This window comes from Dicentrarchus labrax, unplaced genomic scaffold (assembly GCF_905237075.1).
Source record: "Dicentrarchus labrax unplaced genomic scaffold, dlabrax2021, whole genome shotgun sequence".
NCBI lineage: Eukaryota > Metazoa > Chordata > Actinopteri > Moronidae > Dicentrarchus > Dicentrarchus labrax.
The window spans coordinates 4662246-4734334 of NW_026136707.1; the positions used below are offsets into that span (position 1 = coordinate 4662246).

General features: G+C 41.1%; 1 protein-coding gene across 2 annotated transcripts; it reads left to right on the top strand.

The window, feature by feature from the left end:
• Positions 1 to 29544: 29544 nt before the first annotated feature.
• On the top strand, positions 29545 to 51121 carry nr2f5 (nuclear receptor subfamily 2, group F, member 5). 2 transcript variants are annotated; one of them, XM_051406885.1, is made up of 5 exons: positions 29545 to 30841; positions 33762 to 33809; positions 41292 to 41572; positions 43413 to 43659; positions 48849 to 51121. In XM_051406885.1, the coding sequence occupies exons 1-5, from the start codon at positions 30475 to 30477 to the stop codon at positions 49166 to 49168; spliced, it is 1263 nt and encodes a 420-aa protein (XP_051262845.1). In that variant the 5' UTR covers positions 29545 to 30474; the 3' UTR covers positions 49169 to 51121. The 2 variants fall into 2 exon arrangements, with proteins under 2 accessions (XP_051262845.1, XP_051262846.1); XM_051406886.1 differs by lacking the exon at positions 33762 to 33809 and having other exon boundaries at positions 29570 to 30841.
• Positions 51122 to 72089: the final 20968 nt, after the last annotated feature.

Below are 72089 nucleotides of genomic sequence, written 5' to 3' on the forward strand. Positions count from 1 at the left end.
CCACACCACCAACTAATGAAATCAGTGAATAGCCAGCTTGAAAGGGAAGGACAAAAGCAGAGATAGGGAGAAGACAATATCCTTGTGTGGGAGAATTAGTTACACTCAGTAGTCTAAGTATTCAAAGCGCACAGCAGAAAAAAGGGGGCTTGAGAGGGATTAAGAGAAAAGTCCACACAGGTGGGTTGCTGGGAGGGAGGAGGGGTCACATGACAGGACGTTACCTCGTTTGATAAACAACAGCCGAGGCCCACAGGAAGAAGGAAGGGAGTTATTTTATAGGCGGAATTAACTGCTTCACCACATCAGGTATTCATTATGGCAAATCTCCCAGGTGTGCTGTACATGCGAAGTAAAGTCAAACATCTTAGGCGGTTGGATTTGTTGCAAAACAAGTTGGACTGATAGACATTTGCTGTGGACACTAAGGGCCTCACAAACTGTCTCCAAATCACAACTTGCAATTTTAAGTTTTTACAACTTCTTGTAGCAGAAAAACAGGCTGAACAACTCATGATTATTGTCAGAACACAGAATCGCAGGTAAACCTCTTTACCTTGTTATCTGAGATTGCTGAAAACCATGACCAAAGCCAAAAATATGTGTTATGATCAAATTAGATATAGATATAATAGATATAACTTGCAGTAATGACTGTATTTAAAGCATGACAGATAACACAACTCTATGATCAACACACTTTCAATTTCAAATGCATATGAATACAGCCAGAAATTAATTGTGTATTTATTTTCACCTAAACTGATAACTGTCCTGCAGTCCTGTGATGTAATGACTTCCGACAACTGCTCAAAAAGGCTATCTGAAAATTACTTTGAGGAGTTTCCAAAATGTATCAGCAACTTGGTGGATGGTTGTAATTCCTAACCTCACCTTCCTTTCATCTAACGAGGTAAAACAAGAGGTTAGGTTATGGAGAAAAACATAAAAACAATCAGGCTTGTGTTGGAATGTCACCTTTTAGTGGTTCACTCCACTGGCAAGAATAAAGGTTGCCGATGTAGATGATTTATTGTATGTTTGTTTTTTTCGGTCAATAAAAAAATCACAGTTTATGACATCTCAAACATCCATGTTTTGTTGTTCACTAAGTCAAAAAAGTCCCTGAGTACTCATGTGGTCATCAGACAGCCCTGTTGGTGATCTGGTGATCCTGTGTCTTTCCCAAATGACCAAAAAGAAAAGAGACGCCACTGAAAAAGTTTGTGACAAATCAGCTGACAGCCAAGATGAAAAAGTAAACTGTCAAAGAAAGTAACATCTGTATCTCCACTGATGTGGGACAGCCTTTTTGTTCATGTGTTTTTTTTCGTTCCCCTCAGTCAATCACATGATCACAGCAGTAAGTCATGGGAGTTTTTCCTGGGGGTGTTAAAGCATGGGGCTGGTTAGGCTGGTTTTTGGGCCAGAGTGCACAGGCCAAGGCCTTAGCCCTAAGCCCTGCACACTCAGTTACTGACACGCATGCAGCTCCCCTTCCCTCCCCTCCAGGGCACTAACCAGAGGAGTGTGCATGTCAAGACAGATGGGTCACAGATAAGACTCTTTTAAGGCCTTCTTTCTGGGCTTCCTCTGTACCTTCTCTCAACTCCCTCTCAACCTTTTCTCTCAACCTCTGTGATCTTCCCACTCCTGCTCGCTAGCTTTGAACCTGTCCCTCATTCCGATTGCACCCCCTCCATCCCCACTCGCTGTCAATCACATAATTTTCTTTGCAAGCTATGACCCAGTTTGGCTAGTTGCCCTTTGCCTTAAGCCCCTTTCTCCCCATAAACTTCTTCTGACCTCTTATCGACTTTCATTCAACACTTTAAACAGCCCCTCTTATGTGTAGCTTAGCTGAACACGCGCCATGTTACCTCTCTTGATATCAGGATTCCACCAAATCTTCCATCAGCCTCTCCAGGGCTCCCAGTTGCTCATGGCTGAACCCTGACATATGACTTTCTCTGCCTCCCTTTTCTCTCCTTCTTTAGAACTGTGTCTCAAGGAAGATTACATTCACTTAACCCCCCGGAGTACTCAAAACCCTATATGATCATGTTTATATCTCATGCACAGCCTGAAGCTATTATCATATCATCATATTATGTTATTGCTTCTCCCCTTGGGTATTACTCAGTGCTGATGTTTTCAGTGAAGAGGTTGTAAGTTATTCAAACACCAGTCTTAAGAATATTTTGTGGGATTTGAATGACAGCCAGCATATAGGAACATGCAGCAGGCACATGAAGCATATGATATTCACATAGCTGCTTTTATAGTCGCTGCAGAAAGACCCAGCCACACTCATAAACCTCCTCTGCGACATGTTTATCATCATAAAACCAAAGGGAGAGTTAACAGAGATTGAGCACATTTATGGCTGAGCTTCAAATATCATAAAAAAGAATTGATTAGCACCAGGTTTTCTCCTGCGGGCAATGGTGTCACTTTGCACCTGCTGTGCTGAAGTTTTAGATGACATACATAAATGTTGGTGTTATTATTTTTTAGAGATGCTAGTGGCATGTCAGGGTGGCATTGTCTGTTAGTCCACCACTTTGGTCCAGGCTGAAATATCTCAACAGCTGCTGGATTGCCATAAAATTTGGTTCAGACATTAATTTCCCCCTCAGGATGAATTGTAATATCTTACCAATTACCATTTCATCTAGCGCCTCCATCAGGTTAAAAAATCTAATTTGTCCAATACTTTGGTTTATGACAAAATATGTGCAAAACTAATGACATTTTCAACAGCCTCAGCTGTATTTTGTCTTTACTGCAAATTACCAATTTTAACGTCCTGTAAACATGATCAACATTATACCTGCTTGAATGACCAATGTGCAGGATTTAGTGGCATCTAGTGGTGAAGTTGTAAGCGCAAATAACTGAAAACTGATTGCATCAGTATTTGACGACCAGGGAATGAGAATGGGCTGGGGAGTGTATAGGAGAAACCGAGATTAAAGTGGTTCATTCTAAGGTAACAAAAACACTATATTTCCTTTATTTGGGTGAATATACACTAATGAAAACACACCTATGCATATTATGTTTAATTTCTGCCAGTAGAGCCTCCTAAATGTTACACACTGGACCTTCAACATTAACATGTTTGCATTGCTATTGTGAGGACGTTAGCATACTGATGCCTAGCCTCATAGAGCTACTAGCACGGTTATAGACTCTATCCAACTGAAAACAGTCAGTTGTTGGTAATCTCCCAAAAACATGCAACACTTTTGTATTGATTGTATCCCATTCTCTTTTTAAGAGGATGATTCACTGATGCCACCTCTATAGGGCGTCTTTGAGTCCTATATTAACCCATAAGCGATATTGTTGAAGCTGCAGTTCGGGTCAGAAGGGTCAGCCATACGCGAGGCCAGTAAACACAGGGTTAATCTTGGCTCTTCCAGTTGTACCAGCTAACTCAAAGGAGCTGCGAAGGCTCCACTCGGACTTCCACAAAACGTGAACTATTGTTCATCTGTCAGCACCGCAGTGATATATTCTATCCTACACTCGTGGACAAAACATACCCCGGCGATTATACAAGCGGGGCCATTCGCCCTGCAACAACGCCAGCCCGGTGACTGTGGACACCAGGCAGCTTGACCCAGGGGTCTCACGCTCCTTTGTTTCCACTGACCTCTGTTTCTTTTACCCCCCTCTGAACCTAAAACCTCTATCCTTCCAACTCCCCCCTCCTTTCCCTGCCTCCTTCTCCCACACACTCTTCACACACATACAAATAAAGAAATGGGCCCCCTCCAGTTTATTTTATTAGCACTTTGAAACCCAGGCCTTTTACAGGGGAGTGGAGGGAAAAAATAATAGGAAGGGGCTTTAATTAGGAGAGTTATTAGGGCTCAAATAAAACAACAGGGTCAGGGGGAAGAACTGGGTCAACTGGGAGTGTGTGGGCTTGGATTTGAAGACTTTGTCATCTTTGGGTTCGACCCTCATATCCTCAGAATAGGGCAAGGCTCAGGGTAACACTGAAGAGCTTACCGAGTGTCATTAAGGCACGTTCACACTTTCTCTTGAGTGTGTTTGTAGTGGCAGGAACAATGCCTTTATGAATGCTGAATGTATGAATGAACGAGTTCTGGTTCTTGTTTTAGATTGCACTTTCTACTATCTGATGGTTTATATGGTATGTGCAGGAGGATACATGTGTGCACTATGTACAGTGTCAGCTGTGTGTCTGTGTATACATGTGTGTTTGTTTAGTGCCAGGTGTGCCGTCCCCTTCCTTTGTGATGAGCCCATCTGCGGATTGTGACATGGGAACCCCTGCAATTTCCTTTACTCAACTCTTTACCGGCTTCCGAGTCAGTCATACCTCAGTGTACGATTCCCTTCTGTTCCCCTTCTCACGTTCCCTCTCTTCCACTTCCTCTCTTCCTCTCCTCCTGAGTAGCCACTCCCTGTGGCTTTCTCGTTGTTTACCAAACACACCAACGGCCTCCTCCTCTTCCTCCTCCCTCCAGCCTCCCTCACTCCTGCACATGCATGTCTTTGTTTGCGCTCATCTGAGTAGAAAATAGTTCCCAACTACCGGCGAGGCTGCAGTATGAGACAGGAGGCCTTAAGTAGTGCTCGGCGAGGGGAGAAACAGGGGCTCTGGATGCTGCTGAGTGCTGCTGATGCTCCATTGACCTCCTCTGGGGGTGAGGGAGGGTGAGAAAGGATGAGGACGTGTTGGGGAATCCCCAGAGCTTGCCACAAAGAGAAACTGTGAACAGTGGAGTCTTAGTGGCGTGTCATTAGAGGCAAAGCACATGATGAATAAACCGTGACACTTTATGCTGATTTACTGGACATTTTCTGTTAACAATTTTAACTTTTTAATTTTCATTTTTAGTAGATTATCACCCTCCCTTTTACCACCACAGACAAACGCAACAAAAAGCATGTCCTTTTTCCCGGGACTGTGTGTGTTTACAAAGGAAGTCATCTCCATATAAGTCGATATGAACGCTTCAGCCTTCCATGCATGTGAAAACACATGAGAGAGCCCAAGAGATTTGGATTAAAAAACAAACAAAAGGATTGGAGAGCCAAGGCAATGCATTTCCCAGAATTCAGTGAGCGGTCAAAAACAATATTTGGCACTAAGGGATTAAACCTTTATCTCTAAACTTTTTCATCAGTCACAGTCAGGGACCACCACTAAAGAGCCCTGCAGAGGGAGAAACCAACCGACAGATGTGCGAGACAGATGTATATGTGTGTGTATGAGAGAGAGAGAGAGAGAGAGAGAGAGAGAGAGAGAGAGAGAGAGAGAGAGAGAGAGAGAGAGAGAGAGAGAGAGAGAGAGAGAGCGTGCGGCTGGGTGAGATGTAGGTATTATAAGTGGCTTGCTCCGGGATGACCAAGTAGGTCAAGAGAATCAAGGCGGGAGTGAAGGGGCTCACAAAGCTGTGAGGGGAAGGTCAAGCGTGAAATCCCTCCCTCCTTGCCACTGTGACCCCCCAGGGAGGAGCTCTGGACAAGCAGTGAGGCGTGTGTGTAGTTGTAGCAGAGTTGGGTGAAGACGTGGGTATAGTATGTGGCATTGGTGCCATGCAGCTACAGTATATACAACTCCATGACCAACAAGTACCAGTACCTAAAAGACCTATTTATTGGTTAAAAACCGACTGCTGTTCGATCAAATACACGTTAAGCTTACTTGAAACACAAGTTAATTAACTGAGCTCTGATGTAACATTCAACTATAGATTTGTATGTGTTTATGCATTAATAAATTAAAAGATATTGAATTGAGTTGTTCCTAGTAAAAGAGCATTTGTCTCTACACGCAAATGCCAGCGTTGATAAACAGCCTAACCTCAGGCTCAGTGACAAAATTGTCAAATGCAATAGAGAATGGTTCAGTGAACTTGCTGACACCCTGAGGAAAGTTTCCTGTGTCCAAGCCAAGGCCACTTCAAGTGCTCGCAGTTTGAAATGCTTTCAGTGACGGCGTATCTTGTCGGCAGGTGGTTTCAAACACAGACAACAGATTGTCAAACTGACCATATGTTCAAGCGGAAATGCATTTATGTGCAGCAGGTATATCTAATGGAGCCAAGGTGCTGGAGGTAGGAAGTGCTAGTAAATTAAAGAAATCCAGATTTATACAGGTGTGTGCAGTTGTGTTTGACTGCTTGGGCCTTCCCTTTGTACTATATGTATAACAATTGTTTGGTGCCACCTTGTAATAAGTAATTATTAATAAAGTAATTATTAATAAAGGTTTAATAATCCAACAGTTGAAACCGTTGGATTGATGTTGTGATTAATTATTTAAAGATCAGTGATAAAGCATTATTACAGACAACTCTTGGGTTGCCGGGTTGTGAAAAAAACCCTTTAAGATGGTGTATACATCCTCGTCCAGCATAATTGCTTTGTCTATTTATGTAGCACTTTAATTCAGAAAGACCTGTCCAACACTCAGACCACTTACCTTGTGGAAAGCGTCAGAGGACTTCACAACATGGTAACCAAAAAGTTGTCCTTATCATTGGCTTATTACTGATCCATCAAGAATTAATTGATATATAATTGGTATATATGCATGCATGTATGTATGTAAGTATGTATGTATGTATGTATGTATGTATGTATGTATGTATGTATGTATGTAAGTATGTGTGTCCTTGTGTGTGTCTTTGTGTGAACAAGTGAAAGATTCCTACTTGTGCGCCCTGCAGTCTGATGGCTCATCCTGTCACACCCTGTCGCCTTCATGTCACTGCTGCACAGTGGCTGCTTTTCTCGCCCTCTCTCCACCTCAGCGCCCGGCAGCAGCGACACTCCCACTGCCACTCACTCTCCACTTCTCCCCCTGTAAAACAGTTTCTCTTCCTCCAAAGACTTAAAGGGTCAGGTTAATTTAAGCTTTAGAGCAAATAATATACATTGTTTAAGAACTGGCTGAACATTGTTTCTTGGTCTAAGGCCTGTGTTACATTCTACTCATTACAACTAAATAAAAAACTGGAATATTGCCACAATACTGTGATTTAATATGTGCGGTAGTTTCAATTGCTGGAGCTTCTTTGTTTTGTTTTTTTATAATTCTGGTCAAACCAGAATTTAAAATGGCAAAGTTTTGCTGATGAAATCAATTTATTTCTAATGGAATTACCACAAGATTCACTCACAGGGGCAAAGTAAGTCCTTGCAGATTTCAAGTTCAACTTTGATGAACTTTAACCCATGAATTTCTGTCATTTATTTAACCCAAACTGCTGCTCTTAAAAGGCATGCTCTGCAGACAGTTTTGAGTGTAAAATATACAAATGCTTAAATAATTTTTTGAAATGTATTGTTCCATTAGAAACCAAGTGAAGAGCTTTTTCCCTTCTCTCTTTTAAAAAATTTAATTATGTATAATTCTGAGGAAAAAATGCCAATGGCAGTAAATGACACAGTACAGTGAAAAACAGAAAGAAGCTTGAAGTTATTGTGACTGATTAGCACTAGCAAGTCCTGGCTGGCTAGCAAGTAGTTAACCAACCAACCAATCAGCTCCATGAGTAGTTATTACATCAAGAATTCAAGAATTATATATTCTTATAAGATAAGCAGATGAATTGGACACTGTGCCACTTAATGACAATTACAAACCAAATGTTGAGATATATTGAATCAGATAAATGTTAATTTCAGGTGTTTTTCCAGTCTTGGAATCAAAAAGTAAAGGCTATCTGACCATTTGCACAGAAATTCAAACTCCAGAGATAATTCACTATAGAGGAGGCAGAGAGACTAATTTCTCCAGTGACAGAATACAATGCAAACTCATACATTTCTCCTTTCCTTTAACAAAGTCACAAACCCAATCTCAAGGGGTTTGGCCTGAGGGTTCACACTTGTACTGCCCAGTGCCACAACAATCCTGACATGTTGCCACTGAGTGAATGGTTATATGTTACTGTATCCACATATATTATCATCTGAAATATATTATTAACAACAGCTGTTTCAGTGATATGTGATTATGTATTTAATGCAAATAATCACTTTGACATCTACATTGCCTATTATATTTAGACCTACCCATGTTCTCAGGATAGGGGCTCTGTAATACTCAACAAAGGAAATAATTACTCAGGATTAAAATGGGATCATGACTTAAAGTCATGGGACCGGGATGAATTAGGAAGTATACACCAGGACTGGGTTGAACAGGAAGACAGTTTCCCTCTCACGTCTCCATCTAGAAAGTAACTGAATGAAAATGACCAACTTTCTCATTCTCAATCAGTCATTAATCAACTGCAGAAGGTCCTCTTCGCTGGCTCAAGGTAATTTAGCTTCCACAGGCTTAATTGCTAAACTAGCCAATACATGCTGGTCTCTTTGACAGTGATACATCATCATCACAAAGACAGATGTTACATAAGAGCAGAGAGATTGATTTCCCCTGCGAGGAAAGGTGTTGTACTGTTTCAGGTTTAGATAATGAATGACCAGTAACCTATTTTAACCTGTGAGTGACACCTTGTAAGTGATGACTTAGAGGTTTCCTTTAACGCACTGTCCCAGACAATAACGTCGCTGTCACGGAAGAATGTCCAGCTGAATTTGTGTTTTTTTCCTTACTTGAATTAAAAGTTTGCGAGGCTGTTAATGTGTTAAGTAAGTTTCATGACCCTTTGGATTTTTGAAAGGCATTGAATCATTTCCAAAACAGGTAAAAGAGAGAAGGTGGTTTTCATCTGTCATCAGCCATAAGCTGTGTGTGAGGGGAGGTTAAATGAGGTGAACAGGCTGCTGTGTGTTCCTATGTCAATCTTTAGCAGAATGTTAAGCTACATACAAATTGCCACACACATTCACAGATTTCAGATGTAAAAAGACAATTTAGAGTGCCTGAGTTATAACGGATAACGTGTCTGTATTTCCAGCTCTTGGAACAAATACTTCTCAGCCAGTATGTCTGCATTTACACATTTGCACACACATTTTCAATCTAAATATGCATTTACAGATTTGTCTACACATTTACAAATCTGAATACACACACAGGGCTTGAAATACAGTTACACAGCTCTCCACTCACATTTGTAAATAGTTTTGCTACAGTAATAGCTCCATAGACATTACACTCGTCACTTGAGAAACTACAGTTTTGCTATAGTCTCTGGTGTATGCTTCATGCAGAAATGTGATTTGAAATGTGTTTTTCACACATTTCGTGGCCACTCATGCTTGAAAGAGGAGGGTGAAGGAGGTGAGTTCTGAATTTGCAGCTACACCATTAGATACCACTGAATACACACTGGACCTTTAAAAACTACCACAGAATGTACCTCCTTTTAATCTGTCTGAAAAAAATTTAAATAGACCGATAGTTTTATTTCTCATTATCACTGCCACTACGCTGATGAAGGTATACAGAAGGCCAATCCACACTCATGTTGAGCCTTTTTGCTACATAAGATGCTTATGACTCAGACAGAAACAGCACAGGAATTGTACTTATGAACAGTATTTAGTTACTTTCCACCTCTGCTCGCTATGTGTATACAGTCCATGTGAGAGAGTGAAAGTGTGTATATGTGTATTAGTGAGCGGGAGGCGGGCCTGTTGGCGGAGCAGGTCAGTGGGCAGAAAGGCGGTGGGCCGAGCCGGGAGCTGCAGTCCCTCCCGGGGGTCAGGGCAAAGAGGATGAAACCTGTCATTAGGGAGGTGAGGGGAAGAAAGCTCTCAGCGGGGGGTGGGCATTGTCCTGGGGGGCGGGCGGGTGGTTTGGCTCTTTAGTGCCTCAAATAACACGGCCCCCGGCAGCCATTGTTGCGGAGTGAAAGGGCCCAATGGGGGGGTCACAGGGGTGAGGGGGCAATTCTGAACAGTGGTCAGTGGGAGAAAGGAGTCCGTGGGTGAGGAGGGGAGAGGCATGGTGAGTGGGTGGGGGGAGGGTGCTTTTATACAGTTGTTTTCCTCTTCTTTGTTGACAGCTCATCCAGAACTAGGTTCCTATGGAACCTCAATGGATTCTTCGAGTGTGTAAAGATGTGTCCTGAAAAGAAATCAAACCTCAAATATATATATTTTATACATATGTGTGTTTCTGTCTCTTTGTGTTTGCATACATGCATGTTTGCAGGTTTCTCTGTGTGTGTGTGTTTGTGCTTCCTCGTCCTGCAGTGGGGGTGTTTGAGCGTGCAGGTTGAATAGCAAAGGTTGACATCTATGCCAGAGCTCAGTGCAGAGTCAGGACCTTTCACTCGTCCGAAGTGTTTTAAGGGGACGGGTCACACAGATAATGGGGAACTGGAGAGAAAAGACCAAAGACCAAAGCTTTCCTCTTTACTGGAGGTCGTGGACGGAGCCTTTGACGGCCTGTCACTCCTCTGTGCACCGGACAACAAATAGGACACAATATATCTTGATGACAGCTTAAGTTGGGGATTTCATTTGCAGCTGATTCTCTTCCAGGTTTAGTAATAATGAGTGAGTGCATGGGGATGTCAAGGCAAGAAATTAATTGATAAATAAAATAAAAAGTGTTTTGAGAGTTGAGAAAAGTGCTTATTTCTTTTTTGACTCCTGGGAGGCTCCTTTGTGAAATATAATTTCTGACTGGGCTTGTTGGTCCCTGGATCTTTACAACCTTAAATTGAGATGCAACATTTTTATGTCAAATACTGGAGTAATTTTTAAAATGACAGGAGCCACTGTCTTAAATGAATATGAAATGAATAACTCAAATCCATAACTCCATCACTTTTTCTGAAAACAAACCTGAAAATATAAATTTTTAAACATTTCTTCCAAACTACATGTAGTCCTGCTAATTCTGTTTTGACCATAGGAGCCGGTTCTTTGCTAATGATGTATACTTTACTTTATACGTCAAAGCTGTTCCCACAGGCAGAGCACCTAATAAACTGATAAACTGGACCAATTACTGACTCCATTAGAGGGCTTTCATCCAATCCCAATGCACTGATGACTTTAGAGGGCCAATAAAACTGCTAGGTTGTGACCTTAACGTTAAGGGACCTTAACAGAACGAGAGGGGACAGACAGGGGTCAACAACATCTCACACTTGTCACACCCCGGAGTGAAAGTGTGTTTACATCTCATTTCTGCATCAACTATCGGAAAAAGCAAATAGAAGTGTTAAAATGTTATAAAAGGGAAATAAAAGACAAAAAATAAAACAAAACAAAATATGTTTGATTGTTGGCTCATTAGTTTTTACCGTTTTGGGGATTTTAAAGATTGCATTTTTGTACTTTTGACATGAACACATGGCCAAATTTTGAATTGTTGAGACTTAGATTTACTGGGCTAAGACATCTGCTTAGTAGGCAATATTTGTCCAGTTTGATTAATACCCACTCCAGTTGAAGATATATATATATACACACATATATACAGTGGTTTGTACTGAACTGCATTATATTCTTCCCCCCTCATGTATGTAAATGGTAAAAAATGTGAAGCACCTTACAATATAATGTAATACAGTTTAAACATTACTGAAATTTACACATTTCTGACAAGTTCACCATTGAATTGCAATAGACTGCACATGCATACTTATTGCAGCGGCCACTGAGTGTATGTTATTCAAGAACAAATGTTGATGTAATCGATAATTATGATGTCAAATTAAACTCAGTGGGTCCATGTTTATTACATTTTGATAGTAAGCAACAAACTAAATATATTTAAATCTGATTTTGGTTGTAACATGATGGAAAAGCAGAAGAAAGGCACAGGGTGATTAGTATGTTGTTAAATTGTGTTTTGCAGGTGCGTTAGCCGTGTCTTGACGGGAGAATGTCTGCATCAGTTATACATTAGAGAGGTGAAGAAATTAGCAGCAGGCCTCATTGAGAGGCCCAGTTACAACCTGCATTAGAGGGAAAAACGGAGGGAAGGAGGAGGAGGAGGAGAGAAGGCAGGCCTAATCACTTTCCCTGCTGACTTCACAGGAGGGAGGGAGGTAAAGATCACAGCTCCACCAGCACATTGTAGCCGTCCTCCTCTCCTCCCTCCTCTCCTCCCGGCCTTTTGAAGGAGGGCCTGGGGTGCCTGCTTCCCTCCCTCTGCCCACTGGGCTATTGAAGGAGTGATGGATGGCTTCATAAGGAGACAAGATCCATCTCTCATTCACAAAATCTCTTTAAATGACTCTTTCATTTTCTGTCCGTCTCTCTCTGTGTCCTTTCAGTTTCTCTGTGACATGCTCACTTTTTCCTTTTTCTTTTCTTTTATTTCCCTTCTGCTTTCTGTTGGTCACCTGTCTCTCGCTGTTCTGTCTTTCTTTTTTCTTATTCTCTTTATTTCTTTTCTTTATTTCTTTCTGTCTGTCTTTCTTGTGGATGAAGGAATGTTTCTCTCTCCGTCTCCGTCTTTCTCCCTGAGGCTTTGGACAGATGTGGAGGCCTTCCTTTCCCAGCATTCCCTGGGGAGAGAAGGGACAGGTCTTAACACCCTTTTGGAGAAGGGAGGAGGGCGAGGGAGAGGGGAGGGCAGTTTGTTGTCCGAAGGGTCACGTATTGGGAGTCAAGTGATGCATAAGTAATGCTTTGTTTGGACTGATCTGGGGGAAGGAATTTACTGGATTTGGCTGTAATTGGGTTATTTTCCTTTGAAACGGCTTATGAAACAAAGATTGGGGAGGTGAAAAAGGTCAATGCATTTGGGAACCATTACAAAAGTCAGGGAAATTGTCAAAAACATCAGCTTTTATAATGATGCTTCAATCAGAGCAATATTATAAGATTATGCAACAAGTCTTTGAATACTCCAATTATGAGTTATGGTGTAAAAAACAACACCCTTTGATTCTTTTCATACAATCTGTTTAGAAATCTAGTCAAGTCTCTACTCATCTAATCACAAACACATGAGTAAAAATGTAAGTGTGAGGACATCAAAGTGCATCTTTGATTTAAGTACATTTCAGTACGTTTACAGGCAATGCAGGAGATCAGACATGTGCTGTAATAGGTTAGTAATCATATTTATCTCTTGTGTATTAGTGATACAAGATGCATTTCTTTGGAGCATCTGGACTGACTGTGTAGTAGTAATGGGTCTGAATCATCTGAAAGATATGTAAACTTGCCACCGTTGGAACAAGGGTTATATAATCTTCAAATTAAACCACAACCAAACTGCTTACATGCATACGTGTGCATCGTAGGTTTGCTATGGTATGTAAACAAATAGCACTACACCTGGGGAGCACCAAAGTTTAGTTTTCATTCCCTGGGCACCATGGATGACTGCACCACATTTCATGGTAAATTACCCCAATACATAGTGTGGTTCATAACTAAAATCAAAACAGTTGAACATTTTAGTTCACTTTTGAATGTCTTTAACAGAAATTCTTGCTTATAGCTCCTTTAATGAAATGCACAGAAAACAAATAATAAGCCATAAGTCAAAGCTTTCACTTATCCAACTGCGTAGCATTCCAGTAAATTCAACCATTCAAAAAATGTTGAGATTTTTCAGTCTGCAATAAAGTGGTGGACCGACCAAAAGACAGACGTTCCCATCCTTGGAGCCACACCTCTAGTGTGACCAAAAAGCATTCTCTGGATGTCATAGATTGTTTCTGTGAAAAAAAACAGGTGACACATAATCTGTTTCACAAGTATATCTGGAGAGAAGTATCAAGGTCTAACAAGGATCTTAAAATACCCACCTTCCCACTGTTCAACTCTAAGCAGTCTGCTGGTTACCTTTTCTTTCTTCCTAAGGCTGTTGGAGTGACAGCACACCGTGGTCGCGCTGTGAGGAGCCATTCAGGCCTCAAGGCCTCCACTGCACAGGCGTGAAAATCGGCTACATTTAATCAGCCATGGTGGAGGATTTAGAGAAAGGGATCAAGAGAGCTTTGTCTTAATGGATTGGCTACAGTTTAGGGGGCCAGCACACTGAGTTATACCTAGTTAAAAGCACATCACCACACTAACAATATGACTCAAACCACATGGCACTTCCTGAGACATACTCGCTTGGATCTTTCTTCAAAATGTAGAAATTGTAGAAATTGAGAGCCGACTCAATTTGTGCAGTTAGACCAAAGATGATTCTGATTGATTCTTCAGTCAATCATTTCATCCATGTTCAAAAAACAGAAAATTAAGGAATAAGTAAGCTTTTGTGTATTGGAAGTACATCAAATGACTCACACATACAGTGGGGTAATTCTTTCAGTCTGTCTGTACATTAGAATTTCAAGCTTACGGCCATGGCAATTTTTACCAATACAGTAAGGCCATACAAGACGGAGGCGACATTCAGAAAAGGGCCAGTGCAGTCAAACAAAGAAGTAAATCAAGTGGCTTGACACATGCTCACCAGACAGTTTGCCGTTTGTCACAGAGACTGAATGGAACTAAAAGCAAAGTTGTGGACGCATCGGGGTGATCGGCATTGCTCAGATACTGCACAAGAGGCCTTTTCAGACAGCTGCAACACTGATTACATTGTGTGAAGGCCAATCAAAGGAGAAAATGACGAGAGCAGTCATGCCGGACACACACAATGCACAAATGGCAGCGGTCAGATGGTGGAGGAGAGAGGTGGTGCTCCGGGGAATTTAAAGACGCATTTGGGGATACAGGGTCATACGTATGGGAAACTCTCTCACACCCAACATACAGTACAGTAGATCACATAGAGGCATGTAAACAACTTTAGAATATCTGAGGGAGTTTGATCCCAAAAGTAATATCACAAAAAACTACTTTTGCTAAAAGGTCATCTGTTTACAAGTAGGGCTTTAGAAAACAAACAGGCAAGTGACCAAAATCTATGTAAAATCTTTAGAACTATGAAATTACGTTCATGGCTTTAGGTTCAATTTTAAGAGGTTTTTACAATCAAAAGACAAAACATGTTCAGGTATTTCTAAAAACCAGATTAAAGATGATTTAAACCTTGTAACAGGGGGCATCTATTTTTTGTAACGAATTCTGAGATCAAGTTGATAGTATATGCTCTTATAACAGCCACCTAAAAACTGCCAGCTTAAGCTGTTTTTTGGTGTTATGATTGTTGTTGCTTTGTAATTTTCATTGGTTTTAAATCCTGCAGTTATTCCTGAATATCTTAACTACAGCCATTTCAGTCAGTTCAGCCAAATTCCCCACCATATTTCTTTTGGTTACCTCTAGTGATATATATGCAGATAATTCTGGTTTTATTTGTACAGGTTTAAATAAAAGCATCAGTACACTTAAAATTAGTAATTAGTAATTAGTCTGAGCGTCAAACGTTGGCTGAAACACTACTCTCCTAACACCTCTCCAATGTTGGAATTGGGGGGCTGCACCAGACATTTGTTTTGTAACTTTCTGAAACCAACATTTTGACAAGCACACCCTCTTTATACAGTTATTAGCCAGGTGTGTGGAGTTGAGAAATGTCTTTGGGATTGGGACTTCTTCAAGCTTTCATTTTTAATTCTTCACACAAATATTTAACACCCTTTTCTGTGTCTAACGGAGTGAAACCCCACAAATGCCTTTGAGTAAAAACTGTCTGCAAATATTTGTTGTGATCCCCATTTCCAAGATTCATTGCGTCTTGGCTTTCTTTAGGATGGCATGCTATTTGTGGCCATTCAGAACAGGTATAAGCACTTGTGCCTTCAGACATGGACAGATGAAAATTTGAATGAACTAGTTTGTTTCAAGCATACCCTGGCCTGTTTGAAGTGACAAGTGTCACAATAACCCACAGATCTTAATTTGAACAGTTTTCATTGGAACTGAAAAATTTAAAGATTTTAAGTTTTTAAAACTGCACTTCCATTGAATTTGGGAGTAACCAGAAATCTCAGGGATCTCAAAGACTGGGCAAATAAAACCAAAATTAAATACATGACCAAATGATAAAAGAGAAAAAATCTTATCTAAAATCTGGAGGTAGTGATACAAAGTTCAGAGCCCTGGATCAATGAAATCTGGGACAACACTAGTTTGTGTGCAACATTCATACTGTCAAGATTAAACAACCTTCAGTGCCATTAATGAGGAAGATACATCACTTACACCAGATCATCAGAATAAGCTTTCTCATTGTGACGTCTTAGCCATTTGGGAATGTAGTTTGGATGAAGATTTTGAGGCAGGTGAGACTCCAAACACAAAAGAAATGTTATTTACAGACACGCAAAACACACACAGACACCATATAAACACAGAGTCAGAGGCCAAATGACAGTAACACATGGTTGTGACAGTCTGTGTCTTTGACTCGTTCTTCAGTCTCTTCCAATCTGTTGATGAGGACAATGAAGATGATTGTGACGATGATGATGATGATGATGATGGTAATGATAACAAGTACTGGCTGTTATGTTGTCCCCTCGCTAAAACCCTCAAAGCTTTAACAGCTCTGTTGTGTCTTCACTATGTGAATGATGAACTGAAGGGATTTTAAAAGTCAAAGTTCCTCTCATAGACTAATCACACACACTCACATACACACATATCTGCTACCTACATATCAAGAATCATTTTGATCATGTGCCTTACGGGTACCAGAGAGTGTTTGGTCTCAAGGCGTCCCAAATGGGAATCAGTGTGTGTGTGTGTGTCTACTATGTTTGTGTGTGTGCGTGCCCGTTCATGTGTGGGAGGGCTGCTAGAACAGGGGATTTTTTGTGTTGGGGAAGAGAGAGGCTTGGGCACTTCATCTTCTCTTGTATGCACTGCCAAAAAGGGCAGAGGTCAAAAGTCAGGGCGATTGGAGAATTCCGCGCTGCATGCCGACAGATCGGGTTTCAAGAGTGGGGGAGGGTCGTGGATCGCCCTAGAGGGATAGGTGCCTGCGTATGTGTGTGTGCATGAGTACATATATACATGTATGCTCGGCCTGCATGCGCTCAAATATGTGTTTATGTGTAAGCTTGTTCCGGCTTTCCTTTTTTTAAATCATCTTGTCGCAGCTTTAGTGTTCAGAGCATTTGGAACTTTCTCTTGATGTTTATTGCTTGGTGGGAGTCATTTGGAGGACTCACCCATCATAAGGCAACACCTTAACTCTCTGACCTCAATGTCACATCGTCCGCAGCTGAAAGACATCTATTCCAAAAATGCTTTAGATCCATTTTGGGTCGTTTGTCAGTCAGGAGTCACGATTTGTAAAAAGCAAAAATGTTCTTACCAAAATAACAGTCTGAGTTTACTTTTATGCTAACAGTCATCTTATTTGCAATGTAGTTTTTTAAATAATGGGTAACGCTTGTTAGGATCAAGGACCTTGGTTTGCTCAGATAATACTGTATTCTGCCTATTGTAGCCAAATACCTCAGGGACAAAGTGAGTTTAAACAGAGCCGAGGGATCAAAGCTTAGCCCTCCTTAACTGAGCAGAAGAGAAGATAGACAGATCTTAATCATGTATGCTTTATGTTCCTTGACTCAAATGGCTGAACAGTTTCAAAGAGGTTGGATGAAACTTGTATTAAACACAGGTTAAAACCATTTTTACATTATAATTGATCCAAAATTCTCAACGGACAGTAACAAAGAAGTTCACTGACTGAAGAAGTCTCAAGTCTCTTTATATCCAACAAAAACCTTTAACACCTCACTCATTAAGACTTTAAACTGTCGACTCAACCGCAATCAATCCAGGGAGACACATCCTGGGTTTAAACATTTAGCAGAAGGTGCAATCATTCAAATGGTTTGAGATGCAAAGGAGTACAGACCTCAGCGACTAGCAGCTCCCATTGTGGCCTTTGTAACTGATCATTAACGAACATGTGCTCCAGGCCTCCGGTTGCTCCTGGGGAGCCCCGACTGATCACCACAGCTGTGTTTCTATTGTGCTTACCCGCGGTGCCGAAAAATAACACAACACCCCAGCTCTGGCTATGTGGTGGAATTTATTGTATTTACTTTCCAAAGCGTAAAGAAGCAAATGTGGAGGAAAAAAGCTGCAGTGGTACAGCACGTAGGAAAAGTTAAGGGAGATAACGAGAGCGCTTTTATGAAACTGAAAAACAGAGAGTGATTTATGTAGGCGTGATGTAAAAGTTTCTTTAGGGATGATAATGTTACATGAAAACTAGGGAGAGGGAGTAAAGGGAAGGAAGTATCAACTCTGTAGGGAACTTCACTAAGTGTTTCAGTGTTGAGACACTTAAATACAAAAGACACATATGTAATGAAAGCGTTGTTCTTGGGTCATGTCTTGTGAATAATTACGCCAAATCTTACAGATTTCAGATTCATTTATAAAAGATGCAACATTCATAATCTCATGATCTTTTTCGCTTCAATGCACAACACTTCTACTCTTGATTTTTGACCCAGTAGCTCTTTGCAGCAGATCAGTGAACTACAAAGCATGTTGCAAAAAACGTCTGACAAATGCTATACATTACAGAAATCACAATAAAAGCTCTTTGTCAGCTGTTTTAATGTGACAAAGAAAACTGACCAACTTGCTCATGACACTTGCTTTGCCTTATATTCTGCTTCACAATATGTGAATTGTGGATTTATGCCTTTGGCACTCCGCGGTTTGTGTGGTTTTTGTTGTGGGCAGAGGAAGTACCATACTTTGAGTGCAGTGACAGCAGCATTCAGAACAAGTAGTCCACTCTCTCTCTGTCCCGTTTGCTGTTTTCAGGAGAGAAACCAGGGTCAAAGAGTCACTTAAATCACACAGAACAAATATTGTATGCAAGTAGTGTATGCAAATTAATCTGGCCCCTTAACAACCCAGCCTGTGGGCACTGGCCGTTACAAACTCATGCTGTGCAGCCAAATATTGTTTAAACCCACAGAATATATATAGTATTACATTCTACGTATCTCACCATTCTCAAGGATACCAAAGCTGTCCAGCTGAATCTGAGGGAAATGTGTATAAAATGATGCACAAGACATCTAGAATATTTCCTTTTGACTGAATGGTGCAGTCATAAAAACAGTATGGAGGGAGATTAATTTATCAACCTTAACTTTACTGAAGGTTTGTTTATGATTCAATATGGGCACAGACAGCTGCAGATTTTCATGCGCTTCTATATATATTACAGTTGTGTACACAGATGTGTTCGACATGTGCGCTGAAAAAGAAGATGGTGCCCTTCTGACAGCAAGAAAAAGAGCTCCTTTGTTTGTTGTATTTGGCTGAACAATGATGAAAAAGTCAAAAATACAAAATGGTGTATTCGACCGCTTAACAACAACAGGACCAGGGATGGGAGCCCAGTACTTTGGTGCCTGAGACTTTTTGCTTTTCTTGCGCACTACTGTTGCTTGTAGTAACTTCAGTCGGTGTGGAGACAATTTTGGGTGCTGTGGAACATGGAGTGGACCCCATCAGCCGCACAGATGTCACAAGCATTAATTGGGCTTTACTGAAAAATAAGGTTACCATTTTCAAGGCAGCTAGACTCGCGAGATCACATGATGCGAGAATACATCTCGCCAGGCTTTAAACTGTATGTGCTTGTGTCTGAACCAGTGGATTAGACTCAAGGTACTGGCTTCAGTAGTGGTTCCTTGATCTGACAGACCGTCGGGTTGATAGACGGTGATTCATCCAATCCCCTGCCAAGTATTGTTTGAAAGTGCCTTTTATATAGTTTCCAGTGCCGAATTCCCAGGGCGTTCTGTGTAACATACTGTCTGGCTCAGTGAGGTTAGGAAAATGGTAATTCAGTGATTAAATCAAAATCGAAGCAAGAGTGGTCCAGATATTCTGACTGTTAGTCCCTTTTGTAAACCAAGCTTAAAAGATGCTGCTATTTGAAGTCTCAGGACTAATTCCAGATAACCCAGATGAAATCATCAGGGATGAAATCATCAGGGTTATCTGGAATAAGGCAATCAGACTTTAGAAAGCTCCTTCAGAGCCAAGACATAATGCACTATTTTTACCAGCATTGTAGTACTTAAAATGGTGAGAAAACTGACCTTTCTGTGTATATGTGGTGGTATGCTCCTTTAAGGAAAAACAAAAAGGGAACACTGTATGTTAAGGGGTTGAAAATTATTCACACAGCAGATATTTAAAGTGTTTTGACACAACAGATGTGTCAGAAGTTTCTGCCTCCTGTAGCACAAGCTATTAACACAAACAAAGAAATCAAAAATAAATATATTACACACTGCCCAATCCTTTGTATGTGCGTGTTATGCATCAGTATGTGTGCGGACATATATTTAGGACTACCACAATCACAATCTCCAACACTTTTACACTTCTAAAACTAGCAGGGCTTTTGTTTCACAGTTACTACTGCACTGTTGCACACGCCTGCTCAATCCAGCACCTGCACTCATGTTCAAAAGCATGAACATGTTATCCACTTACACACTCATGCCCCACTTCCTTTACTTCTTCTATATGGGAAGTTGACACTTTAAAAATGCCTGTACACTCAAGTCTTTTTACAGAATCAGATCCTTTACTGCCCTTTTCATGCTTTGCTGTAGTTTTTTTTCTGACATTGCCAGGGATCATGAAAGAGTGCAAACGAGTCATTGATGGATAGGAGGGAGCAGTGTAAACGTGGGGCTTGACCTCCCTGCTCCTCCCTTCTTCCACTCCCCGGGCTGTTTGAGCAGAGTGTTCGGATCAGGACCAACTCTCAGGCTCTAATGGAGGCGACTCATTTTGAGGGGGTTCGTATCTTTGATGCCGAGGCCGGTAACAATGCGTCCTTTCTGTGACTGGGTAAGAATTGGCCAGCAGGGTTCCAGCGAGAGGGGAAAATGTAAACGGGGGATTAGCTGGACTAATGGCCCTAACTTGTCGTTGATGTTAATTTGCGTTAATTAGGACCCCCTTCATTTAACAGGTTGGATAAAAGGCAGAGCAAATGTCCTGGTTCATGTTTGTGCACACATGGCCAAACTCTCATGCACACTCTTTCACACTTGCACAAACAAACCAGAGCACTTTCTTGTTAATTTCAGCATCTCGTTGGTGCTAGCACATGTACGCTGACGGCTTCCTTCTGTTTGTTCTGTGCTCGTTGTCAGAAGCCATTTGCTCTTGCCACAATGAGTCCCTTTCACTGGGTTTGATCTTTGCAGCTATTCAAGCCTCGTCTTTTCTAGTGGTCAAGCGAAGAAACCACCATTCCACCTCTAGTCTTTGCACAGCCCTAAAGCCAACCGTACCCCCTCCCCCTCCCCATCCCTATGTTTGTGTGTCCACTGATCAAGGGGAATGACAGTGGTAGGATTTGGGATCTTTTTGCTTCCAAGGTTCCTCAACTGAGACATAATCGGCCACTTTGTTGGGTCGGTTAACCCTGTATTGTCCTGGAGGCCCCTCAGAGCTCCGATGCCATTCAGCTTGCTAGTATCTCTCCCCCCTCTGCTTGTGGTGGCAGCTCTTTGCAACACGTACATGTGCAAACACACACACATTCAGGAAACGGGTGACACTTACACATGCACACAAACACAGAGAGGGCATGTTCTGCACGCTACCTGAGGCTTGTTTTTACTTTGACATGCACGGCCACCCCTTCCAATGGGCTCGCTCTCAGGCTCGACGTCCCAGCAGGATTCAGTGGTGTGAAATGTGGGGCCCACAGTTTGCTGCTGGTGGGAGTTGAGAAAGAAGAAGGGGGGAAAAAACGCTTCTCTCTGGCCAACACCTGGTATCACTTTATTAACCCTCGGCTGTCTTGACCCCTGAGAGCCAAGGAACAGCAGGGCCAAAGGGGGCCGCAAGGGAGTGAGAGGTTGGGGGTGGAAGAGGAGAAGGGGTGCAAGGGGTGTATGGACGTCACCGCGCAGCCTTTGAAGGGGGAAGCGATGCCCCCGTAGCGGAGCCCCTGCGATGACTTTACCAGTACTGTGACCCCCCATGACCCTGACACCCCCCTCTGCCCAACCCAAAACCCCAACCCTCTCTCCCTGCAGCTGCTTGTTCCCATTGGCCCGCCGAGGGCCGCTGTGGCGGAGGGGAAGAAGGAATGGACGGAGAGAAGGAGAGCGAAGGAAAGAAGGGAGAAGGAAGGGGGAGCAGTGAGAAGGGGGCTATGCAAAAGGTCAACTGTTGGTCAGAGGTTTTTATTGGGAGTGCGAGAGGGAGGGAGCGGGAGTGGGAGTATGCGTTAAAGACCACCGTCTGAGATTTTAACTGCAGGGAGGGGAATTTGGCCTTTTTCCACCCCTACACACGTTAAGCAGTTAGAGGACAGGCTCTGTGTAGACCTGTGTGCTAGCGGCCTAACGTTGAAATGCAGAGAAGTTAAGTGAAGTGACGCCCCATGGCACTGTAGGGTCAGTTCAACTTCAGCAGCTTCAGGACATGATTTTGAGAATTGTATACTAGTGCTGTACAGCAACCAGACAGTAAAGTTGAGTATCGGCACAGATCCTCACGTCACACGCATTGCTTATTCAGGGTATTGAAGATCTCTTGGGTCATGTAATTACCGTCGGATGGTAGGCCTGTGGAAATTCCATCAGAGGGACGTCATACTGTAGGATTAGTGCTGATCCAATCAGAGGTTACGATCGGTCCGAGGCAAGTCTGAAAACCCTATATGAGCCTCTGATTAGTTGCTGGCACAGTCAATAGGGATTCATGATCCACAAATAGAACCTGTAGGAACAAGTTAGCTCCTCTGACCTTTCATCAAAATCACCATCAAGATGCTTGTTGACCAGTTGTCAATCTCACCTGCACTTAACTACAAAAAGTCACTTTTACAGTCAAAGGTAGAAGAGGAGGGCTGCAACGTTAAATTATTTTCATTATTATGATAGTTAATTATTATCTTTCAGATTAATTGACAGGTATATAAAATGTAAGAAAATGTGTATCACAATGTCCAAAAGCCCAAGGTGATAAGGATACTTGTTTTGTCCAACCAACAGTCTAAAACACAAAGATAATAAAAGCCTCTTTGAATGTCACTTCATTTGGATGTTTGACCTTCATTGTGTAGAATGATGTATGTGCAGAGTTTGACACTTATCTGCTGAAGGTGGAAAGTTTATCTGTTAACGCCTTCGACCTGAGTTTACGAGGTGTATTTAGGAGCGGGACATTATAGCTAGTTTTGAAGCTAATCAAGGTCCAATATGCAACTTACACAAATGTGTTGTGGAAATTGTAAACCTCCAGTGCACATACACTGAGGATGGACTTCACTGCAGTGAAGTAGGAGACATCTTGAGTGCATCAGTTAAACTTCTGAAACAAAAAATGCTTCATATTTTATTCATAGAAGCATTTTTAATGACAGAGAAAGAGCAGATGTGATTCTAAGATTTGTTAACAACGTAATTGAACTTTATTGTGAGAAAACCATATCAGATGCAAATAGTTTTTCATGTAGAATATTTTAATATCTATTAAAAACATCTTTAATTTAGTAGCAAAACCCTCACAGTGAACATGTTTTTGCTTGATATTTAACTTAATTAGTATTTGGTTATTGAAATTGTTGTCAATTAAATAATCAAGTAATTGTTCGGGCACTACATTTGATCACAATTTTGTGATCAAATACATTCGATGTAGCCGACTCCAGACAGATCTTGAGATTCAACCCACTCAGGAGCCACTTAAAGATGACTCAAAACTGCCTCCACTATCTCCAGTCTCTCTGCACTGAGCTCTCTTGTTGCCTAATTTTTACTGGCCTCCTTATCACAGCCTGAGCGCACACAAAGATGACATCTGTATGAAGACACAAGTTCTCTGAGATACACAGCAGTTGCCATGTCAAGCTTCTCTCTGCAGGGGAACAGATTACAGGCTCTCTCTCTCTGGGTCGTGTTGGGCATTCATCCAGACTTCAATCCGCGACCAGGAAGACATTGTGAAAAACAAGGTTATCTCCTGACTCAACCCCTGCAGTGCAGCGTCAACACTGTTCGGCTGCAGCTCGCCTCGACCGGCGAGTCACAAGGGCTCAGCCTTCAGCCAGGGTCCAGAGGTTAATTTATTGCCTGATCGCATGACCACAGTTTGGAGTAAAAATGGCAGTAAACGTTGCATTATGAAGGTGGAGGAAGGGTGGAGAATGAAAGTGTGGCCTACAGAGTACACCGCTTGGTTAAGTGCATTGGTCACAGTCTGAACGCCTGATAGTTTATAATCAGGGTTGTTTGACCAAAGAAGACAGTATGTCTCTGGTGTGGGAAAAGGAAATTAATTATGATATAACTTTTGTTCTTTGCATAGATAGATAGATAGATAGATAGATAGATAGATAGATAGATAGATAGATAGATAGATAGATAGATCTGTCCCTCTTTATCTCTCTGTACCTCTTCCTCACGTCTTTCTTTCCTTTTTTCTCTGTCTCTCTTTCTCTCTGTAGGCATCTTTTTATGGAACTGACATTCCTGGAGTGGTCGAAACAGAAGCCCTTGTTTAGAGGCGAAACCCTCCCACCCTATCCCCTTTTTTCATCTTCCTAGTTTTGGAGCCCTGGGTCAAAGGTCGAGACCCCCTCCAGCTTCAGAGACATGTCAGGTCATGCAAGCCACATAGCATTCCCTGTATAGCCCCCACCAGCCCGCCCTGCCTCCCCTTCACCCCAGCAAAAGGCCTGCTGCCTCTTAACAGTGACAAACCTCCTTACACAAGAGGTGTGAGAGTATGTGCGGCTGAGTAAGCGTGTGTGTGACATTTTGAGAGATAGTGAGTACTAGCAATCACTTGAGGATTTTACGTTGTCGAGGGTGGTTTGTGAAGTGTTCTCTGCCAACCAATTTCAGAAATGTAACTGTAAAATTGTATATAAGCAAGATTTAAATACAAAATGAGGTCTAATCTGGTAGCATTGTAGTAAAATATGTTAACATGGTTGTGAATTCCTGATATTTACCTAAAAAGCTGTGTTTGCAAATGCAATCATTTTGAATCTATTGACTTACAGTAAAAAACCATCTGAAATTAAATAAATTAATATATTTCACTTCTCGGAAATTGTTTTCGATGTTCTGACACTGTGATGAATCTAAATAGCAAAAGTAAATAAACAGAAGATGCCGGGCTGCAATAATAAAATGGTGATGTGTATTGATGATGTTTTTAAAAAACTCTGGGAAGGTTATACATTTTCCTTTGTCAAATGATAAACTAAAGTTTCATCTGTCAGGATTATAAGCTATGGTTCACTGCCTTTGTGTAACATACGCAAGCACTTGAATGAAATAATGCAAAAATAGGAAATAAAAGACCATAAATTAAAGTGGAGCTGAATTAAAACTGTCAGGAAGCAATTAGGAAAACACCATAATTCCTCCAAATGGGGGCCAAAGTTGAACAGATAGCAAAATACGTGTTAAATGAAAATAACCAATTTTGGGAGTGTATCGCTGCCAAATGTTAAAGGTCACGAGACTCGGCGGGGCCTTCGCTCGTGTCCTCTTCGCTTAGTCAGCAAATGGAACCAGCGCCACAATCCCACAAGAAACGAGATGAAAAATGGGTTTGAGATGCACAAACAGGGCTGAGATGTAGTGCAGAGAAAAGGGTGACCCCTTCCAACAGATAAACAAATAACTAAATAAATCCTGGGGACACTGGGGGTGAGGGAAGCTACCCCCGAGGGGTCAGAGCAGGAACAGATAAATCTCCCTTAAAGACGCCATGCCTCTCCGCAGTTAACCTCTTAATCAACCCCAATCGGCCAAAGGAAACGGCGCTGACTTTCAAAACCTCAGCTCTGTGTCTCTGCAGTGAGTAAACACCCTGGCACATTTGCACAGTGTAAACCAGTGCTGTGTGTGTATAGAAGCGTGGGGCCATTCACTCCTGCATAATGAGAATTTAATTACAACGTGCTTTACAAAAAATTAAGTTCCCTTAAGTTCTTCATCAATGTCTCTGAAGGAGATTCAGATGCTAAAATTTAGGTTAGACACCATTCACTTATTCACATGATGTCTCATTGGTGTACACAAGCATACGCACATTCTTTTGTAAATGTACGTCTTCTTTGTCCATCCATCAGCGAGCCTTTCTAGGGCAGCACATCAGCGATTAACCTCCTGTGAGCACAAGAGCATTCAGATAGTATCTGTTCACGGGTCATGCAAGACACGGGCTGCAGACGTAAGACCCCCTAACAAACATGTCATTCTTAGCTTTGAATTTCTATTTCAGTAACACGCTCAGGTTACATACCTGGTCACTTGATGGCTCCTTTCCTCAATGGGATCATATTTAGCATTGGCTGAAGCGGAGCATTGCATTGTGGGCTCTGGTGTTGTCAGGCCATCCATAAATTAACAAGAAAACCGGTGGCCTCTGCATTTCCTAGGCCATCCGGTGCGGTCATGTTTACTACCCCTTGCCCCCACCCTGACACCCTCGTGTGTCAGAGCCTCTCGCACCAGTTGGTCCAGCCATCCATCAATGCGCATCAAACTATTCTATACATTTGTTTAAGATGCTTTTAATCGGGCTAAGATTACTGTCATTAGAGAATTTAAGGTGCATCAGTTCAATCAGTCAGAAAAGAAATTCATCGTCCACTTTCTACTTATTGTTGTGGAACATTTTCACGTTGCTATGTGGCCTTGACTCCCCTGTAAGCCTTGATGGAGGATGAAACAAGACTCGCAAGTGCTGTTTGATCCAGGTTTGCTTGGCACGCACAGGTTATGATCTCGAGTTGGAAAGTGGCTTTTGAAACAAAAATTTACATCTTCATGCAAAACCTCTCAAAGGATAATATCACATTTTATCACGTCCGTCTTAAAACAATCTCACATCCCCATATGTACACCGAAACAGTGTTTGGGTGCTCTAATTCCTCATGTCCTCACTGGCCAAGCAGGGACCCCTTCCTGATACAATTCTAATGTTAGTGAAGGAGGACAAAATCCACAGCCATCTCTCTGTGTAAAAATGAATGAATCTAGTTGCTCTTTCCCTATTTAGGTCATATTTTAATTCAGAGATATGCGAGGAAAACATTGCTGCACTACAGTATAAGTCAGCTAATATGACCAAATATTAACTTTCTGCTTGGATGTAAGATGTTTAATCTCGAATGCCCAAATAAAGCTATAATCCTCATGAAGAGTATAGGTCAAAATTCTGGACCCTATAGGCATTCTCCTCCTCACATGAGGGTCCTCTTTCCCTCCTTCCTCCTGTTGGCTGTCATTGGATGCAGCTCCAGAGTAATTTATTATGTAATTTAATTTTAGCTTTACCTTTCTGGGGGATAATTGTTCAAGAAAAAACACTTTATGTCCTAAAACAAAGAATGGCCACATACATGCCAGCGTGGGTTGTCTTTATTGAAGGATTAATGGGGTGGACATCACATACACTACTAAACCTGAAGTTGATCCTCATTTAATTAACCCCTTTTTCGGTGAAATCCTGGTCAAATTCATCATAAGCCTCAGCTGTATAGAATTACACTCTAATTATTAGGCCCCCAAACCCTGAGGTGCCCTTGGTCACTGGCCTACAGCTCATGGAATCTCCTAATAGCGAGTCACAGGGCTAATTGGGAGACAGGTAAGGTTACATGTGACAGCAATTAAGCCGAGCGCAGGGCCAACCTTATGGCCTCCGGCGAGCCCGGCGCTGCACTCAGGACCCCTAAGTGAGGTTTTGTCTTTTTTAGCGCTTTCTTTCCTTTTGGGAAGAAACAAAGTTGGGAATTACAGTTCCCCTCTTTTGTCTATAGATAGATAGGATTATGTAAGTAGCCTTTAAGTTCCTGTTGTTTTGTATTCAGCCGCTTTTGTTGCGCTCTGGTTATATAAATATATCGGAAATATGACTTAGTGTGGATCAACTCTTTCACTTTCCTGTTATTTTACGCTTCCTCTCCATTTATCTGTGGGTTGTATTATTCTTATTATTCTTATTCTTCTTCTTATTATTATTATGACTTTACCAAATGTGTGGGTGCACTTTAATGGCAAAAAAATACAACAACATGTATGTATCTTTTACGCACGTCCCGTTTATTAATGAATGAAACAAGAAACTATAGATAGATAGATAGATAGATAGATAGATAGATAGATAGATAGATAGATAGATAGATAGATAGATAGATAGGACAACCTGGGAGTCAATTTTAATAGATTCATGTCATTGAGAGGGGAAGTGTGAGAGCGTGTCTAAACACATTATCACTTATCAAACCTCGGTCCCATGCAGCACGGGGCGGTGGGACACTCGACCCCCTGGCAGCCGTGTTGTTGGAATTACCTTCACATGACAAATCAAGAGCCTATCTGGAGAAATAATCAGGTCCCCGCTGCTCTCGGCGTGGACAAAACCCCATTAGAGAACAACACTGTCACTGTTAATTACCGCAGTGGCCTTTTGTGCGCTGGCAGAGACTGTATAACGCAACAAACCGACAAAATCAACACTTTCTCGACTGGTAAATGATTTAGGGAGTTTGTATGGCTTAGTGAGAAGTTTGGCACCTTTTGTTATTGTTGACTCTGTGCAGCTGCGAGACGTGTTATGTAATATTTCAAATGTTCATCCATCAACCTGCAAGATTTCTTGTTTTTTGTTTTAATTTTTTGGCACAGTTTAAGGTAGAATATTTAAGACTGTACGTGGGGTAAAATAGGATTTTGTTGATACCAGTCTTATTAGACAACATCAGTGGGATTACATGCACTAGACAGCTGACACAAGATTGATTACAAGGCAGGGCTGCATGGTAGATAAAACGGTTGGTAAACTATGACCTCCAGTCGTTGATCAGAGGGCAAAATAATAAACAAGAAGACGCTATATTTTCAGAGAAAACATAAATGTTTATTTCATGTCATCAAAATACCCTTAAAATACCCTAGAAGCAGACAGTAGGCCTACACACATATTTTCTTATAGGCTATCTGAAAGATCCACTCCACACACACATGTTTAAAGACACATTAAAGTACTCTGCTTTGAATAATAGTTTACACACACACACACACACACACACACACACACACAATAACCAGTTTTCTTCACAGAAAGGTTTAGCTATTTACATCATATTTGTGCATATTAGACCATGCCTGGCTTCAAAAACAGATTGGATGTAAAAAAAATCGTTTAAGGAAAGCAAAAATATACTTTCACCCTTCAGAACATGAATGTGAACCCAGCCTTCATCAGCCTGCACAGTGAAGGTCAAACATCCAAATTAAGTAACAAAAAGAAAAAACACAATATTAAGTTTAAATTCTTCTCTTTATTATCCTTTAAAGGATTTAATTAAAATTAATACAGATGCAGCACAACTTCCACACAATTCGTTTTCAGAGCTTATTTAACTTTTTAAAAGTTACTTATAATTACATATTAACAACGGGCTTATTACACTGGACTCACGAGATGCACATTTAATTCCGATGGCCCACTGATGTAGTCCCACTTTAAAGTACTTGTATCACAACAACCGCTCCTGTCAGTCAAACGCATCCCTAATCGGCCGCCGTCCAATCAGAACGCGCCTTACTTTTTTAACAGACTTTTGGGGCCAATCACGACCGAGCCTTCTTTTTTCACCTCTCCCGCTGAGGGGAGGGGATATGACCTTATTTGGCAGTTATGACCTTATATGGAGCGCCGCCAGGGGGGCCAGCAGTACGAGGCAGTCTGTTAGTGACACTTTCCCCCAAATTGTAGCTTTGACTCTCAGAGGTGGGACAGGCAGTCGAAGGGTGAAGCGATACACTCGAGCGGCTAAGATTGTTCTTCTCTCTCTGTTTAATCTCCCCAGCGCTGACGACCACGGAGGATATTAGGCTGTGCGTTGGGTAAATAAATATCGCACACTGACGTCGCTATCCGAAACCTCGCCGCGGTGCGCAAGAACAAGGGGAACAAGGATCGCCGACTGCTCGGGACTGCGCGTTATGCTGTTTCCAAGAGCTTTGCTGGGACTAAACAAACCATCCACCGAATAACGTGAGATGTGGTCAGTATTGAATAAAGCTTGATTCAAGAGGCAGAATTTATCCTGAGTGAGTCTAAGTGCCGTGTTGAGCGCGGGTGGATAGACAGGAGCGAGCGGCTGAGAGGCGAAATACTGTTGTGTTGTTATATTCCGTGTAATTTGCCCTCTTCCAAATTCTAAAAGGGGAGCGAGACGTAAGATAACGTTGTATTTGCGCTGCCTGCACGCTGACTTACTGGACTGACTTTTCCAAGAGGTTACATTCTGAGGAGCAACGTGTTTATGGATTGCTGCGCAGCGAGGAACACCGGGAGTTGTAGGCTACGCGCTTATGCATCGATCATGTTGATACCTCGCTGTTGCTGTAAACTTTGATAGATGTTTACAGAAAGAACTCAGTAATATAGAACAACGTTTTAAATAAATAAGCTCAGACAAGCTCAGACAAGCTCAGACTGACCTCTGGAGGAAGTGGGAAGCGCCTCTTCGCCCTCCCTCGGTTTTTCTCCCAAGACGTCAAGACGGATCTGTATCACTCTGAGTCTGACTCTCCTTCTGCGATTTAAACAAAGACCAAAGTGTTTGGGGATAGCATGGCAATGGTAGTAAACCAGTGGCCAGAGAACATTTCGGCAGATCCGGGGTCTCAGCTCCAGATTTGCGGCCAGGAGCCCGGCGGGGCACCGGGGACTCCCAACGGTTCCACCCCAGGGAACGACGTACTTTCCGGGGACAAGATCCCCAACGTGGACTGCATGGTTTGCGGGGACAAGTCCAGTGGGAAGCATTACGGTCAGTTCACCTGCGAGGGATGCAAAAGCTTCTTTAAGCGCTCAGTGAGGCGGAACCTCTCGTACACCTGCCGGGGGAACCGAGACTGTCCCATCGACCAGCACCACCGGAACCAGTGTCAGTACTGCCGCCTGAAGAAGTGCCTCAAAGTCGGCATGAGGAGAGAAGGTAAGGCCAGAGAGCTGTGATCCGTAGGTGTGTGTGATGGTTGTCAGTGTGTGGTTGTGACACAGTTGTTTACTAAACGTGTGTCTGTGCGTAACGTTGTGCGTAATGTTGTTCACTGTAAAATATCAATCTTAACAGGCCATTAAGTCTGGAACTCAGCCGTAAAAGATTTTACTGTTTTAAAACAAGTGACTAACTCTTCACATTGGCTGGGGTGCTTGTTTCCAGCAGTTCCTCTTATTTTATTGCTCTTTTTTTTTATTTTTTAGAAACTATATATTTGCAACACATTATAAAAGGTCAGATCTCCTTTTTAGAAAGGAAAAGTTTAACAAAAAATACTCGGAAACAGTTATTTTACCACATTGACAGATTTCCTCATGAAGATAATACTTTTAAAAACCCCAACATAACACTCCTATAGTTCTTGCAATATGTCATCTCACATAACAAACTAAAATAGTGCCAGGGAGAGATTGTGTGCCTAAAATATGCCTAATGATGCCTGTTGATCTAATGCTCTATACAGTTTATATCAAAGCCTCTGTTGTTATGGGTAAATAATCAGTCACCACCTGCGGCACCACAATGCTTATTTCACATTCATTTACCAAATCTAAACCATTCACCCTGGTGCGCTCTGTTATGTGAAATCCCTCCTTTGTCCCCCCCTGTTTTAATTATGCTGTTTGTTCACCGACACCCCGAGCTGACCATAAGAGGATGCCGCTACATTTGTTGTATTGTATGTGATTAACAACGGGTCAGTTAGTGCCAAAGAGGAGCGGTAGAAACGTGTTGGTGAAGAACAGCGCATCCCTTATTAATTATCATTCAGCAGATAGATCCCATTCATGAGCGATGCGATTGGTGCATATTTTAAAATGTGAACCAAAAGGGGGCCCAAAGTTCTTCCCCTGAACATCTGTGTCGGCAACGTTACTCATAGGTTAATTTCTTTGTGTTTATGCACGTTGGATACGATCACTGAACTCCAGCCATCAATTCATCATTTAAAGAACCTCCTGATTTAGTTTTATGGTCGAAAGGCAGCCAAAGACTGTAGGAACATTAGATTTTCTGTATAAAATCTTTGGGGAATGAATGAAAAATGCCAACAGCAACGTGTACACCGCCAACTGTCACACCTGGACGCAGGTGAGCCACTGGGAATGAGGGTTTAATTGCCTTCTGAGTGCCAAAAGTGCGTTTCACCCACTTATGACCCGAGTTACCCTCAAAAGTCTGAGTCTGTAATGAAGATGTCACACTTCGCCCCTTTTATTTTCCCTCTCAGAGGACAGAATAGGGTCAACAGCAGCATCCCCCGTGAGCAATCTTGCTCAAGGACACTTCGGTAGGGGATGTTGAAGGGCAGTCAATGTCTCCACAACGACCCCACCGCCCTTTGTTCTCAGCCTGAGCCAAAATGTAAATACACAGACGGTGGAAATACCCGTCCTCCTTAGAGCCTGAGAAGATCCCTCAAGGGTTCCCGCTAGTGCGCTGCTATGCCTCTCTGACTGTGTGTGTGTGTGTGTCTGTGTGTGTGTGTGTGTGTGTGTGTGTGTGTGTGTGTGTGTGTGTGTGTGTGTGTGTGTGTGTGAGTCTGTGTGCACTGTACACACAGTCTTACCTCATGTAAAATACCCGCATGCCACATCGACTCGGTCTTGCTCCTTTCCGACTGAATGAACCCGAGGAAATCGCCTAACGCGCCGCAGCGTGTTTTTACTGCAAAAAAAAAAAATCCATCTGACTCTGATAATGAGACTTAAAACGAACCTTAATGTTTTAACATCCAAACAGGCGAAAACGTGTTTGTAGAGGAAAGATTCATTCCCTTTGTTTCTATGAAAATCAGCTCATCTCATCTGTCTTATTTGGAGATACGTTCCCATAAGGTGAAAAGTTATTTAGCTAAATAAGAGATTTATTTCACTTTCTTTTTAATTGAAAGTGACATTTTTTGCAGTGCCGACCCATCAGCATTGAGAGCTGCATATTGTTCATGAGAAATGAGAATGGCGTGAAAAGGGATTAGTCTGGCTATTTAGATGAGATAACATTATGAGGATGTGCTTATAGGCTGTAGATTAGTTTACAAGTATTCATCCTAAAAAGTAATTCAATCTCTTTTTGATTAATAACTAAAAAAAAAAAAAAAACATCAGTCCATTTGGAAGAAATCGTTTCAGTCAATTCAATTTCAGATTCCAAAATTCCCTTAAAAGTGGCGTAGCACGTCAAAATAAAAGGAGATAATGTCATCTAACTCAAGGATAAATAAGTTGAAAAGAGTTTAAGATTTCAAAGTAATTGTCTGTTGACTTCTTAATAGAGAAACTGTTTTGCAGTGCTGGCTTATAGTTGTGCGCAAAAGGCTCGGAGCAGGTCAACTTGCATTGGCTGAGCTCATTTTGTTGGTGCGTTTGAGGTCAGCAGGATTAAACGGTGTCCTTAAATCCTCTTTGTCGACTGACTTCGGTTTACCAGGTCATTTGTCTACTTGTCTACACTGTCCAGCAACTTCAACGACAATTCGGAAAAGTAGAAAATTAAAAAAAAACTGTATTTATTGTCATAAATAGTTAAATAGTGTGAAATGAGCAGGTGAGAAAGGTAGTGATCATAATTAATTCTAAATAATTTGCACTTTAAATTCTAAGTTAAATTCTACAAGGCAGAAATAACAACAAAGAAATACTTGAATATTTGTTTTAACATAAATATTTATGAATGTTTAAAACAAAAAGTCCTGGCATCATTATTTTATTGTAACATCTACAGTGAATTAAACACTGAATGCAAAGATTGAGGGTGTCAACTGAAAAGTGGCAGGACTGTTAAAGCACACAGCCGCTATCTTTCTCCCCAGAGGTCATACATAAGTCATGTTTTACTCTACATTATTCAACAGGTTCACCTAAGGTTGTCAAGGGGACGCATTTTCTCAGTTATGATCCAGGTAAAATATGCATCTGATATTTCTCTTTCTATTTCCAACAATATCCAAAAGTTACTGAGAAGTTACTGTCAAAATAAAGCAGAAGATCTGGAAGATTCACAAGTAAAAATGCTGTTTGTTGAGCTAAAAGAGTTTGGCATGCTATTAATTATTTAGAAACCTTTTTACTTACTTTGAAATGTACTCCATCATAGCATATAGGTCATAATGCACTTCACATCTCAACAAAGTAGGAACTAAGTTTGAGGGAAAGTACAGCTGGAGTTGTTATAATGATTAGCAAGCGTTCACAAATTAGGTAAGTTAGGCTATGTAAAGAAATTTTTTTAGCAGAACCCTGTTAGTGATTAACTCAGTGTGCATCTTCTGTAACTCATACAAAAAAGTGTTTCAGTGCTAAAAATTACAGCATCGTTTAATATCACTAACACTGCTGCGTGACTTTTCTGACTAAATTAATATTTAGCTTCCTGTGAAGACACGCTAAAAGTTTCATGAGTGGACCGCGTCACATTTAGAACTTCCTTCAAGTGAGTGTTTCTTTTTTCTTTTTTTTTTCCCAAAGGGGACGTTTGACCTCTTTCTGCAGACTGCTGTGTAGAACATCATATCATTTGTTGGAGACTTTTATCTAGAGCACCTTTCAGCACCATGACAGCAAACATTTCTGTGCTGGCCTCAGTGGGAGTCAAACCCCTAAAACCTTGGCAGCGTTAGTGTCATTGTCTCACCACGCAGCAACACAGAACCTGCACTTGTTTCCCTGTCAGTGTACTTTCTGGGCTGAATAGGAAGCAGGGAGGCAAGAAGAATCAGTCTGACAGCTCCTTTGAACTGGAGTGAATGTTTTAATTTTGAAACAACCCACAAGGATGAGCTACTGTCTTCACTGAGAACCAATATACACGTTTGGGTATAATTTACTGTGCTGTACACAGTGATAATGTCTCTTGTGTAGGTCTTGAATCGTACACCTGGGCAGCTATGAGCTCACCATAAACATGCAGACAGTAGAGAGAGAGAGAGAGAGAGAGAGAAAGAGAGAGAGAGAGAGAAAGAGCAGAGCGATAGCAACATCCATTTGTAGCACATGGATCTGTAATTCCCACATTCAACACGCGTAGTTGGAAGGCTGCTGCCTCCTCTGACCCATATTGCTCTCTGACAAAATACCAACAGCAGCAGAAAATATAGGTCAACCAAAACTAAAACATTAATAACAGACAGGCTCAAGTCAAAGTCCAAATGTGTGAACCAACTAGGGCCTCTCCAGTGAGTAAATACCCCACTGGTGCACTAAAGTGTAACAGACAGCGTGTATTGACTAATCCATACTCCACAGTGGGCTTGTAACAGCGAGCAATTTAACACCAAAACACAGCAGTCTGGCCTCCTTTGGCTCTGAAAAACCTTTACCTATCCCAGTAATTTAGCTATTGACAAATTCAAATACTTAACCCCTGTCACCACAGTCGTTGGCTAAGTCATTATCAGAGGGCTCTCAGAGGAAAATGGCTTCCATTGACATATCGTTTTGTACTGCCCAGCCTCCATTAAAGCACTTCAAGGCTAACTTTAATATTACTTAAGGCATGTGGGTGAATAGATGAATGATGGTGTTTTTTAATGCTTTTGGACACATCAAGGTGAGGAGGCTTCAATGACCTCATCCATATAAAGGTTATGCTTTTTTTCCTGCACATCTCACAGTATCACTAATGTGACAAAAGTAAACGTAAGGTGACCTTCTCAGGTGTATTTAGTCAATCACTCTGACATACTGACTGACTCTGGACTGTTTGTGACTTAAGTAGCTCAACCTGTTTTTGTGTGTCACTCAGGTCACTTGTAATAACACACTGTGGTGAGAGAGGCACAGAATTTGTCAGTCACTGTCAGTAACATTTAACCCCCAACAAGGTTTCTGCTTCAGTCTGGCACACATTCTGTATTATAGCACTGTGGGGAATATGTGCACATTTATATTTTAGGCATTTAGTTGACGATCTTATCTATGCTGTCTGAGTGGAAGTGCAGTGGTAGTAATGCCAGTAAGAAGCAGAAGAAACCAGAATGCGCAGCTGCAACAAACATTTCCTATTTGTCCATCAACAGAATTTTATTGACTTCTTAATAAATATATTGGTTGGTCATTCACTTCAAATTTAATGGAGGTTCCTCTCTCTGACCATAGTTATTACTAAAGAGTCATTTCACCAATTTCCCACCCCTCTTTACCCAACTTAACCCCTTGTAGTTTCCAGCCATGTAGATAAATTAAATACAACAGAAAGTTAGAGAATTAAATAATTTAATAAAAAAATTGTAGAACTGATGTGAAGCTAAAACTAAAATCCAGTCTCAGTGGAAGATATCTCCTAATCCCAAATAAATTAAACCCAAAATATGTGCATAGCTGGCTAGATGCCACAGGGGATAAGTGCGAGTATATGTTTTGGGTGGGTCAACTGGCCATTTAAATGTATTGCCCATTTGACTAGCTCCAGGACCGTCAGCTTTCAAAAACTCATATAATTCAAATCATGGCTACTATTTTCACTTTGTGATGATCATAACACAAGCTAAGATCTGTTTAAAAGAACACAGCTCAATATATAAATGACATGCTGGGCCCACTGTGTAATAAATAAAGTAATAAAGAGGAGGAGGAGGGGGTGTGTGTAAGTGTAAATAAGGATAGCGTGAATCAGAGTCACTGATTACGGGGTGAATTTGGTTACTAATTAATGCAGGAACTGCCTCATCAAAGTCTGAGAGAGGGAGAGGGAGGCAACTGTATCCACAAAGCAAAGCTACCAAACTTCCTCACGCAAACCTCCTCTGCCCTCCATGTCTCTGTCTCTCTCTGTCTGTGTCACTGTTTTCCCTCCCGCTCCTGCACTGCCTCCGGTTTTTCTGCACTCTCGTTCTGTTGTGTCTCTCACGTTGGCTGCATACCTCTGCTCTTTCATGTTCGACACACAACTGGGGACGGAGCCAGTCCTCTTTCAGATGTGTGCAGATGGCTTGTTCTCAATAATTTCTCAGGAGATGTGAAGAAGGAGAGTAGTATTGTTATGAACAGATATTTTGCTGTGCTCTATTTATCTTTTAAACTACAATAGTGTATTTTTATTTTTTTTTCTTGTCAGTTGGAGGTGGCGGAAACAAGCTACAGCTAACACAATGCTGACATAAAGAGTTTATATGGCGAAGTTGTTAGCAAACAGCTGCTTATTTACACATCCGGCTTTTGCTTTCCACTGACTCCAGAGGGAAGTATTTGTCTCATTGGCTGCTATATCCTCCACTATGTTCACCAGATAGTTGCTAACTGTGTCTGTCTGGTGCTGAGCAGGTAGTGTACAAAGATAGAGCAGTGAGAGTGAATCAAAACAGTAAAGTTTACTGTCCAGATAATCAAAAACAATGAGCTGGAAGACACTAAAGGGTCAGTAATGATTTTCTTTAGATTAGTCACTACAGCCCCTTTCACGTACAAGAAGTCAGATGAACCATTGATTATTACAGCTTTAATGGAGAACTGTTTCCAAATGTAATAGAAGTGCTGAACACAACTAGTGTTGGGTTGATGTTTAATGTTGGGGGGGGGCAGCACAAAATGTTTCTGTAGAATAAACAAAACGTGTGCTCTTGCACAATACCACACAATGGGGCAAATACTGTGCACCATGGACAGTTTGAGTCAGTCCACAGAATCTTTACATCTCATGTCCATTTTAGAGAAATAAGTAAAAAAAAACATGAGCTAACTAAACTTAAATATTAACACTTAAGGCTCATTTTAAGGTGTTATTGCAATTACCTTGTTATGTGACAAAAGCAGTTATGATAAAAGCAGTGTTTGGAGAAAGAGGGTTGTCCGGTCTTGTAGCGTATAATATAAAAAATGTGGGTTTTGTATAACAGCGTACCAACCACAATGGCTCAAAAAAGAGCATCACAGAACTGCCTGCTGTTTGACAAACTATATGATAATTTCTAAATAAAAGCATATTGGAATCATGAGCTTAACACTAAACCCATTGCCAGGTATTTCAATCGATAAACACTTCCCTTACTTTTTCTGTTCAGTACCATTACATTTTTCAGCCGTCTCTTTCTCTCTTTATCTCTATCTCTCACCTGGTTTACACATTAGCTCCTTTCTCCTCCTATCTGACTCTCTTCTCGAGCTTTGCCCTGCTGCAGAGCAGTGACCTGCGGGTCAAACTTCAGGGCCAAAATAAAACTACGAGAGCCACATGGATATTAACCATGTGTCACATCACACACTGCCCTCTGAGCAGGATCACACCCATGTACATCTACATAGGCTTGCAGTGACATACACACTGAAGCATTTAACATTATATCACTCTTTTACTTTAGTTTTTTTTCAGCAGATAAAACTAAGTTTTGATGTTTTGTTGATTGCAGAATTTTCTAATCTCTCTCCCTTATACACACACACGCTCAGTTGAGCAGTGGCAAGATGTGACGTGGACACACAGGCACAGGTTCATGCAGGGTATCGTGTTTATTTTTCACTCGCCAATGGAAGCTTTAGAAATGGAAAAGCTACTTATTAAACGCAACTGTTAGACTAGAGCCAAATCTATAATGCGTCTGTGTTGCCCCAGCACCGTGACCTTTTAGTCCAAATGTTGATAGGCCTTAATTGTATTTAGCTGCTGTAATTCCACTAACAGTCTGACCCAGAGGCTAATCCAGGGCAGCCAGGCAGCGAACTGTGCACTCTGCCAGCTGCCATTTGCTGAAGTGGCATTTTGAAAGTCGCAGCTGAAATGTCCCATGGTACCTCTGTTTGCATGCACTTTCCTCCTCTCCCTCATTCATGTGCCCTCATTTTACCTACACGGGATGCTGCTTTGTTTGGGGTTTTAGGGATTTTAGTGCTTTTTCAGCTGTAAATTTGGTATCAGATTTGTCACTGTATATTGTTAAGTTTTCAAGCTTTTTTCTCCTATTACTGTCAGATGATAAGGTCAGTCAATCACATTACGCTAAGCCTTGGTGCACCAATTAAAAAGCAGGAAACAGCTTATGGCAGACACCCAAATCTGACTTCATACTCCCATCCCCCTTTTATTCTCTATCTCTGACCCTGGTTTCCTTTTTTTCTTATCCTCAGGCATCTGTTTCTCTGTAATGTCATTTCTGTCTCTCTCGCTCTTTCGCTGCCCTCCTCTATGTCAAGATACTACATCTCTCTGTCTTTACACTTGTCTGTCTCTCTCTCTATTCCTTTGGACCTTTCCATAATCACCCCTCTCTACCCTTTGCTTTCTCTCTGTTCCTCTGTCTCGTCAGCCAGCTGCAGGCGAGGAAAAACAGAGAGTGATGTGTCTCCGTCAGAAGTACGCAAGTGCTCTGCCTCTCAGCCACGAATGACCCCCACAATGAGGCTTTTGAAAAGTCAAGTGGATCAAGTAGATTCACAACTCTTTGCAGGATTAACCACTAATCAATATGAGAGCGAATTAATATCTGTGAATTCACATATCAAAAGCAGCAGAGTGCTAACAGGTCATAGAATTTGTGGAACGTCATTGACTTTTGATTATATGATAAATTCTCCATGAGGAACAATGTGTTTTACAGCTTGTTCAGTGCATTAGTGAGAAGCCCAAAAGAGGTGGAAACCAGGTTGTCCACCCCCGTAGAAGAGATTTTTCTTAGATGAAACACATTAACAAGCCAGGACAGAGTGACAGTTTTAGGTTATGGAAGTGCTCTGACTTAGAAATGGACAGTCAGGGAAGAGTCTTTGGAGACTGCCCTCCCAAGGAAAAAGACAGAATCAGTCTATGACTGAAAACATGTTTGACCAGGTAATCTTTGTGGAAAATGCAGCACCTTGCTCTGGGACTACTTTCACCCCCATGCTGCTCAAAGCAGTGATTTATTTTCTTTGGTTTGTGAAATCCTGCAGAGACACGTGTGGCTAATCTGACAGCAGTCCTTTGCAAAGCAAGACAAGAGTTGCTGGAGTGCGAGTGATGAGGAATGTCCCATTGTGCAACATCTTTGTGACAGGCAACACCTCTTCATAGCTCAGCCCAGCCCAGTGAGACAGCGCTGTTTGCCAAAGGAGACCACATTCTTTTCCGGGTACACGGGTTGACACAAGTTCGCAGAGAAAACTAGTACTTTGAGGTCAACACCTTTTGTGCAGAGGTATTTTTTCTGCTCAGAAGACAGGCTAGAATTAAAGGCATTTTTATAACGCTCTTGAGTGATTTGACCTCTCGTTTTTTAGACGTGCCACGGTGCGTCCAATTGACACAGCTGCTGTGTGTGAGGCGACAGGTGATTCAGAGTTGAAAAGCATTTTCCAAACCCCTCCTTCTATTTTTTCTTTCACCCCTCTCTCCACCTCCTGCCTCCACCTGTCTCTTTATGTAAACCACCACTCTCTATCTGAAGCCTCATCTCAGGCTGTATTCAAACATATTGAACTCTGCACCTTTTTTCTTTCTTTCTCCCCTCTCCCTGCCCTCAATCTCCTGTCTCTCAACTTATCACCTCTCACTCTCTCCTTCTCCACCTTATCTTGCCATTTCACCCTTCTACCTCATTTTTTCCCTCACACGTGGCCCCCCCTTTGCATTTTCATTGCCTCTCTCTCCCTCACCCCCCCTCTCTCTCTCTCTCTCTCTCTCTGTGTAACAGTAGATGGAGTTATTAGTCAGACAGTGGGGATGACTGAACAGGTGTTTTCCAAATGGGCCTTTGAGCACTCGCCGCATCATCATTACCCCACAGGGGGGGGTTGGGCATTTGTGTGTGTATGTGTAGATGTGTGTGTACGAGTGCTTGGCCTCCGCATGCCCTTTTCGCCTCAGGCTGAGCCATTTGCCAGTACAGGGAGGGGTCAGGGGTGTTACCTTATGTATTCATGTGCGGTGTGTGCATGTGTGTATGCATATGCGGGTGCATAACATATGTAGGTGTGAAGAAGTATTATATCTTTACCAGCTGCTGCTTGTCGTTACTCATTGATGCACAACAGCAGTGCAGAAGGGCCTTGGCCTGGCCACTTTCCACCGCTCCACTGAAAAGACGAGCGCTGACATATTTAAGAGTCAGAGAAATGTTCCCGTCTCCACACTTTTCGCCCCCTTTGACCCCATTCTGTAAACCCCCCACCCGACACATTTGACATGCCCAATTTCACTCTTTCTTTTCCATCTCCTCTCCCTTCTGTTGCTCCTGCAACAGAATGTTACTCTTCACTCCACATGCAGACTGTGCTGAGGCCGGGTTTAGGTGTATCTCATACTGTTATAGCAGGCCTTCTAAATCATACAAGTGTAATAACAACCTGATAACAGATACTTCCATCTGTTAACAGTTGTCAGCTGAACTGAGATGAAGATATAGGCAAAGAGAAAAACAGACACACTGAGAAAATGTCACATATTTATAGATTAAAAGTTCTGTCTTGTTTTCCATCAGCTGTACAACGAGGACGTACATCGAACTCCCAGAGCAGCCCAGGACAATACCTGACCAACGGCACCGACCCATACAATGGCCAGCCCTACCTATCCGGCTTCATTTCTCTGTTGCTACGTGCCGAGCCCTACCCCACATCTCGCTACGGGGCCCAGTGCATGCAGGGAAACAACCTGATGGGCATTGAGAACATCTGCGAGCTGGCGGCCAGGCTGCTCTTCAGTGCTGTTGAGTGGGCCAAGAATATCCCTTTCTTCCCTGACCTGCAGCTCATGGATCAGGTGAGTTGGCCACTTTGATGACTAACTAGTATTTACACTGAAAACATCCAAGACAGCAAATAAGTGTTGAATTGAATGTCGAATTGCTCCTACAATAAAGAATGCAAAGAGAACATACTAAGAGAGAGTATTGGCTTTTTGCATCCAAATGTAGAAACTTAGCATTAGGATGCTAATAACATGCTCATATATGCAGTATATATAGTATATACCAACCCAAACATTTGCAACATGTTAACATTTTTTGCATCACATCACAGTTCATGTCTACTTTTATAGAAAATGTAGAGCCAGTAAAAAAAGTTTTGATGTCATAAACATAATTCAGTTCTACTGTTCCTCTTAATCAAAACCAAAAGAAAGCTGTAATCCTATGAACCAACGCTTCATAATTTTTCACATGACATCTCACCCTCCGCTTACACTTTGAAAAAGAAGTCTGTAAGTAATTGAAAATTTTTATTTTAAAAGCAAATCAGTTTTGTTATTATGCACCGAAGGCAGAAACAGGCACTCTTGACATTCAATATGGATAGACTTGACATCAATCCCGCACGTGTAGATTTATACCAGCTGTAAAGTCTTGGCACGGAAATCGTCTGACCTATAAATATTCACATGCACATTTGGCAGATATAGCCATCACAAATATGTTGAGCTATAGCTGCACAATATCATTAATATATCATTAACGTCATGTCAACATGCAGAATATATCTGTCCTGTCTCTCTCAGTAGTATTGTACGTTGTGTGTGTGTTTTCTATAAAGCCGCTTTTGATTTCTTTCATGATTCTTTTCAACATGCTATCAAGTGTCTTGTAACTTAACTGCATCTTAATCTTACATTAGATTATCGAGGAAAGACAAAATAATGTAAACGCTAACAGTAAAAACTGCTTCAAAGATGGTTCATATTAAGGTTGCATGCCGGTTGCAGGTCATGTCAACCCCTTGTGGGTATATGCATATCCTTGAATAGCTTCAACTTGTGACTGCTGTTCCTTATATATAAAAATCATGACTTTTGCAGGTCCCTTCGATCTGTAATTTGCACAGATAATTTGTGTTTTGTATTTTTTTACATTTAAAATATACCAAATTGCTTATTGCCAAATTACTTCAAAGAATACAAATAATGCTAATTGTCATTTAACTTCGATTGACATTTTCAGTTGTTATCAACTCAAAGTTTATTTTCTATGAGGATTTTTTACATTATTTTGTCAACCTGCAAGATTCTGTAAGATCACTATTTTTCCATATTACATATTAAATACATATTTCTTCTTGTCATAACACGGCTTGTCACATCCTTTAAAACTGACAATAAACACTTCATCATATTGATTGATCCTTACAATCTAGTTTGTGACAGTTAGGCACTCTCTGTGAGCTTAATGTGCGTTTGTGTATACTTCCTTCTTCCTTCCTCCATGAATGAAGCTCCTGTCCTGTAGTAGTTTGCATTTAATCTCTGATAACATGACCAGATTCTGACCATTTCCAAAATTTGAATTACGGTTTGAATAATGTTAATGATTGGTGGAAATAGGGTCTAAAGCATGTTGTACTGTAACTTGCATTTAATTATGCAAACATTTGATAAAAAATGTAAACCCCATTGCTGCTAGATACATCAAGTTAAATTGATTTGACCCTGTAAATGTACCTTTAGTATTTGGAATCAATTGTTTTTTATATTATAGTTATAATTACATATATGTATATTATAGTAGTAATCTCAAATCCAGATCTTTTGACCACATTTGATTTAAATCTGATTTGATGTTTTATAATTTCCTTTCAATAATAACCACTCTATACTACCTGTGTCCTAGGTGGCGCTGTTACGTATGTCATGGAGCGAGCTCTTCGTCCTCAACGCTGCCCAGTGCTCCATGCCGCTTCATGTGGCCCCTCTGTTGGCAGCGGCAGGCCTGCATGCATCGCCCATGTCGGCAGAACGCGTGGTGGCCTTCATGGACCACATCCGCGTCTTCCAAGAGCAGGTGGAGAAGCTGAAGGCCCTGCAGGTCGACACGGCTGAATATTCCTGTCTCAAGTCCATCGTGCTCTTTACTTCCGGTGAGTTTGAATGAAGCACATGCATCATACAAACAGCAGAGAGTCACAGGAAAACCCCATGAAATGTCAGTGGTGAAGGAGCTTGGGTCTATAACGATACGTTAATCACTGAAAAGGATGTTGAAGCAGGATTTAACTAGTGGTGGATGGCTCCAGAGTGAGTAAAGTTTAAAATTATTAATGACACAAAAATGTCAAATCTTTGGTATCACTTGGTGGGACTTTGATGCAGGTCTACTCATACCTTATTCTTATGGATTCTATATCTCATGGACACATTTACAGATTGCATGCTAGATAATTTGGTTTGATAAGCCAAGTCCATGTTTACAGTAATATCACAACCTAAAATCACAATATCATAATACGCTTTAAAGTCCCTCATTGGCAGTGGTTCCTAAACCAGCCCTACCTCTCTAAGAAAACAAATAACTTGATGTCATGGGATAAAAGGTAGTTACAAAAAACATAAAAAGACAGTTGTAACAGTCAATAGTAAAATTATCATGTCAGCTAATGTCAGTAATTTGTTGAGACTAACTCAGGTTGATTTGCAAAAGAAAACAGTCCTTTCACTCGATCTTTTCCCTCTACACTAACCACAGAGGATCACAGAGGATTATAGGTCGATTTTGTTCAACACCACCTTTCTCCTGTGAGGAACTTTACTTTAATTAGTAGGTGGGTGAGCTGACTTCCGTTGGCGCAGGAACATTCTGCTAATTGGTTTATTTATGTTAATGAGGACAATCACGCAGAGTATCAAAGTACATGTAAACAGCTTAACCTGAGTTAGAGAAATGGTCAATGGAAGGGTTATTTTAAACATAGCCACATAGCCATGGTAAACTGGCGGGTCATAACATGACATATTTATAAGGGGGGGGGGGGGGGTACTATAATTTAATTCTATAATACATAATAAATGTAGATAAATGCTTATTGAAAATATAGAATTAAGAATTTAAAAGGCATTTTTATCGTCTTATATTGTTGTTGCTGTATCGTGCAACAGTGCTGCTGTTGCTAAGACACATGAAAATACTTGCTGTTAATACAATCTTGAGAAAATATATTTGGGCTCAAAGCTAATTTACACTAAACAACTAATTCAGATTCAGTGTTTTAATGTGTAACAGAAGCCCTTTTCAGACATGCACCTTGTCACATAAATCTGATGGCACATGTTGGTCTCGAGTCTGAACTGAATGCCATCAGATTAAGGCAAAGGCAGCAGCACAGGCTGATTTCTTACATTAAATGCATGTCTTGTTCTGCCTTATTAAGAGCACTGTAATAAATGTATCTCTCAATCATCATCTCCTTTGCACAAAAAAAGGCAGGAACCAACACAGATGAATTTTAATTGGTGAAGATATGCTTTTCATGTCAGATCAAAGATGCCTGTGGTGCGGGACATGCATGAATATCCAGCAAATAGAAGTTAACGTGAGCCAAACATCTTGTCATTCTATGCTTGTACACTGTTGGACGTTATAAAATAGGCAGCAGAAATCTCTATCTCATAAAATGAGTAAAATATTTCAGCGGATCCATTGTGAGAAGAGAAAGCAAGCATCTCTCACACTGACAGCGGCCGTTAAGTTTCAATGCCAAAATAAGTTTTCAAATCCAGTGGGGTAGGCTGTGAGAAAATATAATTAACATTTACATAACAGACACCTATGTCTAAATGACAAAAAGACATTCAACACACAGATGAAGCCAGCAATGTTTTGTATTCAGTTTCAAGTTTTAATTAGCAGCATTATTGTTTACTAAGTAAGATGCCAAAAAGTCCTGCAAGCATTCATTTTGTTCTGTAGGGTCTGACAAACACACCAAGAAAAAACAAATTCCTGTAAAGTTTGACCATTACTAGTTGACACAGAAGAATAAGAAGTTACTCAGAGGTTATTAGTGACAAGAAACATTTCTTTCCTCTGACGTGTTGCAATCCAGTTTAAGCTCACAGACACATGAATCCAACTTCAACTGTACTTAACCCACAACCTTTTCACCCCCTCTGAGCCTGACCGAGACTTGACCTCTAATGCTGCAGCAGATATTGTCTCATTGGCTCCATATGTAAATGCTGCTGCTACAGTCCTCCCACTAGTCAGTCATGGTCTCTGCCCTCCATGAATTTGACTGTAATTTGATCGCTCCCTCATACTGTAAAAGGCCACTATTGACCCCGTGAGAAGCTGCTTGTACCTTACTTAAATCACTTCTGTGATGGATTTAACCGTAAGCTTTTACTTGAAGCTTTTACCTTTCTATTTATCTTTGAGTGCTCCTTTGCTGTAATTCAATTTCTGCCCATGTAGTACATTGTTATTGTATAGATACACACATGTTATCTGAACCCACCAATTCATATGTGTATACATCTTTATCAAAAAATCTCACTAGCAGCTATGATCTGCTAAAATTGCTCCCTTGTGATATTTAGTTAACATTACCTGTAGTCTTATATTTTTGATGATGGTGTGAAACCCACACCGTGTGACACTCCCGACTGAGCTGCAAATGAGATTAAATAAAAATATAATGGTTTGACATCTTGAGGAAACCCATGAGATAGGAATTGTTTTGATACTGCTTATATACAAACCCTGTTGAGGTTTATCCCAACAGTCACTGGGCTCCAGTGCCAGCCAAAATACTGTCACATCTGGGATACTTCACTAAGAGATCATGCTTTGTGACCCAGGGGGAAACGGATTGTGAAGAAGCCAACACCGAGATGTCTCCTATCGGTGTTTTTTTTTATTGCATTTCCCCTCTTTTCTCCCTTGCATGGCTTGTCAGATTCATTCTGCATGTACCTATCATCTCTCCTCCATGTATGTGGGTGGCTGTGAATCCACCTCTCCCTTCTCTTCCTTGCTTTCATCAGCCATCTCTCCTTCATGATCCCATCTATTATTGAAACCAGTCATCTACCCCTCCTCCCTATGCTCCCCAAACCCAACCCCAAGCCCTGCCCAGGCCCCGGGACCCCTGCCCCCACCATGGGAGTTGAATTATGTATGGTGGGATCCAGTGAGACGAAGGATTCGCCACAGCCCCGGCCGTGACCTACATAACCCCTGTAGCCCTGAGCATCCCATGTGACTTCCCTGTGTGCGGGCAGATGTACCCACATGTATACACACAAAAATTGCACAGTGTCTTGCCAAAAGAAGACTATATATTAGGTGAAACGTGCAAATAGTAATGCAGAAATTTGAATTTAATGGAGACAGACATGCACACACACACACACACACACATTAGATAGACCCGTTAATAAACCTTACTCCTGCAGACCTGGTAGGATGAGCTAACAGGCTCAGACAAACACCAATCGTCTCTCACCTCCCTCTGAGTCCCCTCCCTCCTCTCCCTCTGTGAAGCCCAGTCCCATCAAGCCACATCAGAGTACGGGCATCTCAGTCCTGCCACCCTGATCCCTCGCCCCCACTGACCCGGTGTGTGCCCAAGGATCAGACAAAAGAACACGACGCTTGGCGTGGAAGGGCGCCCACAGAGCTGTCGCTTCGGCACGCGAAGTGGTTTCAGTCACATAGACAGCTTTGCTAATCCCAAACAGCCAGTGACTGCCTTGTCACGCAGGACCCAAAATGGCGCCCCGACAAAAAAGCAGTCCATCTGCTCCCCGCGTGGACAGAAATACAGCTGAAGTGGGAGCAATTATTCACTCAGAATGATGAGAATAGTTGCCGCTGGGGTTGGGGAGGGGGTTGACACACTCAATTAAAATATAGAGGTAAATTAAATTTTTTTGTTTCCTGAACTGTAGGGCAGGGTTTACACAGGGGACAGATCAAAGTGTGAGATGACAAAGGGGACTTACGATGCAAGGTGACAGGTTAAAACCTACGGGCCAGCGCTTTTAGACTAAAGACCGAGCTTGAGAAGAAATTGCCCTCATCGAAAACCTGCCTTTCAAATTAGGGTTCATTCAGGGGGCAGAGTCAGAGAGTTCTCCCACTGAATGTACAGTATGTGGCGGAGTACAGTAAAATGTGTCTTTGTTTTGAGTTCACACATCCCTGACCTCCTTTGCTAAATCCCCTGCGCTCTCCCCTGCACACAGAGGGTGCGAAAAGTATCCCTCACAGTGTTACACACTCTCTCGGTTGTGCGAGACTCTTGCCAAAGCGGGGGCCGGCAGGAGGGGAGGTGTGAGGAGGCGGGAGGCAGAACATGACCTCCAGCTGCGGGGAATGGGAACGGTGTAGTGTGCTGTGAACACAGACCACAGGGGTGTAGCAGATACGTATCTCTGCTGTGACAACCTCTATTTCCTCAAGTTTGAGCAAGATTTCTCAGGTTTAAAGGGATTTGAAAGGAAAAAAACTTTATTATCCTTCTGTGTCATCTTTCTCGTTTATCTCTTTTAATCAACTAGATGAGATTTAAAGTGCATGTACAGAATCAGTTCAAGACTTCCCAATGAGCCACCCACTCTGAGTCTGCAATGTATCAAAGTACAATTTTGAATCTTTAGGTTCAATTCTTGTGAAATTAAAGTTTCAGACTACGACAACCAGATAGAAAAGATAGATAAACATCGGACATGACAGCTTATCATTTGTTCCATGCAGTGGATGCATAGAGGAACACAAGCCCTTCTGTGTCTATGGCACTTCACAAGGCCTCAACGGAAAGATTAATATATCAGATTTTATGACTACAAGCTATGACTTCTCTAACTTGTGTTTTCATGGGAACTTTTCTAAGGGTTCGTAAAATCTAAGTTCTAATCCTGTGTCCCTGTGTTAATTGTTCATTTCTCTTGTTACATGCTAAAGTAGAGTATTTTTATGACACAATCCCTCTCGTTTCTCTCCCTGTAAGATAATAAAAAGGAGTAACTACATAAATTGATCCAAATGGGATTTGTAGTAACTAGCCACCCCTATCCATCATATAAAACTGCACTTGAGCAGGGCAATATCTGTGCATTTCAGCTGTTAAAAACTTTGTTGAACTGTAATAGAGGTCCACTTTATTAATTTAACCCAAATGCATCTCCATCTCCATCAATTTCATGCAGGGACTACTTTTTGCTCATATTTTGTAGATTCAGTTTATGTTCTTGGTTCTTTCAGTCACTATAATAAGAATTATGTCCACTGATAAACCATAAATCTTTATGTTCTCTTCCTTTCTTGTAGATGCTATGGGACTGTCAGATGTTGCCCATGTGGAGAGCATCCAGGAAAAGTCCCAATGTGCCCTGGAGGAGTATGTAAGGAACCAGTACCCCAGTCAGCCAAACCGTTTTGGACGTCTCCTCCTCCGACTGCCCTCCCTGCGCATCGTCTCCTCTCCGGTCATCGAGCAGCTGTTTTTCGTTCGCCTGGTAGGCAAAACACCCATCGAGACGCTGCTTCGCGACATGCTGCTCTCGGGCTCCAGCTACAACTGGCCCTACATGCCCACCGTGCAGCGCGACCGGCCCATCTCCCTCCACTACAACGAGAACGGGCCCTGAGGTGGAGAGACAGACGAAAGAGAAGCTGCGGGACATATTCAGACTGAACGTCCATCTGACTACTCATCCATCCTTCCTTCCCTTCATTCTCTGCATTCAACTTCTCAGTTTTCCTAGAGGAAGCATCTCCCTCCACCATTCCGCTCAAAAACACAGACTGACAGTATCATCTGTTACTGTCCCGGTTACACAAGCCAGCCAATCATTCACCATGGCCATTTCAAAGACTAGGTGGCCCGTTTGCAGTCCCTCAGCCGATGGTGCAGTCTGCATTTGAGATGTGGCACGAGATGGACAGGTTGGTAGAACGGGTTATTGCGCAGTTCACCAGCAGGTCTGTTGGACTCACTTCAGATGTCAGTCTCAAACCACATGAAAACAGTGGCAGCAAAAGACAAAACATTTGCTTTATTGTTGGTGCTTGGTGCTATGCCTATATTTACAGAGGCTGTGTACAAGCATCCCAGTATGGCGAATACTGAGCAAGGGCTTTGCCAATAGGACTCTACGACCAAGAGCACAAGGCCCATTGTATATTTACCAATTTTTGAATAAAGCCAGAAGCCATTAAAAAAAAAAGACAAATGCCAAAATGTCTTTGACTTTTTGCAGAGGACATGTTTTAATGTGTGTGTTTGTATTAGCACTGTTTATATGGAGAGAAAACTCATGATTGTGTCCATATGTACAGTATATCGTTGATTCATAGGCATCTATAGCGTATTAGGGTTCAATGGGAAAAGCTCAGGTTCAATGGGTGGGTAGACTGACAGACAGACAGACAGACAGACAGACAGACAGACAGACATGCCAATATCAGTACAAGAGCAAAAAGACAAACCCAGCAAAATTTACACTTATCAGCAGCCTGTGCCAAAGCTGAAAAATGCATATTGTTTGGATATTTTTGTGGTAGTGTTGGTGATGAAAATTTAATGTTTGGTTTGTCTATAATTTGACTATATGCTTGTTTTTGGGTCTCAGGGGGAGAAAAGGAGTCTGTTAAAAAAAATACAAATAAAAGCTTAGGCACTTGCATTGTAACCTAGTCAGAACCTACACTTATTCACTCCTGTAAAATCACAGCACTGGTAGATTTTTGCTACCCTTATGCCATTTGATCGATCTACCTTTTTACTTATTCAAAAGGCCCATTAAAACTCCTTACATGTTTTATCACAGGAGTGGCAAAACTCATCCTCATTGTTGTTTTTTAGTCATGATTGTCAATATTGGAGCTTTTGGATTTGGGATGGAGCATTTTACAAAACTAGCTGTACTTGCCTTAGAACAAAGATTTTGTCACTGAGCATTTATCTTATGACTGTGCCATAATCTCTCGTTACCTGTTATAACAGGTATTATGTCCTGTCAGTAGAGGAAATGAACTCACATGATGTGAAAATGATTAATGTGCACATGAAGTCATAGAAAAGTACAAATACAAAGATTTTCAATGTGTCAGTTGTCAGTGAAAGAGCACAGATATTTCTGCTTTAACATCATCAGCACTTTCATTTTTAGACCTCATGCGAGTTCTTTTCCACTTCCTGATGATATTGTCATGTAGGGAAAACCCCCTCGACTCATGTCATTTGAGCTTATCGTAACGATACCGTAGAGAAAAGTATCACTAACCTCTGAAAACCTCAGTCTATGTTACAATATTATCCCAGTTGGACTTATGACTGTGACTTAGTTTAGGACTATTTTAATTTTTTTTGTCTTCCTGTTGGTGGAAGCAAGTTTGTTTTGACAACCTGTCTCACATTTCCAACATGGCACTGTGGTATCAGCATCAAGTATTGGTATTGGAAAAGCCATCTGGGACCTTAGAAAACTGCCTGTTGATAAATGAATTCACAGAAAGTTTCTATGAGTTTGTTTTTATCCCCTTTTGTTTGGAAATATGGATTATCCATTAATTGAAATAAAATTCTGTTGTTCACAGAAGGTTTTCTGCTGTCTTTTACTGTCATATAATTAGAACAGTACATACATTTGTTCAAAGCAGCACACAAAGTGTTAAACAGCAATTAAACAAGTTCAGTTTGGTTATTGGCTTCACTATTCTGCAGTCTGTATAACCGTAATCAAGCACAAACTATTCTTAGTATTTTAAACCTTTACACAGTTCTAGCAAAACAAAAAAAAAATGCTAACAAAAAGCCAAAAATAATCTTTGATTAATAGAGATTTATATAGTCAAAGTGTTCTGTATTCCAATTTCAAATTTTTCTTTAAACATTCTCCTTAATGTTGGTCAACAAAGAAACACGTAATTCTCCCAGGTATCGTAACGATCCTGTACATTTATTTAACCCCAGTAATTACAGTTTAAGCCATCAGTTTTAATTAATTCAACTTTCTTTCTGAGGAGTCATGTTTTTTGTCTGGTTGACATGGTGAACAGCTCTGAATAGACTGATATTGATAGGTTTCTCAGCAGTGCACACATAACAGAATTTTAAGCTCAGAGATGGGACATTTCTTGCCAGAAGTTAAAGTAAACTTCTTCCCAGAGGTACTTTTGTACACAGGCTTGTATCTTGGACTTTTAATCAAAAAACCAAATGTTTTCTAATACAGATGTTCATCTTTTGTACTGATGATTCACTCCCACTGAAACCGTTGACATTCTCCAACTGTGAATCACGTAACATTGTCTATGGGAAAATAAATGGGACTTCTATCCCATTTCACAACTCTATTAGACCCTCCTTGCCTCATAAACTCCACACCTCCAGTTTGTAACACAAGCTTTCTGTTGAATTTGCTCAGATAAACCTGAGGACATCATCTTGGTTATACCTCAGACATAAAAAAAAAGCTCCTTCCAGAGCCACTGAATACATCATATAACATAGGCTGAATATTACTCCTTGTGATCAGTAAATTGAACTGTATAAAATGTGGCGTTCCCCTTTAAAATATATCCTTGCTAAGACAGTGTTTAACTATTCTATTACTTTATTTTATTTTGTGTTGCTATCTTTGCTTTTATTTGACAGTGAGGCAAAAAGGAAAAAAAGTGTAGCGAAATGGGTTTCATATGTATCTCTGGCCAGAACTGAAACTTCAGCTGTATGTTATATGCGCTCCAACCATTATGGTACTTTCAGACAGAAGGTGGTTGCTGTGGCAGCTGCCCACCATCAATGACAATGTTCTGGACTTTGAATGCAGCACGCAATCTCGCTGCTGTGGCTCCCCGCTATCTCCGATCCTACCAGCCTGTACACCACAGGCTGCTGACATCCACCAAGTATAATCACACACAGCTGAACAGAGCAGGTTGTATCTTGAATACAGGAAATAACTACCATAATGACAAGAATAATAGAGCAGGTTTTGCTAAGTAGTACCATAAATATTCTTTATTGTCCCACATAATCAGACTTTGAAGCTGATGCTGCTCACAGACTCTTCATAGATGTTTGTTCTCTGCTTGTGAAGAGGTGTATAATTTCTGGAACCTGGATGCCTGTAAAATCAGATCCTATGTTGTTTCCCTTACTGAGGTTTCTGTGGTTGCTATGGTCACATGCCATGGTGGCAAGTTGAAAATGGTTAATCATCATAAACCGGGAATGTAGTGGCAAATAACTGCATGTTCATAAGAGCAGCAGCCACCTGGGCCCTCTTTGCCGCTGCTGATGAGGTTGGCCACTGTGTTTACATTGAAAACAATGGAAGTGTCAGCGACAGCTACCACCCGCTGTCTGAAATTACCTTTATGTACAATTACAAAAGATACATCTTTATTATTTTAAATTGTATTTTTTGTGGAATGCCTCTTGTCCAATCCAGAAGAAAATGTTTATCTTCTGATTCTGATTGCTGTTGACCGTGTTGAAATCTGCTATGAATAATATATATTTTTATTGTTCACACCAATAAAACACCTCAGATCATTCAGGATAAATAATGCTACTGCTGGCTTGCAGATATTTATTTTTCCAATGAGAACTTTGATTCAATGAGGGAAAGAGGCACATGTGTCAATCAATACTGTGGATCAATCAATGATTTTAAACCAAGGAGGGGTTTCCCTGCACTCATGCTGGGATGCAGCCCAAATGTTGATACAGGCCTGCTTAGTGTGTGACAGAAGTAAACAAACACCATGACCCGGTGTGTGTGTCTGTGTTTGTGCGTGTGGGAGAGAGGGGGAGAGAGAAAGAACACACATGGTCTTTGACCTTTGGGTTCAAGGTGTGTCACTAGGTGTTTGTGTGTGCATGGTGTTTAAGTTTGGGTGAATAAAGCTGCGGCCAGCTTTCAGTGTTAAAAGTTACAGAGACCACAGCAGAGGCTTGACAAGAGAAAGACAGAAACATAGACAGTACAGGTTTGTGCTTTTAGAGTCTCAAACATGATGTCAAGTTCCCTCCCTCTCACCACACACACACACACACACACACACACACACAAGCACACCTCCCCACAGTAACCTTGTGCCCCTTACACCCAACCTCCCCTCCTCCAACTAGCACCCCCCATCCCTCAATCCCCACCCTCCATCCTAACCGCCCACCGCCGTCCTGCCTCTCGCCCCAACCCGTGTGTGTGTGCGTGAGTGTGTGTGCGTATGAAGAGTAGCCGATTGACTTATGCCTTCATTTCAGAGCTGTCACTCCTGGCCAAACACCATGACCCCTCAACCTCCATTTTGGAGGCGCACATTTTTTTTTCCTTCACCATATGAATATAAAAAACACATGTGGCCCAAAGGTGTGTGTGTATGTGTGTGTGTGTATGTGTGTGTGTGTGTGTGTGTGTGTGTGTGTGTGTGTGTGTGTGTGTGTGTGTGTGTGTGTGTGTGTGTGTGTGTGTGCATGTTTATGTGTACAGGTAAATCAAACTGACATAGCTCCTTTGAATGGCAGGAGCTGAATTACTTTTGCACTTCAATTTTGCACACCTGCCATTTATGGCAAACACTGGGCTCAGCATAGACCATAAACGCAAAATACGTTGCTTCAAGATACAAATGAGAGCCAGTAAATATCAGAACCAGGTGCAGCAATTACAGCTTATGTCTTTGTGGGCAAATTACTTTGCATATTACAAATATGTGGTTATTACAGTAGGTCTACATTATACACTAATATGAGGGAAAACATGTTTCTCTATTTGTAGAGAACATATTCTCAGAACAATAGCAAGATGACCTTTTCCACTGTAACATATGGTGAACAGCACCTTCTTGCACCAGACAAAACATTTATCTTGTATGGGGATGTAAAATCTGTTTAAATTAATTTGCTTGTCAAAAGAAGTAAAAAGCAAAATACTATGGGACTTTCATTTCCAACATGCTCCATATAAAAAAACAAAAATCTTCTACACTATATCTACACTGTAAAAGCCAACATGTGAAGTTAAATTTAAAGGCAATACACAAAATGTATGCAACCAATAATTTTGCAAGCATAGGTGTTATATTTGTTTCTAAATGGATGACTCATTTTGACATCCATATTTCTCCCCCCTGACACAGCAAACCAAGGGAGAGTCAATTCAGTCGCAGTATAAGTGCTATGATGCACACATTCACACATGCAGGAGAGGAACAAAGCATCCATCTGAACCGTCCGTAGGTAGGCGACTATACCAATCAGGTTGCAGCCAGAGGTCGAGATGACAAACACAATAAGGCGGCAGATTCATCACCCTGTGTGCTCTGACAGTAATTGTCCTGGGTCCATGTCACAGTCCCCCTGTTAAAAATACAAGGGATGCTCCTTTGACAGAGATGACATCGGCGCCAGTCACATGCATTTAAGCCAGACACCTCCTCTATTTGTTATGACACACTTTCAATTTAGCAAAAGGGCCCCACCGAAGATGAACAGTGCCCTACGTGGGAGGAGGAAGGCCCGTGAAAGCAGGTCGCTGGGTATGTAATTTAGACTACGGTAGAGGTGGTGAGACATGGACGGATTTTGTTTAATAAAAAGGCATGTTTTGTCTTGTTGTTAAATGTTAGCACTATACAAGGGTGAGCTAGACGTCTGTCTCTGGGGGATACGGCAGCCGAGATCGATAGGTGGGATGTCAGATTGAATTGAGGTCACTTGTTGTCTCCCCAAAGAGGTCCCACTTACTGGCTCAACATCAAAATGTAGGGGGGTTTTAAGTAAAAGGGAGGGTGTGGAGGGGGAGGATGCTGGACAGTTGTATCTGTGACCCTTGTCTTGTCAGAGCAGCGGGACTTTCTGTTCTGCAACATGTTTATTGTCCTGAGAGAAGGTGTACGCTTGACACTGACAAAGTCCGTTCTTTGAAGGATCAATAACCTGATGAGATGTGATGAGGCTGTTGTTGCTTAATTCTATCTAAATGTTAAACAGACTGACTATGGAGACTTTCTGCTCAGCTGAAAATAAAAATCTGTGAGGGTGAATATTGTGGCAGGTGGGTGGTGTGAAATCACTGCAGTCTGGGGCTTTAACAATCGGTGGATTACTCAATCATTTGCTGGACAGAAACCACATTAATTCAATTTCTGATGATTGTTTTAGTCATTTATCAAGTAAAAAAAAAAAAAGCAAAATAGTTAAAAGGTTCCTAATTTTTCTCTCTTTCAATTCAATACTGATTAAAAATCTAAATAATTTTTATGGTTCAAATAAATAACTCATTATTAAATGCTAATGTTGTTTACAGCTCTTTCTGCTGTCTCATAATGGCCAAAAAAATCCATACTGCTTTAATTGATAATGATAATAATCATTAGCAGAGCTTCCACCCATTCTTATACAAAGCTCGGAGATGTGTGTTTTACTGAGTGATATTCAATGGCTTCAATTAAGTAATGCTTTTTTAAAATTATTTTGCTGCTATGTCACTGCTTTACAAAACAATCCTTCTTTAGTTTTGCATAGCTTTCATATCCCATAATATGTTATGCAGAATGACAAATGCAGCTGAAAATCTCAACCAGTGTAGGCTTTGTAAATGGTTTATGAGAACAAGACAAAGCCAAAGTTCATGTTGAGTTTCATTAATTTCCTCTTGTTTTTTTTACTCTCTATGATTTATATCTGAATGCATGACAAAAGAGCCAGGCCTGAAACTCTTTACCGAGCACGCCCTCTTGACACTTGATATATAGAGCAATGCATCTCCAAAGCTAATATTATAATGAATTGGATCTGTGTCTACGTGTGTGGCCCAACAGTGGACTGTTTGTGAAGATGTCCCAAAAGCAATACCGCCATCTCCAGAATCAACAGACCCCCATTTAGCATTCCCAGATCCCCTGAAATGAATCGTTCATTTTTCCATAACTATCATCTCCGGCAAAGCATTGCGGGGGAATTGGATCTGTCCCCGCGCAACCCCTCTCCACTCAGATCTCATCAAGCGTGGGTTGGAGTCACCCCTCTCCCAGGGAAATTGCTCTGAACAGCAGGAAAATGTACATCATTGAGGTGCCGACCAAAAATGGCATTGGCCTCCTTCGCATACAGACACCACCCCCAACCAGCATTCCTCTTATAAATCCTTAAAGAGGGCCCCGACTCCAATGTATGGCAACACCATCAATATTGATGTGGGAGAAAGTTCTTCCAAAGCCGCCTCAGTCACAGAACATTAATATTGATAGTGTTGTGCACCAGCCCGGACGCTCGGTATGACTCTAAAATGGTAATGGCATCTGGACTGGGGGTTAGAGGCCAATATCATTGCTGAATATGGACATGGCTGTTTAGCTGCAAGCAGGACAGGGGGCCATGCCAATCACTGTGTCCTCTTCGTCAGCCTGACCAACCTAAGAAGGGCATGTCTGGAGTCATTGAGGAACTTTGACTGTCACTTCATTTGATTTTATTCTTCTAATGAACTTTACCCCAGACAGGCCCAGTGAGATTAAAGATTATTTTCAGAGGAGATCCAACCAAGATGTCCCATCAAGAATCATTTTGAAATCATTTCACCTGTCTTATCTGCGGTAAGGATGGTTGAAAATATATTTAGTCTTTCCAGCCATGACTCTAGGAATGGCATTATCAGTCTGTCTGTTCGTCAGTGCACCGCTTTGGTCCAGACTCAGACATCTTAATAACTCTTGGTAGTTATTTCCATATTCTGTTATTATTATGTTTTTGTTGAACATTGCCTGTTGTACCTTCGTTATTGTACATTGCCTTTGTAAAGCACCTTGTGGCCTACATTATGGCTGTGAAAAGCGCTATATAAATACAGTTTTACTTTTTCTTTACTTTCAGCCACCAGCAGCTCTATCTCTCCTCTCTGCCTGGTCTGCCCAACACAACACTCTGCAAAGCCCGACGAAATGCGTTCAAGTTGAATATATTCAATTTACCAAATGATACATATTTTGCTTCTTTGCATTGACTTTATATGTAATTTTGCCGCACAAAATATTTGCTTGGCTTTCTGTGTAAACCATCACCATTAATCTTGTTTGCAGGTAGATTACATTCTACTTCTTTGATTGTGATTTTAAAAAACGTAATCCTTGGATTCTAGGAGCACTGGATTGGAACATGTTCAATCCAGCACACACAGAGTAATAATTTGTTGTATTTATTGTAGCATGAATATCATTGTGTATAAAAATTACACAAAAAAATACTTCTGAGTCATTAGGTGGTTGTATTATGGGATTCAGTGTTTTTTGAGCTGGGCCCATACTAGGGACTTGGTTGCTTACATTTTTTACCATTTCTTTTCTTAATCTGCCTCCTGTGATCTTCCCAAATGTACTGAAATGCAGTATTAAATTGTTGGTGTTCCCCTTAAAGAACAAATGATGCCAAATGACCTGATTTAATCTCTCTTTGCTTGATTTGATCAGCCTTATATAATTGACTAAACAACTATGACACACATGGTTCATTTGCATGTGACTTTGATGCATTAACCTGAGGCAGACAGTACATGCAGCTTACATTTTATGAAGAGTTACCGTCAGCCCTAATGATATCATGGCTCTGTCTACGTGGTGTCCTCTGCTTGTGCAAACATATTACACTGAAGCTGTTTTCTGGGTCAGTAAGTTAAATATTTCAGATGGTTTATTTTTAGAGCCGTCTGTTTCCACTTTGTGAATGCTCTGCACAGAGAGAGAGAGTGTGTGTGTGTGTGTGTGTGTGTGCATCTCTCTCACTATCTGTGATAACTGCAGGCTGCATTTGACCCACTAAGTCATCTTCACATGGCCCCTGGGGTTTCATCAATTGAGTGTTGTGTGCAGAAGGAGGCCATCATAATTGGTTGCCAACTGACTGTTAACACTTCCAATAATATACAGGACACCTATTGACTGTTTTGACATAAAAAGTACGTTAGTTTTGGCTGTTATGTCAGGATCTAGCCAAAATGTACCAGTTAGGTGATTCACTTTGTGGTACTTTGCAAAAAGCTAATTTTTAACTGCTTTTGTTTACAAATCAATAAGCCACTAAACCTCTTAAAACACCATATGGTTCCTTAGGGAGCCGTCTGTGTATTAAAGGCATATTAATTATCAATCTTTTACAACTCTTTATTAGTTTACTCACATGTAATACATTTAATGTGAATATAATTGTCCTGCACCACAATTTAAAACATCCACTAAGCAATGGGAAAGCTAAATCACATTAGATCACTAGTTCATGTCATTGAACTGTCAGGGTGTAAAGAGGGCACTGTAATTGCTGCAGAGATGAGTGGTCATTGAACTGTGAAAAGCAGACAAGTTTTCCACAGATTATGAGAAAGAGAATGATTGGAAACTGCCCAGGGGCAAAGGTCCCATGATAGTTTTTGACCTTACCACATATGTGGAATCAATGCAGGGCTCTGTTGTTGACCTTAACCGTTCTCTGCAACACATACCACTGTTCTGTTTCCTAAAGACAGCATTCCCACAATATCTAAATAGCTCATTCCTTTCTTCTCTCTCCCTCATTTTACCTCTCCATGGCTTTCTTCAGTTTTTTCTAGCTTTGAAGATGTACCTCATTTGAAACATAGTGATCAATATCTAAGGATAGGATCGCTACCTCTTATTTGTCTTTTCAGGTAAAGAACACCAGTATTATAGTTTTTGTGGCTTTAAGTTTGGTGAGACTGACAGCTATTTGATTTTTATCTTATTTTCTTTTGCTTCATTTTTGTTGAATAATTTTGCTTTTTTCAGATGTACTTAAATAATTTAACACATTTTAAGTATCAGTACTACTTTCAGTCTATTTAATATCATGTCTCCTTGTTGGCCTGATTTACATAAGCAGTGTTAACAGCTCATAATACATAACAACACAAGGAACTTTGACAATAATGTTTTCGTTTTTGACCATTTTCCAGCTAATCTGAATATCAGAAAAAATACTTAATTACTCACTGATAATATTGACAAATAATTTTATTAGATAAAATGAAGTTTCTTCGTGCTATTCTTAAGTTTTCAAAGGTTAACAAAGAAAAACTCACTCTCTTATTTTCCAGAACTTTCAGTATGTGATGTCAAGGCTTAATGAACTGGAACCATCTGCACTATGTTGCTCCTAAGCAGACATATACCACAAAAACACTGGAATAACCTTATAAAGACAAGACACAGAGTATAGAATAAAGATATCCCACCTTAAAAACCCTGTTTCTAAATAAGTTCTGTCCTGGCACTCAGGCTTGTAGCCGTTCCAGGCGATGCCACAGGGCTCCATTGTGCCTCTGCCAAGCTGTGACAGAGCCCCAGTCCAACTTCTCACCTGCAGCATTGTCCACCCGGGGAGCTCAGTGCAGAGTAATTGGGAGCTGAGATTCCAGGACAAGTTTCTTTGTTGTCTGTTTTGTGGGAATCACTGACCCGGACGTGTGAGGTCACAGCTGTGGCAATTGGGTGATGCAGCTGTGTGTGTGTGTGTGTGTGTGTGTGTGTGTGTGTGTGTGTGTGTGTGTGTGTGTGTGTGTGCGTGTGTGAGTCTGTACAGTACAATCTGTGAACATTTTTTCTGAATTACACAGGTTGTGTATGGACAGTATTAGCAATGTGTGTACTCTTGCTGCAGGCTGCTGATTGTGTGTTTCCGATGAAGCGTTCTTTAGTGTTAGCGGCTGACAGCTTGACCCAGAGTTCCCTCTCCTGTCCTGAAGCTACAAAGGCATGAGCTCAACAAACTGAGTGCCTTTGTTGGACATATTAGATATTAAATGAGAGGAACCGCCAATGAAAGGAATTTGTTCCATAAAAAAAAAGTTAACACACAGACACAGCTTCATCTTTTTAGTAGTGGCAACAATCAGAGTGAAATAGTATTCCTAGGTAAGGGGAAGATCAAAACTCAGCTTGGCTCTTTCCCAAACTGCTTCCTCTCCACCTGCACTTCTCTGTGTGAGCGTCTCTCTGCATGAAGTCTCACTTGCAGCAGTGAAGGGCAAACCAGATTAAGGTTAAAGGTATAAATAAACAAGTAGACTGTGGGACTCCTACAACTCTTTCCCATAAGTAAGTTGTAGATTCTGACACTGTTCATTCAGCTGTCCTCTGCACATGTGTAACATCCCGAAAACAATGATGTGCAGGTGGTGCTATACTTTATGGATTTAGTTACATAACGAGCTGGCTTTGTTGGAAGACGACGTCCCTCTTCTTAATCTTTCCTACAAAGCTCTGAGTGGTCGGTTCCTTACAACTTGTGGAAACAGTTATCAAAGGGCAAAACACCAGGCTTAATTAAATTGGAAATCTGGGTGACGATTCAGAGATCTGAAACCAGGATATTTAAAATAACGCAAAAACAAAGTTATGATTCTAAATCACTCATTTCACTAAATTCTGTGATTTTTTTTTTGGTAAACCTTCAGTCAGTATAGCAAGACAGAACTCATCTACATAACTTTCTTTCATTCTCTGACATGCCAGTTTCCATTTTGGGGTAAGCTATGATAAGTCTGCACATGTTTGGAATAGATCTTTCATCTCTTTCAAACTCTCGATATGAACACCCAAAAAGGAAAAGTGGATAGAACGAGAGGGTGCAGAGGATGACGTTGAGCCTTTCTCTGGTGTTTGCTTGTTCTTTCAAAGGGAAGGGCCTTCCATTACATCACAGACTCAGTTAAAGGTGCCTTGTTTCATGTAAAAAAACAAAAGTTATGTTTACATCCAGTATTTCCCACAAAAATGCACTGCGTGTATCACTGAAGTCTAACAAGCATGTTAAAAGCATTTCCTTCCTCATAAAACATTTTCAAAGTCAATTTAAAAAACAATATTTTGAATTGTGCATTATTTATACGCATGCTTGCTCACTTGTCACCCTCTTCTTCACCCCACTTTTGTAGGTGCATTACTAAAGTCAGTGGAATAGAACAAAACCAACATTAGCTCAATAGCGCTACTAGTGGTCAAATTCTCAAAAGGGTGTCTTTAACTTAATTTCCACACCTTTCTGGAGCTTGAATACTTAAATACAATAGACACAGCAAGCAATACTATCTCTTTGGAAACAAATACTATGTTCATTAGATTAATATCCCCTTGTGACTTTCCAAACACAGGCCAAAATTCATATCAAACCACGTTCTTTTAAAATATCTACATATGCATGAATAATAAACTTTTGCTAGGACAGCATGTGTGTACCCTCTCTAACTTGTTCCCACAATGACAGGTAACATTAAAAATGATACACCGATAAAGACATTAATACATCAAAAATTATTAAAAAAGTGATTGAAACATCAGGACAGTAATTCATCCATATGGTTAGAACCAATTTTTATTTTATACCAACAAAGTAATACACATGGAAATTTGCAATGAAAACCAAAAATGTACACAGACAATGGGAACTTCTTGGCCCTGGAAACAGTGACCTCCGTTTGGCCCTAGAGGTGAAACTCCATCCCAGGTCATGATAGGTGGTGCTGACACCGACCTTCCCCCGCAACTGACCACCTGTCAGTCTACACCCGGCCTGGGAGTTCACTATCTGGTCTCCATGACAGTTGTTTCCACTGTTGTGGCCCCAGGATGCCACCACCTGTCATGACCTCAGGGAACACCGACTGTAACACTTTTTTTCCCCCAATTCTCTTTAATGGAAGAGCCACTAATAGTGTAGGAGTGGGGCATCAGCCTGGGAGGATTTAAAAGTTTAAAGCCTGTAACATTTTGCTCTAGCACTCTAGAGTGGTTCAGCATGATCTGTCCAAAATCCTTCCATTGAGAGATAGAGACATGATTTCCCAGACGTAGACTAATCCTCTTTACATTACGGACCTGGGTTTAACAAGGGATATTGACAAGGATTTGACCCACGTCTGGGCCAATTTACTTAGAGCTGTCAACTATAAGTTCAGACCCAGGTCACTGCCTTCAACAAGAAATCATTTTCACTGGATACTCACTTTCAAATGCATTTATTAACAGTTTTAAGTTCATCATACTCACTTAGACACTCTCCACACCATTTTTATTGTACCTACAATCTTTAAAGCACCATTTTCTTAACCCACTCAGATTACTTCTTTTCATGACTTCAAGACGTCTTTGCTTGTTTACTTTTTTTGTTCTTGAGTCTTAATTTTGTGCAGATGTGTATGTTCTTGTTTGTTTTTGTCTGTTGATGTTAAATTTTTTTCTTTTGGATAGTTTAATTTATTATCATTACTTTTGTATATATACAATATGTATTTATTTTTTTGTTTAAATGTCTAATGTTTAATTTTCATATTTCTGTGCCCAAGGACACCCTTTAAAATGAGATGGTGCAAAATTTTAAACAAAACAGTTTAAGAGAAAAACCTCAAAGGCTGAATTTGCCATGCAAGATGAAAAAAAAATTCCTTTTTTTTAATAACTATCTTTTTAAGCATTTGCAAAGCATGGCTCACTGAAATTACAGTCTATGTTGGTGTGGTTTTGTGTTGTTTTTCACCAGGTTGAGAGAGGCTGTTTTGGGAAAGTTGTTTGTCCCGATTCATTCAAAATTCAAAACCCAAAGGATAATCTAAAGGGCAGAAAGAAAAGGGACGTTTTTCTTTACTTTTCCCTTTTGTTGTCCTAGGGAGTGAAGTCCTATTTATAACTGTTAAATCCAGTGAAAAATGTGAATCAGTCAGATAATCAATCATTATTACATCACATGTGGTCGAGAGTCATAATAAAAGTGTTTCTGCTTCAAAGGATGAAACATCAAAAGAAATATAACAAAAGCTGCAGATTAAGTATCCTTAAAATGTTTGCATAATTTAATGTTTAAGTGTTTTGATGTAGTACAGTGGGGTGTCGAGCGTTCGTGAGTAACACACAATGGATATTACTCCTGATCTAATAAAAGTAAAATAAATAAATAAATACAAGTTTACAGCCTTACAGCTCACAAAACAAAAGGTAAGCTTTAAATGTATATTTGTAGGGATTGATGACAGTGGAGGGACTAATTCAACACATTCATTTCTTGTATACAAACATATATTTTGCATATATCATGGAACTGGGACACCATGTCAGTCTATGAACAACCCAGGGTCTCCCAGCCATTCCTTCAGGGACAGCTCTGTGACCTTTTCACATACAATGTGTGTGGTAGCACAAGTAACACAACTTGTTCTGGCAGAACTCTGTGATGCCCTCCAGGCTGGAGACCAGCATGTGGTCCATGTGTGACACAAACACACACACACACACACACACACACACACACACACACAGTGTCCCCGTGATCTCTGGCTGACACACCCTGTGACCTTACAGGAGAACAGTGGTAATGCAGAGTTATGAAACAACATGGGATCAATGGGAAATCCTCTTTTCATTCCACATGACTATCTTAATAACCACCAGCACGTGTCTGAAATGCAAATGTACTTGTGTTTATCATTTCAAGTAATGGATTTACAGTCTCTAGACAAACAACAGTGTAATCGAGGGGAATGATACAGAACTAACCTCTCAATAACCTCTATAATTAGCTTAGAAACAGTGTTTACAATCATTTACTGAAGCTATTTCTCGTCATCTTCACAAATTAATTTATGTCTGAATATACAGTTAATTGTATTTATCTTTCAGAGGGACAAATGTTCTCTTTTACAGTAGGCAATCATATGTATTTTTTTTTAAATCTACTTTTCTTCCATTTTAATTGGTTTTATTTTCCTTTTTTTTTTACCTTGTGATGCACAAATAAACTTGCCATTCCTCACATATGGCTCATCATCAACAGACAACAAAAAAAGCTAAAATAGAGACTCCCAAATTCAGATTTTCCAGTACCTATTTTTACAAGAAAACCCAAATAGAAAGGAACATTTAAACCTTCAGTCTAAGTAGCACTCTGGTTTCTGTTTGTAGTCCAAGTAGTACTCATATATGTTTGAACGGGCTTTTGTTGCGTGTGGAGAGCAACAGAGGCAGATTGCACTGGCTGAAATTTGGAACCCATCGCCTATCATCTGACAACATTTAGCATTCATATGCATATAACTGTTACCAGTCTCCAGCATCTCAAATTCCTAACCAGACTGTAAACATTGACCAGTGAATGGAGGAGGAAGACTAAGCCCAGATATCCGTTAACCGGATATTCGCTGGCTACACCGGAAACCCCAAAACACTGCCCGTTGCCCCCACAGGCTATATCATCATCAGATGATAACTGATGGGTTCCGAGATTTAAGATATTACTAATTATTTTTAATGTTTGCTCACACAGATATTGCACAAAATGAAAGTGACTCCAACACACTGCTGTCCTTCTGGAACAAACCCCCAGTAAACTTCAACATCTGTTTCAAGGGGTAAACCATAACAATATTGTTGCCGCCATATTGTTGTATTGATTATTTCAGAGTTTGTCTGTGGCAGGACAAAAAAAAGGTTTGTACAACTTGGCAGCCAGCCAGCCTCCATAGCTGTTCTCACACACACACTGTGCTCTCTCTCTCACACACTCATTCCCAATTGGTCCACCCTAAAGTCTGAGTGAAACCTTTTCTGCCCCTGCTTTTTATCAAAATAATTTTGGACTGTTCATTTGTATCATATTTATCCTCCTATCTGCTTTATCCAGTTTTCGCTTTTATGTTTTAATCCTTTATTTATGAGTATTATTTTATATCTTGTCTTAGTGCCATTTTAGGTTTTAAAGCACTTTGAGTTGCCTTATTGTTGAAAGTTGCTACACAAATAAACTTGCCTTGCTTCAGCACTTTGAGTTTTACCTCAACCAAGGACATTTTTTCTGCTTCCACAGAAGCTTTGCCTCTCAGAAATGTTTGTATAACTAAGATGCCAATCTGCCCCTCAACAACTACCGTCAAGATGCCCTTGACCCCCAGCTGCTAGGCTGGAGCTGCTCAGCAGCCTGCAGTCATAGGCTGTGGTTGTACTGAGCAGCTCCCTGGAGTGAATGTGTGTAAAAGTACTGTGAGGTATGGTGGTGCTGAAAATGAGCATGCTTGCTCGGAAAGCTGCTCGGGATAAAGGTTAGAAATTTCTTTAACGCTGACATCTGACTTACCATTTCCTTTTAAGGTCCATTTGTAGAAATGCAGACATCCACTCCTGGCACTTTTCTTCCTCACATTGTACCTGTGGGAGATGAATAAGTCATTAGAGGAAAGTCTTTATTTTGCCAACGTGCTGAATGTAAAAGTCAGGTTACTCCCCAGCTCAAATGGGAAGGTGAAGGGGTAGTTTTGTCCCATAACAGGAGCCGTTTAATGTGTTTCTGTTGATATGAAATGTTTCTTTTTGCTTAATTTGTGAAGTCGGTCATTTAAAAGCCAGAAAAGCGCACATCACTCTGTAACTTACAGGAATTCAATTTTCATTTCCTTAGGGGGCATTTTTTGATTTAAAATATTGATGTGAACAGATGATTTTAATGAAATCCTACTGTACTGTATATACCAGTGCGGCATGGTAGGTCATTCAGCTGCAAATATATAACTTACATCTTAGTATTGTGGAAATCACATTACATTTCACCTCTATTTTCTTACATTACACATTGTCTGTGAATAACTGAATCATTTCAACCTGATTATAAACTGCCTCTTTTCTACAGTCTGAACTTTGTTTAAACAAGCATCATTTTAGGATCAGCCAATCAGAATTATACAAATAAACGGGTGAATAAAGAGAAATCTAAGTCAGAGATTGGAAGGACAGTGTGGATCTGGTGTATCCGCTTTGTTGTGGTGTGTTGACATCTTGAGCGAGTCCTAAACCAGACCTGACAAGCTAGGAGTGGCCCGAGAGGGTAAGGGCTCTGAACGATCTCATCACAAATAAATCCTTGCTTTTCTTATTTTACGCCCTGGGGCCACATCTTCTACTGCCGCCGTAAACCGTACAAGAGCAATATAAACTCTACTACCAGGTTTTAATGCAGGAAAAAAACGGTAATGTGTTTTTGTTTGTGCTCTAACCTCAACCATCATCGCCCCCTCTCCTGTCTGTCTGTCTGTCTGTCTGTCTGTCAGCTGAGCACAAGACAGGACCGGGATCATTATGTGTTGTGGTGACCGGTCAGTGACCCCACAGTGCATTCTCTTGTGCCCTCCTGGGTCTGCCACAGTGGGGGTGGTTAAAGCGCTACCACAACCTCTGACATGTCTGGTGGAGTTGTTATATGCACAAAAGCGTGTGTGTGTGTGTGTGTGTGTGTGTGTGTGTGTGTGTGTGTTTTTTTGTGTGCATGTCAATATGTACATGGCACACCTTTAGGTTCTGCATGTTACATCTCTACAAGACTGCAAAACTTTATGGATTAGCGAGTGCCAGCTAAAAAGATACATAGGGCGAAGGGCAAGGTTAACATGCATGTTCAGAGGATCAATGTGTGTGTCTCTGTATGTGTGGGTGTTTTTGTGCTTTTGCGTGTGTGCAAATTTCTCATCAGTAGAATTGTTTTGAGTGAATTTGTGTACACTACAGTGATGATGAGGAATTATCTGTGTGTAACATTGGCAGTGTGTGTGTTTGTGTGTGTGTGTGTGTCTGTGTGTGAGCATCATTTTGTGGACTAGCTGCCGCGGTTCATAGCTCCCAGGGAGATCCGTGACCGAAGAGCCTCAAGTTTAGGGTTCATCTTCAGTTCAGAGAGAGGTTCAACTGCCGGTCAGCGGGCCACTGTAGAGCAGCCTCATTCTCTCTCTCTCTCTCTCTCTCTCTCTCTCTCTCTCTCTCTCTCTCTCTCTCTCGATTCTCTAATACCAACCCCCCACACACCCACACTCACTCTCCCTTTCTTTACATACAGCTCTCTATGCTCACTCAAATGCTTCCTCTCTGTCTTTCTCAGCTGATCTTTTGCCTTCTGTTTGACCCAGGTTGTGGGGCAATCAGGTGGCGAACTGAGTCTACAAAAACAAGATGTTGTATTAACATTCATAATACTATCTTTAAGAAAAAAAAAACATCACAAGGTGAATTTATCTTGATGGGGCTCACAAATAAGTTAATACAGTAAAAACAGATTAGCATGTAAAAGGAAACAGCAGGTTTGCAGGATATCTGCCTGCCTTAAATTGTTTGTTCCATTAAGTGTATTTATCCTAATATGTTTTTACTCAGATTTCCCCTTTTCAGTGCATAAGGCAAACAGCTTGTCACTGAAAGCCAAAAGTTTTGATTTGTTGGCTTGAATTGACTCAACGTTAATCCTTTTTTTTTTTCAGGTCATTTATCCACATCATATAAATGAACCTGAAAGCTTTTGTTTTGGTTTTATGACTGGAATTTTGATGAGGACATACAGTCCTTTTCTGCTTGACTAGCGTGTGCCGTGAGCCTGATGACCGTTATGGCTGCAAAATTTAATCAGAAACCCCTTTGTCTCTCATTACAGGAAAACGATGACCTATTTCAGCAGCTGACCTCAAACAAAGTGGTGCCGAGAGTGTTGGGACTCGATTTGAATGCCTTATTTGTGGGCAGAGCCACGCAAAGTGGCCGGCCTGAGTGACAAAATTAAAACCAAATACAGCAAAGGCTGAGAAACATTCAGTTCCTTTGAGTTGTATGTTGTCTCAGGCTACGTTCACACTGCAGGTCAAATATAACTTTTTTTTGGCTCATTTGTGACTCAGATCTGATACTTTCATGACATTTTGAACAGCCATGGAATTGGATCTTTTAAAATTCAGATTTTGGCCAATTTGATATGTGATACAGGTCTGATTTCTGAGTGTGAACAGTCATATCAGAATTCATGTGACTTTTGCATCACTAGATCAACAATGATCACAATTCTGCAACACCTCAGTACAGAAGTAGCAACCATTGCTCTACAAAAAGCCATATTTAAAAATGTGGCTTTCTTTCTACTCATCTCCATCCTCTCAGTCTTCAGTGGCCTCCGAGCAGCGTGCTGCATGGGATGTCATATGATGCATTATTGTTCTTTTGTGCACAGACATCAGTTCAGCACTGTCACCTGTTCACACTGGAATCTGATTTATGCCACATTTAAAAAATAATGTGAACAGCCAAACAAAAATATCATAAATTAAAAATTGAGCGTTGAGTAACTTTGCTCACACAGCCAAGCATTAAACAAGTGCAACAACACACGACATAGCAAGCAAGCTAATATTACTATTACTATATATAAGTCCAACCCGCAAGAAGGCCAGCTTGCAGTCTGTCTTGCAGCCTTTTTATGTCCCAAAGTTCTCGCCGACTAAAAACCAGCCCGAGATTTACTCTTCCTCTTTCAAAGTCCTCTTGAGTCTCTTCGCCTCGGCTATATCCGCAGAGACTGCTGAACCCGGCTCCATTTCTGGCACAACACCAGCTCTGCTCCATGTCATTATTCCCCACTGGCTCCACCTCACCCCAGGTCTGAAAAACTCTTCCTCCCAGCAGTCCAAAGCTCCTTTGTTAGCGGTGTAAATATACCAACACTCTCCCGGTACTTTGAGCTCCCCATTCCAGGCAATACGGCAAAGCTAACTACCTAACAGCAGCTACATTTAGCAGCAGTTACTTTGCTGTCCATCAGTACACTCTGTAAATCATTGAGAGTTGAAGAGGAGCAGCAGAGGACATCAGAGGGAAAACCAGAAAACATTTTCCCCAGTTTAGCCAAAATCAGTGATGTAGTTGGTGGTGTGTGACTGCTGACGTAGTGTTTTGCACTTGTACCGATCCAGAGCACAAAGTTACATACAAGTGCAAGAACAGGCGTACAGGCGCTGAGTGGGAATGACACTCTTCACCCGTTATAAGGCAGTGTAGCGTTGGAATTATTTTGAAGCTGTTATTTTAAGGTAGAGAAGTTAGATAATGGGGCTTAAAGGCTTGAAAAATGTGCACTTAGGCTTATTCTATTCAATACCACTTTGTAATGTATGATAAGTAACAATGGCAGCAGTAGCAGAGGTAATATGTACTTGTTATAAATCAAAGGTTAACTTCATCCTGAATAGTCCGAACATGTTTTCACTATATTGAGTCATTCTATTAATGTTAACACAATCTCAGACTGTCCACTTCATGTCTGGCACAATGACTAGTAGACTAGATATTATTTTTAAGCAGCTGTTTCCTGTCTGACCTGACAGTTCAGCCAAATGTTACTATCTGAGAACAAAACATAGTGTGGAGGTAAGGCTTTATTGATATCAAAATGGTTAAATCACTTTAATTGACCGGGTATTGTAGCCTATATTTGAAAGAAATGAATTGAACTCCATTCAAATGGATAGCTTTTGGAGATTTTAATTTCCTGATGTTTATTGTATTTTGGACCTCCACTTTGTTGGTCTTGGAAGAATTTTATCACCCACTTTGTTGCTGAAGAGGAAACTCCCTGGTGGAAAAACAACTAAGTAAGCAACTGCTCGAGTAAGTATTCGGGTACTCTTGTTTTGGCGTCACCAAATCACCGCCAATATCACAGCGGGCTTTGTCACGATACACAGTGCATTTTTGCTTTCTGTGCTCACCCCTCAACCCCTAACCTCCCCGCCTGTCTGCTCTGATGTGGCCCAGCTTGTTAAGCCAGCCCATTGGCTTTGATCCAAGAGGGATAATGCCAGATTGAAGGGGTTAGAGGCAGGGTAAGAGTTTACCACATGATACAGCCTGGACGTGACACAGGACAAAACAAACCAGTCACACATTATTGGCTTAGTTTAGCTAAGACACACTGACTCACAATAAGTTGCACTTTCTGACTAGTTGGTAAAAATTTGAAGAGATAATACACAGCATAAGACACTTTACTGTATATTACAAAATATGACATAGCCCATGAGCAACATTTCAGCTGATAATATACTTTTGATCTGATTTTGTTTTTTAATCACATGCATGATCTGCTTGTTCAAAAATAAGACTCACCATTCGAAACCAAAGGATTAATGGCAAAATTGAATAAAAATGTGAAGCATGGACAAGTTAGTGTAGGGTAGGGGTTAAGAGGTTGTGGGTAGGCGAAGAAAATGTCTTTATGTAAATCTTTATGTAATTTGAATTCAAAGTGGACGAATATATATATGTCCATCTTTGAGGATGAACTTTTCAAACAGCACACTCATACAGAAAAACTAAAGTAGTGTGTCCATAGGGAAATATAGGAAGTTATTAGAAAGAGTGATTCTATGCACAGGAAGCTTTTTGCATAGTTGGACCAAACTATGGGCTCAGCAATGGCACCTGGCGATGAAACCATCTTATCAGAACACAAGCTCTGCTGCCTCTGCTCTTTGGCTCCCGCCGTGATATCGTATTGCTGAGTCTCACTTTGCATGAGAAATCGAAGTGCAATCCCGTTCTTTATGGCCGCTGCCCGCGACCTTTGTCAACCCAGCGAATTAACCTAGAGGCGTATCAGCTACGCTGGCCCTTTTCTCCTAGAGCCTGTCCTATTAACTGAGTGAGGAGCACAGTGCGGGTCACACTTAAGTAACCTTATCTTGTAATTGGGTTCAAGGTTAAGTGACCCTGGAGCACGGAGGTCCGGGGGTTAAGGTCACAATGTCAGGCAGAAGGGGGAGCTTTTAATCACTGATGGGGCTAGAAATCAAGGCCCAGGCTTCTGCTATCTGGCTGGCCCGGACCCGCCCCCCATCACCTTCAGCCTCACCCTCATCCACATCCTATATGAAGCTGTCCATGCAGGCTGGAACAGGGTGGGGTTTAGGGGGTTGAATGGAGCAGTTGCCAGGCAACCCATATTCAAGCCAAGGTCTTGCAGGCTTTTAACCTTAGCACAAATCGATATAGACAGCAATTGGGCTAATATTCATCGAGCAGATGGGAAAATTAGGCGCAAGTCTGCCTGCAGGAGATAGAGGAGAGACACGCTGTTGGCCTAACGGTCATGGCATCACTCAGACTCCTCTAGATGAATGTATGCACAGCGAGGGAAAAGCTCTGAATAGTGGTGAATAGATGACAGGGAAATACCTGTGACAAGCTTTTTAGTGAAGCGACATCTCGTCAGGCTTTGGCACTTTCTTCCTCTCCTGCGATATTCTTTTTCTTTTCATCGTGCATTTCACTTTCTCTCTGCCTTTATATATATATAATCTCTCTTTCCTTATTTATTCACTTCTTTCCTTTCTCCCCTTTCCAAAATGATTAATCCTTTTGTTGTGAGATATCCAAATTGTTCTTTTTGTCCAGGTAAAAATGCCTGGTCGGACAATATATATACACACATATCAGCAAGAATTAGTGATAATACTGAATTGCAATAATCATCTTATGAAGTGTAAACTAACATTGCCGATTTAAATTAGCTTAAGGTGAGACATAACTGGAAATCATTTTGGTGTTGCAGCAGCAAAATGTTTCATGTCTCATTTGTGTGTGATTATGAGTAAATATATACACAATCCGTAATTTCACATTTCTCATGTTACTTAAATAAAATCCAAACATCTCATGAAAAAAGAGCAATTGTTTAATTTTTCTCAACTGCCCTACCTCACCCCC

Coding starts and splice junctions, on each gene's coding strand:
- nr2f5 (XM_051406885.1), top strand. CDS start 30,475: ATGGCAATGGTAGTAAACCAGTGGCCAGAGAACATTTCGGCAGATCCG. Junction 30,842..33,761: donor AGTCGGCATGAGGAGAGAAG/GTAAGGCCAGAG, acceptor ATTATTCAACAG/GTTCACCTAAGGTTGTCAAG. Junction 41,573..43,412: donor ACCTGCAGCTCATGGATCAG/GTGAGTTGGCCA, acceptor CCTGTGTCCTAG/GTGGCGCTGTTACGTATGTC.